The sequence below is a fragment of the Adiantum capillus-veneris genome, chromosome 30 (genome assembly GCF_014529385.1).
Source record: "Adiantum capillus-veneris isolate H3 chromosome 30, ASM1452938v2, whole genome shotgun sequence".
NCBI lineage: Eukaryota > Viridiplantae > Streptophyta > Polypodiopsida > Polypodiales > Pteridaceae > Adiantum > Adiantum capillus-veneris.
Genome location: NC_140960.1, coordinates 101,053,735 through 101,125,823, shown reverse-complemented (window position 1 = coordinate 101,125,823; position 72,089 = coordinate 101,053,735). Strand labels below are relative to the sequence as shown.

The following is a 72,089-nucleotide window of genomic DNA, read 5'->3' as shown; positions in this document are numbered from 1 at the left end:
TCGAGTAAAATGAACGGATACCCTAGAATCCAAGATCTAATCTTGGCTAAATGAGCCATCCTTGCTTATCAAATAACATAAAAGTAAAAAAGATGCAAATAGGATGTCATCATCATCACTATTGACAAAATTTATCTTCTCTATCTTTGCTTTCCCCTTGTCCTCTTTCTTGGGATCCTCACACTTGTTCCTATTCTTCTCTTCTTTCCACTGAAAATAGTATTTATTGATGTGGTCTTTATTTCCACAATAATAGCATTTAAGATCCTTTTTATCTTGAGACTTAGAGAGACATCCACAAGATTTACTTTATTCATGGGACTTTCTCCTAAACTTCTTTCTCCCTCTATCAAAATTGAGGGTGGAACTTTGCTTGCTTTGATCCACATATTTCCATCTTATCTCCTCAATAAGTAAGCTACAAACCATCATCAATCTTTAGGGAACTAGTAGTCGGAGTAAAATTGTTGACTGTTACATACGTGATCCATGATGAAGGCAATGAGCATAAAATGCATATTGCTTTTGATTCCTCATCTAACTTCAACTTATGAGCATGCAATTACTTCAAAATTACATTGAAATCATTCAAACAAGAAACGATAGTAGTGCCTTCTTTCTTCCTACAATAGAAGAGTTTCTTCATAAGATAGACTTTATTTGCTGCAATTTCTTTCTCATAAGTACTACAAAACTTTGTCCATAAGGATGCAATGGTCTTAATTAGACATGGTTGCAAATGTTGAATCAATGTGAAAAATGTCTTTAGCAACTTCTTTTAGACAAGAACGTCTTGAATTTTCTCTTTCCACAAAGAGAAGTTGCTACCATCAAACTTACGGACCCTATAAAGCTCTTTGTTTGCACAAAAGTTTCCATTATCAAGCATGATACTATGGAAAACTCACAAGAAAATTAATAGATTTTTGTCAATAATTGGGCAATATATCAACCAAAAAAGTGCAAGATAAAACTCATAAACCAATGTTAAATCTATGGTGAGAAAGACTAGCTAAATACTAACAAAGTTTTGTGGCACAAAACATACATTATGTCAACCAAAAAATGTGAAGAAAAGACACATAAACTGAATCAAAACTATGGAAACCTGTATTAATAAATTTTGGCAGTTTTGGAAATACTTTTTCATAAATCTCAAATCACATAAACTATGCATAAACCACTATTTAGATAGTGTACAAAAAAAACTGAGCACTAACTAAACCATTTGTGTCAATCCAACTTAGCTATCAACAAGCACCTAGTCCCATCTATAATCCTATGGTGAGGTTGTGCTAGGGGATCTCTAGATGACTTGTATCACTGAAAGGTTCTCAACATTTGAGAAGCCTCTAGCTCATAGAAGACCTCTAAAGTGCTCTCCAAAAGGTTATGCAAACTCAAGACTCAAGACGATTACCATAAATGCCAAAATTGGGACCACACAAATGTACTATGAAATATTCATAGAATTGAAACATAAATCTTGAGAAATAGGCCATGCAAACAAGTGCCAAGTCAAGCAAGAAACTCAAAAATTGCTAATCTCTCAGCTAAGCTGAAATTTGCCTCAATTATGCGCGAGAGATGTTGACAATAAAGAGACTCAATTACTGCTAGAAGAGTGCATAAATCTATCGTAAACTAAATAAAACACTATCGTAAACTAGCATCTACAAGATCATGTACAAGTCAATGACCATGAACTAGCTTAAAAATATGCATAAACAACATAACCATATATATCCATGGCAAGCTTACAATGGCCAATGTTACCACTCAGCTAGAGATAAGGTAGCAAGCACCAATGAATTTTGCCCCTATCAAACACATTGCATTATTCAATAGAGAGAGACAGTGGATTTCCATGTAGCTATATTTTTCTTTTTGATTGCACCATTGATGCTCAAAGTCTAGTGTATCATGTAAACAGCTACATGGTAAGGAGAGGACTATGCTAAACAACCACTCCCTGCCTGGATATATGTTTTCTCTAGCTAGATACATGACCTAAAGTCAATACTAGCTTGATACTCCTACATGGCTAGAGACACCCTTCACAAAAGTGTCTCACACTATGTTTTGATAGCCATTCCAAACTTCAGGCTTACGGTGTACTTATGGTCAATACAATGTACTCCAACAACTCTAACTTTTTGCCTAAGGAACAGTTCCAAAAGTTTGGCGTTCCCTCATTATCAATCAAAACAATGACTCTATCATGATAAACGGTGGCAAACAATCTAAGTAGCTCGTGCACTGCATTGTGGGAGGTTGCCACATGGACTATGTCATAGCATATGTTTGAGAGCTAGCCATATGATCCATCCTTGGTCACCTCCTTGAAATTTACAAATATAGAGGAAAATATTGGACACACAATCTTTATGCATTGAATCTCATAGACGCTATTGCAACAATTTCTCTTTGTGCTTTTTGTTCTACTGTGTCTTTAGGGTTTTGTGCTAGCTCTTGTCTCTCAATGAGCAAGGTTTCTTTGACTACCTCTCACCTTGGACTTTAGGATCAAGCCACTCTCCCTTTCCATTCTAAAATCTCCTCTTAAATCCTAACCCTTTTTTACCTCACCTGCACGTTGTAAACCATGAGCTACTCTTCATTGCTTGGTGTCATTCTACATCTATGGACGGAAAACGTAATAGCCTTAACAAAATTCCCTTGACTATGGGGGACTCTACATACTCAACGTTATCATCCATGATGCCTCTCTCAAAGCCTTAGAGCATATAAACATCATTCATTCCTTCTAGAAGAATTTTAATCTCCTAATAAACACACACACACACACACACACACACACACACACACACACACACACACACACACACACACATATGTATCTATATATATTATACCAGCAAGTGGGATGCTATAATCTCTCTAGGATGTTGGCATGTGTCATAAAATCTAATATCTAGCTAACCCAAATGCTTTTCTCATATTAAACTGATCATTTAATGTGTGAGAATAAACGGGAACAAGAGTTAGAATAGAGACATGTGCTTCTAGACCTATCTCAGTAGAGGACCAAGAGGAGAGATGGTTACATCTCAATAGGGGTCCAAAAGGAGAATATCTACCAAATAGCAATGCGTAATAAGTGCTTCTAGACCTATCTCAAGAGGGGACCAAGAGGAGAGATGGCTACATCTCAATAGGGGTCCAAAATGAGATAGTCTATCAAAGAGCAACGTGCATCTAATGGAGCTTAAAAGACCTTAAGTTAGTTTCACTAAAGACCTCCAAAGGTTAGTGTTAAAAGTCGACCCTCCAAAAGTCGAAAGATCAAGAAGAAGTACTTCAATCTGAGTCCATCCTATGACATGAAGACAAGGTATTAAGAAACGGTAAGATTATCTGACGATATCTTATTAAGTGTATAAGGATTATCCTTATAAAGATTCTAGATAGATGCAAGGAACCTAGCTTAAGGATAATATGAACCTTGTCAATGCTTACAATGCTGCACTAGAGTAAGCAAATGAAAATGCATTTTAAATGAACAATGTTTTTGTCTTATGAGACTCATTCTCTTTCTTTTATTGTGCACAAAATTTAAGAAGTATGCATGCTTAGGATCATGTTTGTGGTGACGACCTCTCCCAAACACCAAGTAGAACTTGTCACTCTACTTTGGGAGTATGATATGGACTAAAGAGCAGACATACTTGCGACAGCTAAGTCTCTCGAGCACCAAATGGATTAGTAATCCATTCTGGAATGATATCATAGGGTAAAAAGGAATTCTCTACCCGCTAAGATACATGGACTAATGACTAGGCTTTATCTTCTCTACCTCATAGTCGAGGACGACTATGATTTCAAGAGAGTGGTAATGTCATAAAATATAATATCTAGCTAACCCAAATAATTTTCTCATATTAAATTGGTCCTTTAATGTGGGAGAATAAAAACGAGAATAAGAGTTAGAATAGAGACATGTGCTTCTAGACCTATCTCAGTAGGGGACCAAGAGGAGAGATGGTTACATCTCAATAGGGGTCCAAAAGGAGATTGTTTATCAAAGAGCAATGTGTAATAAGTGCTTCTAGACTTATCTCAGCAGGGGACCAAGAGGAGAGATGGTTACATCTCAATAGGGGTCCAAAAGAAGATAGTCTATCAAAGAGAAACATGCACTTAATGGAGCTTAAAAGACCTTAGGGTTAGCTTCATTAAACACCTCCAAAGGTTAGTGTTAAAAGTCCTTAGACCTAGGACCTTAGGCAAGCTAGGGCTGAGATTGAGGTGGGAACCCGACCCAAGCTTGAGGTGCTTGTCGTGCTTGCTGACTAAGGTGCTTGAGGTGCTTGTCATGCTTGATGACTAACATGCTTAAGATGCTTGGTGACTAAGGTGTTTCTCGTGCTGCTTGATGAGTAAGGTGCTTGAGAAGCTTCCCATGCATGGGGGATAAAGGGCTTGATTCAAAAAGAGACCCTACAAAGGAGGGGGAAAGCACCAAAGTTAGGGGAATCTTTGACTTAACCTCCCACTCACCCAGAGGGCGCCCCCTTTCTCAAGGGGCACATGGACACATGTCAGGATCTCCCTGTCATAATAATCAATATCTAATTCTCCTAAATGATTTTCTCATGTCAAACTGATCATTTAATATGGGGAAGTGCTAGGGGAGAAAAAGCTAGAATATTGGTTAAGCTAGCAGACTGGCCACAGTAGGGATCCAAAGGAGGGAAAATAGGGATCCAGAGGGGGGGGCCATCTGCAAAAGAGCCATGTGCAACAATGGGCTAAAAAGACCCTAAGGTTCAGCCCATTAAAACTTCCAAAATGCTAAGGTTCCAAAATTTAAAGGTTGTGTCCAAAGGTCAACCCTAGGGGAATTGGATGCTTTGTGTGTGTACAAAAAAGTCTTTTGCAATCCCTACTTAGGAGGGGGTGAGCCTTTCTTGTAGGGGATGAGAGAGAAAGCCACACACACACACACACACACACACAAGCTCCCTTTACACAAAGGGAATGAGGGACACATGTCAGCTCCCTAGGCTAGAGCCCACAAGGTGTACCTAATTCCTATTGGATGGCCTTGGAGGTGGACCAATGAGAATTAGGCTAGAGTAAATCTAGTTTAATTAATTTAAAAACACTTAATAAAAGAACCAATGAGAATTAAGTCTTCTAGAAGACTATTGGACAGTCTCCCAAGGGGTCCAATGAGCATTCAACAACCCAATGGCTTGCCTGATTCCTATTGGCCAGGAGGCAAAGGGGTCTAATGAGAGTTTAGTTGAATTATTAAATTACCTAAAGCTCTCACAGAAGGGGAAAGGGGGACACATGTCAAAAGGCTATCACTTATGCTGCTTAATAGTCATTGGCTAGCCCTGGGGAGGTCCAATGGGAGGATAGCAAGAGCAATTAGCAAGAGGGCTCGCCCAAGAGAGAGAGGGAGCTGATTTTTGCAAGGCATTATCACACACACACTCTCACACAGTCTATGTGAGAAGCAAGAAAAAGACTATCTCTTCCCAAGCTTTAATGGAGAGCTCATCACCTACTCCAAGCTTGTGAGATAGAAGCCTACATCGACACACTCTTGGCATGTGGATGCAAATCCAACCAAGAGCCAAGCTTCAATGCATGCTCATCTCTTCTACCATGCTAATTACTAAGCTAAGCTATGCTAATATGAGTGATTATTGGAGGAGATGTACATCTTTCTTGTAAGATACTCCTTCTTCCTCTCAATCTACTCTCATACCCTGCTAGCTCTCACCATCTTCGAAGGTGTGTGAGGTCTTGGGTCTGAGACCGGGGACAATTGATGTTGTGTTTGCTAAGTGTTTTGCTTAGTGCATGAAGCTTTCATTTTCATTGCACTAGCTAGTCTTGAAGGAACACAAAGAATTGTATTGTACAATGTCTCTCTTGATGGGAGAAACCATAATACAAAGCCTTTTGGAGGGGGGGGCGGCTCCATGCAAATCCGGTCCTCAACTGTTGTCAATAGCTTAATTTCTCTTTCTTTTGAAAGTATTGTTCATGCTATCTAAATAGGTGTTATGCTTTTTGTTGCTCTCTCCACCCAAGCACTCTTGTAATTCTCATTAGGAATCTATTCTAATGAAATTCCCACTATGTTCATGCTAATTTCCGCTACACACAAGTTTTTAGGCCATTAAATGTTACATCCCTATGCTTAGCCACATGGTGTGCTTGAATCCTATTGGCTGGGCGAAAGAGGGATCCAATGAGCTTCTAGTTCAATTCAAAAAATATCTAGATATTTTCAAGCTCTCTCTCTCAAAGGGGTAAGGAGGACACTTGTCCAAAGGCTACCCATGTTGCTTGAATTGCATTGTGTATGTGATTGGCTAGTCTTAGAGGGGTCCAATGAGCTTCAAGCTTGAGCTACAAGGAGGGGTCGACCAAGGAAAGCAAGGGGTGGGCTTGGGGGTATACACCCTCTCACACACTCATTTTTCACACATTTGCACTTGGTGAAAGTGGAAGAACTCCATCTTCTTGTCCAAGATTATTGAGAAGTTGAGAGCCTACACCAACACTCTTGGCTATGGAATGCAAATCCAACCAAGAGCCATGCTTCAATGCTGAAGCTTTCCATCGTCTCTATCCTCAAAACTATGCTATTATGCTATACTAAGCAAGAAGAGTGATGATAAGTGAGGAACTTTTTCTTTCTCCTATGAATGATTCTTCTTCCACTTCCGTACCCTCATTTCCCACTAGCTCTCTCCACCTTTGAAGGTGTTTGAGGCCTTGGGACTAAGGCTAGGGATGGTTAATGCTTTGGCAAAGTTTATGTTATGCTCATGATGCATGAACCTTTCCATCTTCATAGAATCACCAAGGTCACAAGGAACACAAAGATTGTACTATACCAAGTCTTTCTTTATGTGAGATTCTATAATACAAAATCCTATTGGAGGGGGGACTGGATCCACATTAATCTGGTCCTCAATTGTTGTCAAGTTCTCTAATTCTCTCTCTCTCTCTCTCTCTCTCTCTCTCTCTCTCTCTTGAAAAATTATTGTTCATGACAAGTTAATTAAGTATAATGGTTATGTTGCTACCAGTAATTGAGTTCACCCTCTATGTTCTCAAAGTAGTCACATAAAAATGCTCACTCTAATTCTCTTAATTTTGCTATTCTCAAATTTCATGGGCCATTTCCATTACATTGGTATTAGAGCTATTGGTTTCTCTTTTCTTGCTTAAGAAGAGAGGTCCTTAACTTGTCCATGAAAGGTTGGACCTGTTTATTGCAATAGGGTATGTGGGATAGGGATCATTTATCTTGGTTGAGAAGGACTCAGTTCGAGGTACACTGTTGGGAACTATAGTCTTAATAATGGAGTCTCTCGGGGCTTGCCTTTGGCTTAACCATTATTGAGCTACTAGAAAGCTCAATAGGAACTATATTCAACCGAGCAATGTTAGACCCTCTCCACTAGTCTTTGCAATCAACAATGTCTGAACCACAGGTGTGGCTGCTTGAGGACTACTAATTCTCAAAGGTAAAGAAGAGTAGCGACTAAGGTTTTTTGAGGGTACCAAAGCACAAAGTAATTCTATACATAAGTTTAATTAGCATGGCTAACAATAATCAAGAGAGTAGAATGAATATTGACAACTTTGATTTTACACATGAAGGTGGGTGCTTGAATCCTATTGGCTGGGCTAAAGAGGGGTCCAATGAGCTTCTTGTTCAATTCAACAAATATCTAGATATTTTCAAGCTCTCTCTCTCAAAGGGGTAAGGAGGACAATTGTCCAAAGGCTACCCATGTTTCTTGAATTGCATTGTGCATGTGATTGGCTAGGCTTAGAGGGGTCCAATGAGCTTCAAGCTTGAGCTACAAGGAGGGGTCGACCAAGGCAAGGGGTGTGCTTGGGAGTATACACCCTCTCACACACTCATTTTTCACACATTCTCACTTGGTGAAAGTGGAAGAACTCCATCTCCTTCTCCAATCTTTTTGAGAGCCTACACCAACACTCTTGGCTATGGAATGCAAAACCAACCAAGAGCCATGCTTCAATGCTTAAGTTTGCTATCTTCTCTATCTTCATTACTATGCTATTATGCAATGCTAAGCAAGAACAGTGATGATAAGTGAGGAACTACTTCTTTCTTATGAATGATTTTTCTTCCTCTTCCCTACCCTCATTCCCTGCTAGCTCTCTCCACTTTCGAAGGTGTTTGAGGCCTTGGGACTAAGGCCGGGGATGGTTAATGCTTTTACAAAGTTTATGTTATGCTCGTGATGCATGAAGCTTTTCATCTTCATAGCATCACCAAGGTCACAAGAAACACAAAGATTGTATAATACCAAGTCTCTCTTTATGGGAGAATCTATAACACAAAAGCCTATTGAAGGGGGGACCGGCTCCACATAAATCTGGTCCTCAACTGTTTGTCAAGTTGTCTAATTATCTCTCTCTCTTGCAAAAGTATTGTTCATGCCAAGTTAATTAAGTAGAACGGTTATGTTTCTACCGCTAATTAAGTTCACCCTCTATGTTCGAATAGTCTCATAAAAATGCTCACTCTAATTCTCTTAACTCCACTCCACTATTCTCAAATTTCATGGGCCATTTCCATTACAGCATGCATGTTAGATCCTAGATTTTTGGGTCTCTTTTAAAATCGGAAAAATAGATTTTCAGTGTACGTTACTTTAGTTTTTGTTTAGAATGCTTGTTTTGCAATGCTATGAGGTTTTAAAGTAGAAAGCAAGGTCATTTTCATGTTCTGGTAGGTCAGACAAACACTTGGTTCAATTTTGAAAAAATTGCTTTTTCTTGCTCTTTGGTGTGTTTTTGTGAAAAGCAAGGCCGGATCATTAATTTATGAGGTCAAGGGAAGGTAAGGTTCAATTTTATGAAAGTATGATGTGCTTTTTGGCGCTTTTCGATGAAAAGCAAGTTTATTTCAAGTAGGCCAAGTGAGGCTGTGGTTCAATTTTGGAAAAAACTGGTTTTTATAGCTTTTTTTTCTACTTTTCGTGCTTTTTGGCATCCTCGAAAAGCAAAGTGCTTCTTAATATTGTCTAAACCCAAAAATATTATTCTTAGTGAGTATATAAGTGCAAAAGAGACATACGATGGAAGAACACGAGATTAAACAAAATTTCTACAGGGACTTTTTTATTAAAAAAACAATAAATACATTGAGAAGTCAGTGAGTGTCATGATTATACCGAGCACCACAGTGCGGTCTACTTCACTTATGGTCTCATTAATTGCTTAGATACAGCTTTACTGAGTGCATTACTACATAAAAAAATGAATGGTTTGGCCAAAATTTGACTTCTAAAAGCAGCAAATGTTTTTAACAAAGGGGGAAACTTTTTCCAAAAGCATGGAGCAAAGTCTGGCAAGAAAGGGGGTGCCCAATTTTGCCTTGGGGAGTACTCTAGCTTGCAAGAAAAGTATATAAGGAGCATTAGTACTCAATTTTAGGTATTGATGGAAGCATAGAATACAATGAAACTCTATGTATGTATTATACGGAGTGTTAAAAAATCTCCATCACTATCTCCATAAGAATCTTTCTCTCGTTCATGGGAACAAGAACCATTACTCTCTACTCTCTTACTATATTCTCTTCTTTTTTCGCGGTGAACGCTCTACATTGACTTTATAACAGAATCTTCTACAAAGATCTCATCACCGCTCTCTTGCAGCGACAAAGCAAGAAGCCCTTCAATCACGAGTAATCACTCCTTGTTCACGTGGTAAAAAAACACTTAACTCCATAGAAAACATCTCTTTCTCTCTCTACTCTCGGGATGTGTTTTTCTATGTACATAAGCATGTATGGGCTTGTCAAAAGTGTATAAGGATGATCCATTCTTGTCTCACTGTGCTTAGCACGTTGATATAAGCATACGGTGTGTTTATGAACACCTAGCATAAAATGAACTCTTTGTTTCACGTCATGTCAGTGGTATGGACATTGTTTAGCCGTATCTCCTAAATTATTATAAATCATGCCAAATTTTTCTTGAGTGAAGAGTTATAGCTTTCTCTCCACTGCACAAGTCAATATTTTGGACCCCAAACTCCTTGGAGAGCCACTATTTAGACTTATGATTGAATGGGGAAGATTGCCTAGCCAAGTCAAGATCTTGAGTAGACATGTTCTCTCTACTTTTTTTTCATTACGTGGAGGAAAACTACACTCTTGAGAAGTGTTTCTCTTTATACATAGGTATGTATGGGTTTGTCACAAGTGTATCAAAATGATACATTCTTGTTCACTATGTTTAGCACGCTAATATATGCATACGGTGTGTTTATCAACACCTAGATACATAAAAATAGCTCTTTGTTTCACATCATGTAGGTGGTAGGGACACTGTTTTGGCCATATCTCGTAAACCGTTATAAAGGATGCCAAATTTTACTTGAGTAAAGAGTTATAGCTTGTTTTCTAGTGCGAGTCCAATGCACATCAATATTTTGGACACCAGACTCATTTGAGAGCCACTATATAGACTTATCAAATGGGCCACCTAAGCAAGTCAAAAACTTGACTAGACTTGTTAATAAATGTATTCAAATTACCATTATCACTGTTATGAGTGTGAGATATTAATCATTTTTTGTACGGAATTACCTATACGTGTAGAGGTGCTACTTAAGAGGGATACCATATAGAATCATGGGTTTGATTTGAGATTTATATATGTTTTATGGTTTGTTTTGACGAGTTTACTTCATGTGTTGATGTCCATAAAATTATGTATAGATGTATGGCTAGACAACCCGAATTATATGGGTAGTTTTGCATAAGATGGGTTTTATTTCGTGTCACCATTGTTAGCATGAGTCGCATATGGGTGAAGTGATGTGACAAGGTGATAGTTTATATTATAGAGCTAAGTTGGATGCATTGGTATGGGTTCAAACACTCTCTCTTTTATGTCATGTGTGCATTCAAAAATAATTTTTTTTGTTTTGCGACCATGTTGGAAGATTCCAACAAAGATTCTCTGTTTATTCTATCTCTCATGTAACTATAATTGTAATCTCAAGCGATGTTGACTTCTCCCACAATTTGTCTCTATACCCAAATGTAATGTGAAGAGGAGAATGTAGCTATTGATGAGCTTATGACAAACCTTGCCTTTGTACCATGAAACCCAAAGCCATGGTACAAAAAGAAACCTTGTAATGTTTTTTGTACAATCATTATTATAGAGGATGAGAAGATAAGGTTTTTCTCTGTATGTTGTGTGTCTTCTCTTCTAATATGTTGTTGAATTGCTCACATTGCACTGCACGGTTGTTGAATTCCTCATCTTTTTCCACAATTGTTGATTTTATGCCCTAAAAGTGAAAAGACTCAAGAATAAGGGACAAACATTAAAGATGAGCCCGTAGGTGTATGTAATTACGCAAATAATAAGGGTTTTGGTTAAAATTTATAGTAAGAAGTGGAATAATCTGCTAAAAATTTGTAGTAAATGGCTACAAAAGCAAAAAAATTACAAAAAATCCAAACACAGGTACATGGACTCCAAGAAGAGACATGATTTTAAAAAAATTGATTCAAAGCAAACAACGAATAAGTTAAGGCCAAAATCAGATAAGTTGCAAAAAATGTTCTTTAAGATGCAAAAGCTTGATTGGAAAAAATGGATAGGTTGAGGACACACGGTGTCCGAATTGAATTTTTTTGGACATGGTCGTCATCACGTGAGGTAGGACTAATTGTGAGGTGGGGAAAAATTCACCCGAGAGACTGGGGTATGTATAGGTAAGACCCACTTAAATTCTCATTTTTAATTGTGAGTTTTGTGTATGTGTGTGTGTGTGTGAGAGAGAGAGAGAGAGAGAGAGAGTGTGTGTGTGTGTGTGTGTGTGTGTGTGTGTGTGTGTGTGTGTGAGAGAGAGAGAGAGAGAGAGAGAGAGAGAGAGAGAGAGCTACTTTGGAGCCATTTTCCTCACGATCCCCATGCCCAATACACTTCAAGCCTCAACACCAGACATGAGAGGTATGCTCCCTACCTAGTACACTACCGTTTGATGCCAATGCATGTCAAATCCGGCAAGGGAAAAGAGCAATTAGACCTAGGCTGACCCAAACCCAAAAACGATAATTACATCGGGTCCGAATAACCAATCACTACAGAAATCAAAGGGGGGGTTGATTTTAGGTTGACTAACACTTCCTCAGCTTTAAAAGTCAGTTTTGATCTGTTAGAAAAACCTTGCACAGGAGAAAATCGCATTTTTTGCAAGCTATCAGATTGAACCCAAACTTGATCAATAGCTTCGGCATCAAGCCAATAAAATTTGGTAAAGGAACATGCATAGAAGAGGTGATCTTTAGGGTTTCCCAATGAAAAATCTCTTTAAACTCGAGAAATCACCAAAATCAATGCAAGACAGTAATGGAAGGATAAAATGGGCTAAAAACTTACCAAGAGCTTCAAGAGACTATTCAAAAACAGTGGGGAATGGTTCATTGCACTACATAAAGTTGAGGGATCAAATGTCAAAGTTAGAGGACTACGAGGCAATGGGTTCAATGATGAGCCACCATGAAAATGTTTGAAATAAGTGTATAAGTGTGTATGAATCACTGCTTAGTTGAAAAAGTTCATTTTTGTGTTAGGTAGAGAAACAATCACGTTTTTTTCCTCATTGCCTTGAACCACTTGGTCTTTGGAGCTGCACACTTGGTCCACATGTCCAACTAGGAATAAAATCCACTCTTAAGAGAGATCTTGTAATTTAGAGGTCTCTAGATGTTATATGACACAAATTTCATAGGCACAAGCCCTAACACTAAGCCCCAACCAGTGGAAGTGACTTCAAATACAGTACAACGCCATCAACTAGCTTACAACATAAAGTAGAAGGTGTTGCATGAGTGTCACCTTGTTCAAAGGTCAAATGCAGGAAGAAGGGAAAGAATTATGATTTTCTCCCTGGTAGAGTTAGGTTGCAACCAACAGTGGAATGTGAAGCTAACTTAGCAAAGTGATTGAAATTGACCTAACCCATGGCCATATGATCAAATTCAAAATGCAGGTGAAGGGATATCTCTTATTAATGTAAGAAGCAAACCAACAAAGTCTGGTGGTTGACAGAGGTATATGCGAAAAAAGTGGAGAAAATTGAAATTTTCTCCAGTATAATATTATCAGCAAGTTCAAAAGGGAATCAATCACAGGTGCATGTTTATGGAAGCATATATAACATCCCTATGAAGCCAAAATGGAAAAAAAGCACATCTACATCAACCATGGTGCCAGACACTTGGGGCAAATGACTGAAAGCTCAACTATGATTAGACCCCTTATCCAAATCACACCAAATCAAAAGTGGAGCCTATAGGGGAAGTGAACATTAAGTCCATGTAGACAGCTCTTCAAAAAACTCATAGGGCATAGGTCTAAGCAAAAAACAATATTTTTTCTTTGCTTGCATGAAATTTTTTATTTTTATTTTTTTACTTTTGAGATTTTGCATCATTTGTACATGAGTTTTGAACAAAGTGGCCCATTAGCCAGATATTCATCTACATGAAAAATAAGTAGACATCACTTAGTCTTTGACTAATGTTTACATTACAAAAATTGTCCACAGGATCTATGAAGTCAGAAGCTAAAGGCAGTAAGAAGAGATGGAGTCGCAAGAAGTGGCTCGAGCAGATTTCACCGTTCACTCTATTGAGAGACTCGCTGAAGGAGGCATCCACTTACATAGAGAAAGAAAGACTTGAGCTTGATGAAGCCATTGTTTATGAAGCAGTTCACAAAGATACAAAAAATAATATGGTTACAATCCCCATGATCCCTTGAGAAGCCTATAATCTGGCGAGGAAGTTGTCGATTGAAGAAACTTTGGAAAAGACATACCTGCTTAACTATTTCCAAATTCCCACATGGGGAATCGACATTCACAGATCCCATGAGTTATACACCAACATCACAAAGGAAAAAACAATTGAAATCTCTACCCTTGACAATGATAAAGTCCAAGTTAATTTAAGATCTCCTCGCAGCTCATTGCTAAAGCCCTAGGTCTGTTTGAAAAAGAGCAATTATGAAGGGAAAGAAGGAGATGGGAATTAAAAGTGTTTGTGCAGAAGGGAGCTACAACCACCTTTGCAGATATGAAATGCCAAAAGCGGAGCTACCAACCTGCATGTTCATGCAATTCTTTCACATAGACAATAAACAGCCAGGGAGGTACACAACACCCAACCACACATTGGTGGCAACTTACACCTGGGCTTTTATCAAAAGACACACCAATGACCATAGACCATGCCCAATATTTTCTCGAGCTGCTTACAAAGAAGAAGAAGAAGCATTCCAAGATCACTTATTTGTCAGCTCTACAATTATTGACAAGAATAGCATTTCAGGCCATCGGATCCGCTCAGGACCTTCCAAGACCTCCAACACAAAACGAATGGATCAAGCTCCAAGAGGAGGAGAGTGAGGAGGAGCTGAGTAAGTTGGGGTCAACTCACATTACTGCTAGAAAAAAATCCAAAAGGGAAGTACAAGAATCGGACTCCTTTGAAGATGAGCAAGAAGAGTGAAAGGGTAAGAAGCTCATGCCAATGCCAAAACCGAGAAAAAAAAGAGAAAGCTCATAAGCAGGCAAGAGAGGATAGGTTAGCCGAAGAGTTCAAAAAGAAAAGAGATTGATGAAGGAGATTTTGGAGAGAAATAGGTGCCACGCCGAGTTAGGACCAAGAATCCATTAGCCATCCCTACCACTGCAGAACATGTAGAGGAAATGTGGGCATAGATGGAGTGAGCAAAGCTTGTAGAGGAAGCGGCTCAAAAGGCTGCAAAGCATTCATAGAAAGTGGAGTAAAGATCATACTCTAATAGCTCAACAAAGAGTTTTTAAATCTCGATCAATGCAACGTTTCTATGAAGATTACATAAATAAAACGACACAAGGGAGCACCTCTCAACCAAAGACCTCACAAGCTCAAGACACATAGGTGAAATCAAAGATCAAGATAGGTGCCTCAAGCCACAAAATCCGCATGCAATAACAGAAGAACTACAAAAACCAATGCCAATCCCCAGCACTTCAGCACGTCAATGGAGCATGGTCGACCCCTACTACCAGGACTTGCAATGTGTGGCAACAGATTTGTACAATATGGCTATTCAAGAGCACGTGCAAGACTAGAATGTTGTCCTAACCCTATAAATTGAGCTAACATAAGTATGTGCAAAACTCCATACTCTCAGAAACAAACAAGAAGAGCTGGTAATAGAGGTTCAGATATCCTAACAAGAAGCACACGAATTAAAAAACCAGATGCTCCTACAAAAACAGAAGTTAGTTGAAGCTCAAGAAGAGATAGTTATGACCAAAAGAGCCGTTGCCATCCACCAAGAAGTGATTAGTGATTTGCAATCAATTTTTACAAAAGTTTACAACCAGGCAAATACACTAGAAAACCAGCTAGCAATGGCAAAGATAAAGCTAGTGAGTGCAGAGGAGGAACTTATGCTCAATGTCCCATTGTTAAGAAAATAAACGCAAATACATGGATAACAAGGCTAGCAGAAACAACAGCACCATCCGTTCAAGAATTTGTAAGTTAGAACGGGCAGTTAGGGTGCATTAGAGGATGAGACAAGATGCCACAACCGCTTCCTTGGCGAGAGAAGAAGCACTTCAAATAGATAATGATGCCCTCCACAAGGAAAAAGAAGGTTTGAAAGCACAAGTGGCCGCCCTACGAGCAAAGTTGGAGTGCAAGCAACAAGATTTCCCTGATACAAGAGAACACAGAGATGATGACCAAGGTCAGCAAGATGACATGAATAAAGAGGGAGATACCAGACAAGAACCACCACAGACTCAACAACAAGGGTCATCCTCTCAAGACACTCATCCCACAATAAGTAAAGATCAGGATAAAGGAAAGCAACAAGCAACACAAGATGTTCCAAAAAGTAGCACATCTCAACAACAAAGAGTAGAAGAAAGAATTGTGCACGAAACAATGGTAGAAAGAGCATAGGGACTGACAGAATAAGCCATAACAGAGATGAAGGAAAGAATAGCAGGCACAGAGGAAGAGTGATGAAAAAGAGCCATGGAATGGGAGATTCGTCTCCTCCATTTAGTTGATCTGCAGCTCCTCTGACCCACTACTATTAATGAATATTGGTATACCCGCTATCTCTCGTTCCTGTTAATCAAGTATGAATGTATTTGGTTTAGGTTTTAGAGTTTAGCGTTGGAGGGGAGGAATGGTGGAAGATTCCAACAGAGATTCTTTGTTTATTCTATCTCTCATGTAATTGTAGTTGTAATCTCAAGTTATGTTGACTTCTCCCACAATCTACATCTATACCCGAATGTAATGTGAAGCCGAGAATGTAATTATTGATGAGAATACGGAAAATCTTGATTTTATACCATGAAACCAAGAGCTAGGGTATAAAAGGCAACCTTGTAATGCTTTTGTACGATCATTAAAATAGAGGAATGAGAAGTTAAGGTTTTGCGTTGTATGTTGTGTGTCTTCTCTTCTATTGTGTTGTTGAATTGCTCACGCTACATTGCACGATTGTCGCATCGAAATTTTGAGGGCACCATTGTGTTTGTCTTGTCAAGCTCTCTGTGCGGATATCTACATTGCAAGCATCGCACAAAAACCAAGTAACTACATCTACAACCTTCCAGGTGACATTTCTCTCTTTCCGAGTATCATTTTGAGGCTCCATCAATTGCACCCGATTCTTGGCACTTAAGAGAACCTATGTGCCTAGTAGGAGAACCTATTAGGCACACATCCAAATGGAGTCTTACCTTACACCGAGCGAGTTTTTTTTAGCAAAGTTAATCCGAGCAAAATTTTGACGTATCTATCTATAAATATGTTACAGATATTTAAGATGTTTATAATGTATGTGTCCTCAAAGTTCTCAGTTTCATCATTAGGTAAAGTTTTATAACTTTTTGTCCATTGATGCACTGCAACCAAATCACCATTTTTAAAACCATCCGAATTAAATTAAAGGAAGCTAAATAGGGGGATCTAGCACATCCAAAAGGGGATATCAATGAAACATTTCTTCTTCAAATCCCAAAATATCAAGGTGAACAATACTAATGCAAATTTTTGTTACCATATATGTATGGTAGTGATGTGTGTGAACACACTTAGGACCGTCGGGGTAGTTTTTCCCTTACTAGGAGGTTTTTTCCCCCGTGCATTGTATATACGTCCATCATTCTAGGGCTATCGATATTCCCATTGCACACTAAGTAAAACACTCTCTCTTGTGTGCCTTGAGCTTCCTTCGTCTTGTCCAAGTTGTGTGTGTTTTCTTGCAACCCTAATTCCAACAATTGGTATCAGAGCAGGTTGCTTCCTCCCGGGGTTAGTCGTCAGCAGTTCCAGCACATGTCTGCTCACTTTCTTCGATTTTTGTGAGCTTTGGTGAGCGTTCACAGGTTGACAAAAATTTCAAGAGAATTTGTAGAGCTCAATCTGCTTAGATTTCTGATTCGGGCTCATTTCAGCCTCCGTTTCCACTATAGGCAGTGTTGCACAGGCTATTTCGTTATTTTGTGCAGAAGTTTTGTCAGTGCTGTTTTCTGCATAACAGTTCCCTTACAGTCACTACGGTTTGTGCTATATAGCACGTATTGTTCTCGCTTTGTTTCTCCTCTTTTCGGATAGTTTTCACATCAAGTGCATCATTTACCATGGCTAACAACAACACATATGTGTTCAAGATGTTTGTTGCTAAGGACAGATTGGATGGGGACAATTACCCTATGTGGGCTTACATGATGAAACATGTTCTTGTGTCAAAGGGAATCTGGAATATTGTAAGGGGAATTGATAATATGCGTCCTGATTCTGAGGATGTAGGCGATGTTGAGGATGTTGTAGGTCTTGCTGCAAGGATTGTTGCTGTTAGAGTTGTTTTGCCTATGGAAGAACAAGCTCGTTGGGATGTAAAGGATGCGTAGGCTCATGTGTTGATTGCATTTTGTGAAGCGTACCATTACTCCTCACATTCATTCAGCAAAATCAGCAAAATAGGCTTGGGATATTTTGGCTGGTCTTTATGAAAGCCGCAATGAGGCAAAAATTGCATTGCTGTGTAAAGAGCTAGAGTCGAAGATTATGCATGAGGAAGATGATACGAACACTTTCTTTACTGGTGTCAAGGATATCAATGAGCAACTTATTTCTACAGGTGAAGTTGTTTCTTACAGTTCCCTTGTGCAGACTGATCTTGATGCCTTGCCAGACTCTTACCAGACTTTTGCTAGTATTTGGAGACTCGTGACCGAAGGAAATCCTAAAGTTGTCAAGTTTGATGCATTATGAACATTGCTGTTGCAAGAGTTACTTTCTAGAAAGAAGAGGACTAGACAGCATGTAGTTGAAGAGTCTTTTATTGCTACTCAAAGAGAGGGTGATCACAGCAATGCAACCACTTCTTATGGTTCTTCTGCGAGTGGAAAATCACATGTTCCTAATTCTTCTGTTGGCAGCAATTTGTCTGGAAATTTTGGTGATAAGGGCAAAAAGAAGATGCATTGCCATTATTGTAAAGCTAACGATCACTTGATCAACTAGTGTCCTAAGTTGAAGACCAAAGAGGCAAAGAAGAAAGAGGGTGGTTCCATCGCAAATGTTGGTTCCACTACAAATGCAACTATTTTTTAGTCTTTTGTGAAAGGAGACTGTGATGTTGATGCAGAATGGGCTTTTAGTGCAGAGTGTACCTATAATCTTGATGTCCATGATGCACGCATGCCAGCTATTGCAGATTTACATGTGTGGTATTTTGATAGTGGTGCTACAAAGCACATTACCTCACATCGTGATTTGTTCACCTCTCTTGAGTATGTCCCTTATCAAAATTTAGTTAGTTGTGCCAACAATGCCTCTTATCCGGTTCAGGGAGTTGGAAAGATTGTGCTTACTGCTGCAAATGACAATTCTTTCACACTTGTTGATGCACTTTATGTACCCAAAATCAAGAAGAATATTTTGTCTACTTGCTAGACTTGGTCTTGTAGTCAAATTTGTGGATGACAAATGTACAGTACATGATCTTAGTTTCGGTGATGAAATTGTTGCATCTGGTATTTTATGTAGTGGGCTATATAAGCTCACTTTGTATGACAAGTGTGGGTAGAATTTTGCAAATGCAGTTTTGGATTCAAAGGCTATTTCATATGCAAAACTTTATCATGCACATTTTGTTCATCTGAATTATGTCAGTTTGCTGCGTTTGCAAAAATCTGATATGGTTTCTTCTTTGCCGCCGCTTGAAGCACCTATCAAACAATTTGTGAAGGCTTTCTTTTGGGTAAGATGCAGAGTTCTAAGTTTCCAAAGGATGGTTCAATAGGGGCCACATGTAGGTTGCAGCTTGTGCATAGTGATGTTTGTGGGCCCATGAAAACTCCATCCTTGGGAAATTACCTCTACTTCATTACTTTCATTGATGACTACTCCATGCATGGGTATTTTGGCTTAAAGCGAAGTTCGAAGTATTTATGTGCTTCAAATAATTTTTTACTATGGTTGAAAATGTCTCAAAATGTACTATGGGCATCCTCCGTTCGGATCTAGGGGGGCAAGGGGGAGTATATGTCTCATGAATTTAGTGCATTTTTGGCTAGATGTGGGATAAAATACCAATGTATAATGCCTTATACGCCTCAGCAAAATGGTGTTGCTGAGAGGAAAAATGGGTCACTTACAAAAATGGCACGATGTGTTAGGATCGAAGCTAGGGTGGATGATGGCGAAGGACTACCATTGGAGGCACTGGGCATGCAAAGAAACAAGAGAGAGAGAGAGAGAGAGAGAGAGAGAGAAAGTCGACACTGTAAGATAAATACTCATGCTATATTGATTGTTTGTGTAAAACCCTTACATATAAAAGGATTTGGCCATGAAAACTGGCTCTTCTAATTGCATGCCTTTGGGGTGTTTCCCACGGGCTAACACCAAAATAACTGAACGAGGGCTTGAACCCAAAAATCCCCCCTCAAGCCCAAACTGGACACACCACTCTCATGATAGCTTGAGTTTGTGGTATACTCGACAACCGTGAGTTTTAGGTTCTCTCACAACCAAGGATTTTTGGTGTATCCATAACCTAGTGCTATGATAGTAAACCCCCTTGAACAGATAGGGTGTAGGTCAAAAAATTAGCTACCAATGATTGGAGTTTTTGGTTCACTGCCAAACCTTGGGTTTAGGGTGTACCCAGTAACATGAGAAGTGCAACAAAAATGGGTTGAGAACAAATATTTTTGGGAGGTCTTACCACTTTTAATTGTGATAGTGTCTATAACCCGTACAAATTTTTTATCATGGCATGACTAAAAAAAGAGAGGCTTTGACTAAAAGAAGGCAATTTTATTGAACAAAAGACAAACCATAAGTCTATGACACTTAACAAAAACAATTTTGGATTGTGTATAAGTTGTTGTATCAAGTGCTTTGAGCAAACCGTTGAATAAGCTTTCTTGGCATTGATGCTATCTTTCGTGCACTGATCAAGTAGGTACCCATAAAGATTGGTTGCATCGAGCTTGACCCCAAAACTGTTGCACCTAATGTCGACATCACACCCCAAATCTTGCATCTCTATGGTTGAGAATTTTGGAGAACAAGTATCTGGGTTGCTTGATTGATACAAAGTTGTAGAAAGAGGACCAAGGTTGTGTTCTGTGATAGAAAATGCTCCAAAGGGCAAGGGGATGCTATCAACTGCAAGATAACACAAGTTGATGTAGGTCGTAATCATGTAGAACCACCTATGTAGCAATCTGATAGCTTTGCTAAAGAAGGCTATGCCTGCCATGCCTACAACCTGGGCTTGCAACCTCAAGTTTTCGATGTGTTGTCCACCTTACCTGGCTTTACTTTTGTTGCAACCTTTATAGGTGTGAAAGCCCTCTTGATTAGAGGCCTAATGACCAAATAAGATGACAAATTAAAAAAGTCAAAAATGGCGAGTTTTGTAGCAGTCGAATGAGCAGTGGCATCAATGGCAAAGGGTGCTTTGCAGGTGACTGTAGAGTGCGAATTGGAAGGCGTTAGCAGTACAACTCGAAGTCCTTTTGATATGCAATAGAACTATAGATAGAGCCTTGTAGGAACTACAGACATAGCGTTTCTTTATGCAGTCGGGTTTAGTAGTGCTTCCTGGGGATCTCAATTGCATTTTAATATGCAATGACTTGTTCGTCCACCTGCAATTTGATGCCTGCAACACTTCAACGGCGCCTCTTGAGATGCACGCAGAAGTGCTTGCCTGCGCCTGTGCTGTTGCCTAGGCTCTGGCAGTGTTTCAAGATGTAGGATCACCTTGCCTTGCAAGTGCCAAGAGCTTCTCCTTGCTTTGGTGGCCCACTTGGGCTCTGATACTAGATGTTAGGGTTGGAGCTAGGGTGGATGATGGCGAAGGAGAGCCATGGCGAGGAGCTGGGCTTGTAGAGAAACGAGAGAGAGAGAGAGAGAGAGAGAGAGAGAGAGAGAGAGAGAGAGAGAGAGAGAGAGAGAGAGAGAGAGAGAGTCGACACTGTAAGATAAAAACTAATGTTATATTGATTGTTTGTGTAAAAACCTTACATATAAAAGGATTTGGCCATGCAAACTGGATCTTCTAATTGCATGCCTTTGGGGCATTTTCCACGGGCTAACATCAAAATAACTGAACAAGGGCTTGAACCCAACATGATCTATGGTAAAAAGTCAAGCTTTTCCGCATTCTTTTGGTCTTGAGGCCATCATGTGTGCCTACTAGACAAGTGTCCTACAAAATCTTTGTAGTCTATTACTCCATATGAAGCATGGCATGATAGAAAGCCTTCTATTGAGCATATGCATGTTTTTTGGATGTTTGCCATATGCTTTGATACCACAAACACAACACTAAAAATTGGATGATAATGCTATCAAATGTATTTTTGTTGGTTATAGTGTTGAAAGCAAAGGTTATAGGTTGCATCATCCACAAACAAAGCGTTTTTTTGGTTTCAATATTTCTAGTTTTTAATGTGGTGACATTTGTAGTGCCCCATTGCCAAGTACTTTGGTTCTTGATTGTCCTTTATACTTGACAATTTTTACATCCCCTCCCCTCTCACTCGCATTGAATGTATATGCACATTACATACATCGATGGTCCCTTTTGTGTGGTCTTCATACAAGGGTACCCTATCCACACTGCAAGGACATCCTACCCACACGACACAATGGGTCGACAGGCACGAGTAATCATGAAAGACTTATTTTCTTACAATAAATACAATTTCCTCCTTAATAGATGCCCAATATAGATACTCTTTTAACCAATCTACAAAGAAAACTGGTCGAAATTATCAAACTTGTATGCTAATATTTTCTAGAGAGAGAGAGAGAGAGGGAGAGCACCATTGTTTCCATAGCGCAGATTGTAGTGAAAATTTTTAAATTAAACATAAAACATATCGATTGTAATTTCATGGGAACTTCACTTAATTGGGTCCTTTTTTGGTTGCAAATCCTTCTAAATACCTTAGTATAAACTTGGCTTCCTTGATAGGTTTGATCGTAATATCAAGATCGATACGTAGTTTGTTTTAAGCAGCAAGCGTATGATAGAGAAGCAAAAGAGAAGGAGAATATATATTATATATATATATATATATATATATATATATATATATATATATATTTTATATATATATATATATATATATACAGAGAGAGAGAGAGCACAATAATAATCAAGGCCAATCTCTCTGTAACCATTTGCGCTAGCCCGGATGGCTTTAGAGAGTATTTGCATGGGAGGCTGGATGGTGGTGGGTGATGATATCAGAGTATAGAGGTCACCTCCACCGATCGGACCTCCCTTCCTGCTTCAGCTGCGGGGGCCGCTACTGCAATCTCAGTGGAAAGGGCTCCTGATAATTGCATACTTGTCGATTTGTTGCAGTGCATCTTCAAGCTTCTTTGTTTGCCGGAAGTTTTGTAGTGCCGCCTCGTTTGCAAGCTGTGGCATCTTTTCGTGGTAGGAAATATTGACCATATAATCGTGTGCACTCTCTGTTGCCTCACACCCCTTCCAATTGCCAATTTTTTTTGGCTTCCTCGTGAAGTGGAAGATATGAATGTTCATTGCCCATGACCCACAAAACATGCAGGCGCCCCAGCTACCGGGACCTGTTGGCAAAGTAGCTTTAGGTTTCCGCCAATTGACGAGCAGCTTTGGTACAAAAAATTTAAGATTCATTGCAAATTGAATGCATCAACGCACAGCCTTCTATGTTTGCAATTAATACAAGACCTTGATATACAGGCCTGGCGCCGTATAAGGTCCTTCATCATGTGCAACCCTGCAATAGCAGGGACTCATAAAGTTTTTCCCCAGCTCATTTGTATCAAAACTATTGAATTTGTTGGCATGTATTATAGCCCTGTCACAAAGAGCTACATCATACCAATCGGCCCATAGGATACACGACTAGCGAAGGAGTACTACCAGTCAATTGTGTTGGCAACGCTAGTAAAGTTCATGAGGCAGAGACTACTAATGAGCACTAGAAATCCAACGAAGGGTACAATGACAGTCATGCTACAAGGCTTTGAGGGGTGTGTTCAACAGCTCCTTGTACAGGGTATCGAGATTTATGTGAGGAATCTACGTCCAATGACATGACGCACAGGTCGGCAGACTCGAGCAGTGCTCAAAATCTGCACACAAAAAATTTACATTGATTGTATATGAAGGTTTTTACTTTAAATTTCTTGAAACTTTGAAAGTTTTTCCACCTTCAAATTTGAATCTTAATTTTTGATGGGATAAGGTTTTCTTTTTAGCACTGCTTGTTTGTTGCTTGGGATCATGCAAAAAACTCCATCCAAGAGAGATTTGAAGAAGGGGGGAGGTAGTAAGCATGCGTAAACTTGCGGGAGTGCAAATTTATCCTCACTATAACTCTCAAAATCTATCAACCTTTGTGACTCTTCTATCAAAGCACTGCCAATAAACCCCCATCCCCACCATCTCCCTCATCTCCTTTGTCTCACAGTCACCAGGACCAAGTAATATTTTTTCATCCCCCTTTTTATGAAAGCAATGGAACTGGAACATATTTAAGCCATGCTATTACATGCAATATTGTGTCATACTTGGTGCCTAATGTATAAGCACCCAAACTTCTAACAGCCATACGAAGTTCTACATGGAAAGAGGTAGGAGTAGGGATTGATTCCATGCAAATCATGGTTTCATAACTCCCAACGATCAAACACTCAAATTGCTAGCAACCCCTATGAGGTTCTACATGGAAAGAGGTAGGAATAGGAGACTGATATCCATCGGAATCATGGTGTCAATAGAGTCCCAACAATCATCAGTATTGGTCCAAGGAGAGGAATGTAGTCTCCAGTGATTAATGCGATTGTAACGGCTCCAATAGTTCTAGCCCAAAAAGGAAACATTCTACCAAGCCCATATTCAAGGATGTCTCTCAACACAAAAATTTATGGTGGGCTTATCATTTAAAAGAGGTGGGATCTTGTCTTTCATTCTATTGTTGTCCTTGAAATCATCTAAAAAATTTGTTTGATTTGAGTTTTTTTATAATATACCTTGCCCTATCTTGCTTGGTTTAGGAATTTCTTGCTCGAGGTTTGGGATTCCTCATCGGGTGCTGAAAAGATGACATGCATGAGGCTGTCAGAAGAGAATCACATTTTTTGTTGGAGTCATAGTGCAGGTTTAATGACCAAGTTAAGTTCTATATAGTCCCATTATGTTTCCCATGAAGTTTGGAGTCAGTCGAGATTGATTTGCTCATGGATTTTCAAGTGGATAGGTGAAAGGTCCAAAGAAGAGGATTAGAGATTTCAGTAGATAGAGTGCACATTGAGTGTCATAGTGGAGTATGTTGTGTTTAGACAAGAGCTTGAAAACCTCTTGGCATGCCTCCATACCCTAGTCAATACATTTGCTTCCCAGGATTGACATTTTGTCTGGGTTTCATCTCTCTCGGAGATGTGATAATTGTTGACCTGTGTGGACCCCCAAACAAACTACATGTGAATTTATGGCATATGATTGATCAAAGTGATGGGGATATTTTACATCGTGGTTAAGTTTTGTTATGATGATATATGATGCATAAAACCTTGAAGGATAGATATGGATATCTCATATGCATGTGTATACTGGTTTCCGTCCTTTTGGGTCAAAACTAGCTCTATGTGCAAGGGGTGATAAGCAGTTATGGTACATCATTTGCATATGATTAGATGCTTCTAAATTGGTAATTTGAGATTATGTTTAGTCATTGTTCGGGCCTTTTGTATGCATAAAAATCCTATCTTTGAGGGCCATGCGTGCTGGCTCTGTTGATTGTAGCAAATATAGTCAAAGCTCCGACTATGTGTGGGAGTTGGTTTCAGTGATGCATATGGTTTATGGTCAAGGGATGAAGATCCTAGGATTATAGTTCTGATTTTTTATTATGGAGGCCAGTGTGCCTCTTGGATTTTTTTTTTGGGCTATGGATGTGCTATCAAATTTTTTGCAGCCATGTTATGTTTTGGATTGGTTTTGCAAGATGGCTGCGCATCACCCAAAATAGGATGGGGTGTTTGCTCATGTGATGAGGGTTTGGATTATGGTTTATGGCTTTAGATTGGATTATGAAGAAGCATATTTGATGGATTATACCAGGCATGCAAGGGTAGAGACTCTGTACAGCTAATTACCTTGGAAAGGATTGTTTGTGCATATGCAAGATGTTATGATATTCTTGGACTCATGTGCCATGTTTCTCATGACAATTTTGATATATGTTTAGGGCGCTCACATCACTTAGTTTTAGAAAAAAGGGTCGATGACCGAAGGCTTTGCTAGTTTGGGGGTGTGGAGCCTAGATTTTTTCTTTTTGTTGTTGTTGTTAGGCTCATTTATATATGTTTAGGGCGCTTACATCACTTAGTTTTAGAAAAAAGGGTCGATGACCGAAGGCTTTGCTAGTTTGGGGGTGTGGAGCCTAGATTTTTTCTTTTTGTTGTTGTTGTTAGGCTCATTTACATGGTTAGCGCATCGGGGGATGAATGACCTACATAGCCAACCCATCGAGGATCTTACCTTGGCTTGGTCCACAAACACCCGTGTGGCACCAAAGAGGTGTGGCACCTAAACTAGTATGGTTGGTGTTGATATCCTAACACCTACTGGTATTTGGAATCCTTTTAGAGCTCAATTTTATGGAGGGAATCAAAGTGGACCCAACTTATATCTGGCTTAGGTAAGTTGCTAGTGTTCTGTCTGTAGTAGGAGCAAATGTGGGTGGATCGGTTGATCCACACAAGGTTCAATGATTTTACTTAGTCATTTATGGTTTTAAAGTTATGGTATATCCAATAATTGATAGCATGAATTCATGCTCTCTCTCTCTCTCTCTCTCTCTCTCTCTCTCTCTCTCTACTCTACTCTTGCAATGCGGTGTACACATATATCCACCCTCCACTAGGGTCTTGAGTACGATTTCATTCATACACATTAAGGGGTAGCACTATTGCTAGGTACCTTTGAATGCAGTCTAGCTCATGGCTATGCTACATGCTAGGTCAAGCGCTAAGAACTCCTCCTCTATGTTATTACTTCCACACTTTGTTGTAAATTGAAAGTATCATATTGATGGGGAAGTGTAAACTGTATAATTCTTGCATATTTCCCTAGGGAGGGGTATCTCTCAATGCATAACTCTTGCTGAAACATCATTAATATCAAGACCAAGTGGTGGAATGAGATGTTTGACTCATCCACAACTGTAGGCCCTCCCTATCAAAGGCCTAATACTAATCATTAGGAAAAATATGAACCCTCTAGGGGCCCTTTGGGATTAAGGTTAATTAGAGGCCAGCCAATGAGAAGAGGGTGGTGGACACACTCTATGCCCTCAAAAATGTAGGGGGACAAAGTAGTCTTACACTTCTTAAATGGGCTCTTACCTAGTGAGAAGGGGGGGGGGGGGGGGGGGGGGGGGGGGGGGGGGCCATATGGAACCTCCAACTTCCCTCCTTTTTTATCCGGTTTTGAAAAAATCCCAAAATTTTAAAATTTTTCAAAATTTTCAAAACTCAAATTTCATCTTCTGAAAACCCCCCTAAAACTATTTTATGGTCAAAAAAGCATTTTTTTATCTCAAAAAGTCAAAACGTGCATCCAAAAACCCTAAAATTCAAAATTTTTTTAAAACATTTGAAAAATCTTTTTTTGCTATCCAGAGCTCCCCCAAAAGTAGTTATTAGGCAAAAAGTGATTTTCTCTCTCTAGAACCCCTTTTCCAACCCCTCCTTGGTTGCAACCATCACACTCATCCTCTACTCCAACACACTCTCTCTCTCTACACCATCTCCATTGCTGCAGCAAGGAAGCTCCTCTCTCCTCCCCTACCACCTTCCATTGCCACACCAAGCAAGGGTTATCCACCTTCTCCTCCCATTGCCACACCAAGCAAGGGTTATCCACCTTCTCCTCCCATTGCCACAAGGGTTAACCACCTTCTCATATCACTTTATCCCACTTACATTGTAGCAACAAGCAAGGTCCTTCTCCTCCTCCTAGTTTTCTTTGCTCAACCATGGCCAACTCTACTTCGCAAAGGCGGCCAAAGGATGAGGTCATAGCAGTTGCATGCCACAACACTAGAGGTGTAGATGATGAGTGGGTGACACAAGAGTTCACCGAAGGTGCTTGGGTATACATGCAACCATCTTCTATTGGCCCTCATCGTGTGCGGAATCGTGCAAACTTGGATCTTCATTGGAAAGGAAAGCTCCTTGGCTTCAAGAACCGCAAAGACAAGGGGACCGTAGCCATTGTGCAACATGTTTTCTCAATGTCAACCATGCACTTGCAACAACCACCTCGATTTCCAACACATTGTAAGTACATGTTTTGAGAATACAAAGCTAGGTGTGAAATCACAGTGTAATGTTATTATGGATTCATACTTAACATTTGTCATGCATTTATAGTCATATTTCCATCCACGTTGGTGGAGGAGCAGCCACTACATAGTCTCTCCGGCACATTCAATGCTATACATGCGGATATTGGATCAATAATGTTCCCACATCTTTGCCCAACCAAACTGGTTCAAAGAAGGATTTTCTTCTATTCTCACTCCTATATTTTCCCTACTTCTACACAATCGTTTGGAACGCTTGAACCCATCAAAGTAACTTCCTTATTAAGTATGGAGTGGCCAGTCCCAGATTTGTGGTCGGTAGCATCTTTCAAGCAAAAGATGATAATGGATGTCCAAAACTCTTTGAAATACTCTAAAGCTTCTAGGTCTGTGGGCTTGAGTTGGTGTTTGCCTATTCATTGTTTTGTGCACATTTTTAAAGAGTTTGGATTTGTGGAGACTACCACAATGCTTGTATGTAAAGATGCGTATTACGAGGAATTAGGAAGGCTTTTAGAAGAGGACTGGGGTTTTGTGGAGGGCATGCACAACGGGGACCGGTACCGTTGTAAGGTTGGAGCTTCAGGTATTGGAATGCGCTATTTGAAATCCCGCACCTCCTTGTATATACGATTTCACTATGATCGTTGGATGTGCAAGCTTGGAGTGTGGACTCCCTTACAGAGTGTTGACGGCGCTATTGCAAGCTTTGACATTGCAGTGAAGATGCCCAACGATGCTTTGGAGGCAGTCCAAGTGAACAAGCATTGGACTCTCAGTAATGTTCGAGAACATTTGGTTATTATGGGTTTTGAGGCCCTTCAACAAGCACAATTTCGTTTACAAGGTCACAAGGTGAGAATCCTTCCACCACATTTTCAATACATCATGGTTTGTCGATCATTGGATGCTTAGTGTAATGAATGTCTGCAGATTGGGAAGAGAATGGAAGACAAATTGAAGGTCGAGGAGGACTGGGGGATAGATGTAACTATGCTATCCATCTTATAACTTTGTAACTCTTGCAATTTTCATATTGATCCCCACTGTAATCAACATGATTTGCTTCAGCAAATCATGCCTTTGAATATAATTTTTTGCATTGGGATGAGAAATCATTTTTTGGTGAAAGTGCCTTTTTTTTTAATGTCTTAAAAAAAGGGTCCATTATAAAAGGGGGGCCACCTAACTCATTCACTATTTTCACTTTTGCAACTCTTGAGCTCCTCTGCTCTCTATCTACACCCCAGGCTAGACATGGATGCTGCCACAGCCTTTGCATCTGCACCCACATCCACCCCTTTGTCACGCTTCATCCTCTTCCTCGAGGACACCAAATACAAAGGGAAGTTGGACCTCCACACCTTTTTTACTCGTCTCCCTGACCTTGACGCCACAGTTGCCCTTCACATGGATGCATTTGAGGAGATTTTCCCGTTCATGGAGAAGCACATCATAAAATATTCTGTATCTATCCCCCCACATGCAGGGATCTGGGTGCCTTGCGATCTTTTGCGCTATATACACAAAGATGATCGCCCATTCTCCAAGCGGTTGAAACGATTCCAAGAAATTGAAACCGATGCAGGCCATTACTTGGACGAGCAAGCCCCTGGGGTGTCAGCGCTCAAGAAGCGCAAGTTGGGGGTGGAGTACCTTTCTCGGCTCGCAACATTTATCTTCTTGGTGAGCGAGGAACCTGATCTGGAGGAGCTCCGCTTACCACACCTTCAAGTTGGGTCCTTTATCAAGGACACCAAGGAGCAGCAGGTTATACCCGTGAACCCTGCAGCAGAAGGAAAAGCACACCGGCTCAGGTACCCTAGGGGTCTTGAGGAAGTGGTTGAGAAATCCATAGTTGCGGCTGGCCCTAGTGACACTCCAGTGCCACTACCACTGACGGATGTGGCTATCCCAGAGGTAGAAATAAGCCGCTTCTCCTCAATGTTAGTGGATGGGGAGGAGTATGTGTTGCTGCATGATTTGGAGAAATCATTTGGCCTGCGCATGGATGAATGCTTGAGCGTGCTATGCAACAGCAAAAAATGTCCCTTAGACAATACGCCAGATGCCCTAGAAAGCAAGATCTTGCCATATGGGGACTCTGTTGCTGACACTATTGCAGTTGTATGTGCGGAGGTCCTGGCAGCAGAGCAGTTGCACGTGGCCGATGAAGATTTCCAAGCCACGCAAGCCAAGGTTGAGGCTGCTAGGATGCCTATGCCATTATGCAACCTCCCATCTGATGATCCAAAGCTCGTATCTGTGGTTCATGGGAGCATTGACTTGGATGCAAAGGGCAACAGGGAGGAGGACAACAAGGAGCAGGAGGTAAACTGTATCCTAATTTTCATATTACTATTTTATCCTTCATTGTCTTTTTTCTCAACCTTCATCGGTTTATGACAGGATGTTGTGGAGGTTGATGATTTTGCTGCAAGGACAGGTGGCAAGCGGACGGGCTTTGGACCTCAAGCTTCCCTTGCACATTACCTAGGACAACTCCCCCCTGGCGATGTGGCCATTATCCATAATGAATTTACTCCCCAAGCCCATTTTATGACTTGGTCGTTAAAAGCTTTGAGCAAGTTTTTGTGTTTGAGCACCATTGCTCAAATTGCGCATCAAGTGTTCCTAGTGCGTATATCCCTTGTACGCATAGCGTTTGGCACTGGCTTTCGTGGTAAAGTGCTTGCCCAGATAGGGATACATGCTTCCATTGGCTCAACTGACCCAAAGGCCATAGCGCAGTCCCTCTTGACTGGGGAGTTGCCTTACGCACAAAATAGGCACCAGGAAATGATCAAAAAAATTATGAACTCCTCAGATACATGATGTAAAATCACCGTTTTGGAAGGAATAAAAAATATTTGAAATTGTCTCTCTATATTGCAAATTCTTTTGAATGTGATTTGTCAATCTTCAAAATTGTTTCAATTGGTGATATGAATTTTTTTTTATTGGTGACTTTGTAATTTCAAGTTCTGTATGTAATTGCAGTCAATTTCAGTAAATTTGTGCTTTTTAAGTACCCTTGGGAGTAGATAAGCCTATAAGGGCCAAAAAAAAGCCTGGCCACAAGGGCGCGCAAATGGCCCATCCATCAGTTTTGGATGGGCCATTTGCGCGCCCTTATGGCCAGGCTTTTTTTTGCCCCTATTAGGCTAATCTACCCCTTAGGATACCTACAAAGCACAAATTGATTGCAATGGATTGGTTTTGCATCACTCATTTAGATGCACCCTTTTTATGGCAATTCCAGCATATGTTCACACTCAAGGACACTAGAAAAGGTGAAATCAATTATGAGATGAAGTTTCCAGCACACTATCACCTGCTTCAGCTATACCTAGTACACCCCTGCACCAAAAAGTCCAATTACATTGGACATTTGAAAAAACCAAATTACTGTTGCATAGACACTTGGTTTCACAATATGTTATTTATTTTTATATCCTATAGGAAATTCAAAGCTTGAAATGGCCAAAAAAGGGTGTCCACAAGGATCCATGTAAAATAATGATGCAAAACCAATAGGTTTTAGTAAATTTGTGCTTTGTAGGTATCCTAGGGGGTAGATAAGCCTACAAGGGGGGGAAAAAAGCCTGGCCACAAGGGCGCGCAAATGGCCCATCCATCAGTTTTGGATGGGCCATTTGCGTGCCCTTGTGGCCAGGCTTTTTTTTGCCCCTAGTAGGCTAATCTACCCCCTTGGATACCTACAAAGCACAAATTTATTGCAATGGATTGGTTTTGTATCATTCATTTAGATACACCTTATAGGTTTATCTACCCTCAAGCGTACTTAAAAAGCACAAATTTACTGAAATTGACTGCAATTACATACAGAACTTGAAATTACAAAGTCATTTCATTACAAAGATAATAGACACAGTAGACACAACTATTGATCATATTGTCATTGGAAAGTCAAATCATTACAAAGATAAGGGTGTGCAATACAAAAAGAGGGGTAACTTCAGCTAATGCTCGAAGTCTCGTCGCAATCGATCGACGTGCAAGCTGCATATCTTTTGGCTGTATTGTCACTCGCTTTGCATGTATGGCGCATAGGTTGGTATCTTCCAACACCGAAATGATGTGGGCCTCTGCAGCTTCTTGAATAGCCTCTAGCGCTATTGCTTGCATTCTATACTGATTTCCATAGCTTTGAAGCACCTCCTTCACAGTGCGAGCAAAGGGGGCGCGTCGAATCAAAAACTCCATCGTCTTCTAGTAGTGGCGGATTTCTGCAAATGCCCTTGCTATTTTTCGGCGCCGTTGCAGTTGTCTTGGGGGCACTTGCACATTTGCTGGCGGGCGGCGTTTAGGCTTCTTGAAAAACTTAGACTTACGCCTGTTTACATGCTTAGGGGCTGGTTCTGCAGCCTCTTCTGATTCTTCCTCTTCCCTTGGTTGCCGATCTTGTCGTGTGGGGAGAGCTCCCTGGCCTCCAGGCAATGTCTTCCCCCCAACAGCCACCCGGTGTGTGCACGGTATTTTTTCTCGCAGCCATGGTGGCTCACTCTCTGATTCAGTGTCTGTATGGACCACCCGAGTCCTGGATGGTCCTGCTTGTGATTGGTGGCGCGACGGCTGCTCCCTATCGGACTCTGTTGTTTGCTGGCCCTCTTCTTCTCTCCAGCGCTGGGCATGTTGCTTCATTCTCCTTCTAGGTGTTATATGTTGAGGAGGTGGAGATTCAACAGTCCTCGATGACTCTCGTGCCCTACCACCATGCCCACTACCAGATGAGTTCCTGGAACGGCCAGGCGTTCGTGGCCGTTTTCTTGTGCCTTTAAGCCATGACGGCTTCTCACATCCTTGGAGGGTGTTTTTGTTGGCAGGTGGATGCTCTTTCGCGGTTTGTTTGGTGCGCGCCATTTCGTTGGTAAGAGCTCACCTGTTCTTAAGAAATGAGTGGTTTATGAGAGCATGCAATATTTATAAGGGCCCATTTAAAAAGGGCCCTGTTCACACTATTTTTTTTTTTTTTAAAGTATTATTTTTTAAATAAACATGTCGCTAAGAGTTGGACCTTGCGTCTACATTTAGTGACTCGCGCAGTATCCACTTTGATCCTTGTCGCACTCTGCATCGCCGCCATGCAGCATGCTTGGTGGGACCTTGCGACATTTGCCACTTGTTGCTATGCTCTTGACGACTCCATTTCTGCACTTCAATAGCAATCTTGGATTGTCGCTCACGCTCCATTGTGAGCTTACGAGCAAATGTTGTGCGAAAAAACCAATTGAACATCTCCTCCAAATAATTGGATTGCACCATTCCACCACCATGTCGAGTATTTTTGAAGTACACTCCCCTTGCTCAATAATGGGACTTCTCCATGCCTTGAGTGCTAAAAATTTCAAGCGATCCATACTTGTGCATAAAAAATGCACCATGCGTAAACAAGATATGTTGTTCACATGAGTAAACGATCCACATTATTAAATAAAAACAATCCCTTGTAATGAATACACCATGTAAAATGACTTACCATGTAATGTGTGATGTTATTTTCACCCCAAGAAAAGGTGAAGACCTTGGTAAAATCCGCCAAGGCTTCTTGAAATGATTGGCGTTGTTCTTCTGTTGTGCTGTTAAGGCCCATAAGCTTGACCATTTTATCAAAATGTGCCCAAACTTGCTTGCGCTTGTTTGCAAGCTCGCCATTTGAATCATTGTCAGTAGTAGCTTTTCATAACTCCTTCCAAAGCTCCCAAAGGTTACCTGGCTACTAGTTGGAGCTATTTTTAGAATCATATCGACTTGGCTTTCCTTGATAAACTTTCTTCAAAAAGTGTCTAGCTTTTTGTCCACTCATTGACACTTGTTGAGCAATTTCATGGGCCTCCCCTGTGTTTTTTGCAACAACGATAGACACATTTCCACCGTGACAGCCAATGGAATTCAAGAGTACCTCCACTCTTTTGATCGCTTCCTGAGACTTTTCCAACGGTTTCATTGTGAAAGCATAGTCAATGTAGAGCTTCAATAGCCTATCAAAAATGCACATGAATGTGTGTAATGTACAAAAATGTACATTCGATAGAGGAAATCGAAATATTGGATTCCAAGCGTGGTCCTTTTGATCACGGTCTGGGGCATTGAGCATAGGATATCTCAGAATAGACGCTTCCCATTCTCTACCTTCATCTCCGACATCACGACAATCTAACCCTTGTTCTCCGTGGCCTTACCATGGAAGCATGGAACCGGCCTTTGCAGTGCTCTTATGTGATTTGTTTCCATTAGGTTTGTACCCTCAAGTGAAAAATGGACAAGGCATGAGAGAAGAAGCCCCTTGTTTGCAACCAAGCAAACACTTTATGGTCTTCAAATCCCCACCTAAGTGCCACTCCACATCATAACTACCAAAATCCTCAATCTCCAAATTCTGACCTGCAATTTGGGAGTGTATTACTTCTGTGATCCATGGAGTTCTCTCAAAAATCCATGAAAGTACTCCATTGGTCTCTTTGGGCACCTCAATATCACCCAACCACCAAATGTCTTTCTCTGATTGCACGCTAAAAGATGGGGTGGGAGATGGCTCGATTGAATCCCTTCGCTTGGTTTGCAGAAGGGCCTCGTTCATTAAAGTGACACTTAGCCTCTCTAACCTTCTGTCTTTCACTATTTGACACTCATCGAGTTTCAGCACAAAAGCGACTTTTGTGCCAAGCACTACAAAATAAATAGTGCTAAGACCTTAAACTTCAGAGTTATAATAAGAATAATACCAAAGAAAAAAGTAAAGTGTGTCACCTTCTTTAGGTAACTCGTAAAATCTAAGCATGGCTTCTTGAAGCCTTCTAAGATCCACGAAAATATTGTTCCACATTGTGTAAGGAAAGCCCTTCTCCGAAGGTCTTATGGATTGTTTCTTAACTTTTCCCCTTGTCTTTGTTGCGCACGAAGCATAAAGGAAAGTTGGCATTGTGTCCTCAATGTGTAGGTATGTCCCAATGCGGGAGAACACATCTTCGTTTGTGGCCTTCTTTGCGAGCTTGACCTTGTGAGGAACGGGAAATAGGTTTTCCACAATGCCATGTTCTTTGAGGGCATCCTTTAGGAGTCGGAAAATAGCCTAATAGGCTTTGGTGCTGATTCCGGCCTCATCACAAGCTTGTTGAACGTCATCATCACTAACCACATTTTTTAATTTACGCATAAGGTCCTTGGTGACTGCATCCTTAATGTGCTTACCTCCAGGTGATTGTAAGATAGAAATCACGTCTTGGGTATTGAAACAACTAGTGAGAAGGTTGACTCGATCATCTTGGCTTGTTCCACCACATGCCTCCTGGATGAAGTTTCTAGAAACAAATAAACATAAATGTTAGGAAAAAGTGTGAACTAAGAATGCATCATGCAAGTAAAGACCAAATCACCTTGTGGCTGTAACTCGTCATTTGCGTGCTCCTCCCGAATGTGCAAGAGTTTCAATGGATGAATACGTGCGTTTGCGTTCCCTTGCACCAAGGGGTGTTTCTTTCAAGTATGTGATGGTGTTGGTAAGCTTCTGGATGTGGGACTCTTTTTCTTGCATTTGTTGTTCAAGAGTTTTAATTACCCTCTCCGAAGAGGCAACACTCTCTTGTAATGCCGTCGTCTTGAGGTGAAGAGCTTGACATTCGTGCATCTACATATGCAAAGAAGCACCTGCACCCATACACAACCGCTTGCAATAGCCTAACAAACCTGCTTCTCCCCTCCCAAGAAATTGAAGAAATGTGGAAAGGCTATTAAATGGTGGATGGAAGCGGCTTATAGGATCGTAAGGGTACAAATGGCCATCCACCCAAATGTCAACATTGGTCTCACAAGCGGTGCGACGTTCCTGTGATGACTTTTGATCACCTTCACTAGTGGTCTTCGGTGCAAATGCCGTGGGTAAGCGAATATGTATGCTTTTGGTGTGCGGAGTACGTGGTGGTGGAAGCAAACCATTTGTGATGTCCGTGAGCACCATGGAAGCTGTTGCATGAGGAATCAAATGATGAAAAGATAGAGAGGGAAGGGTAGAGAGGTTGAGGAAGATGGGAGGAGAGAAGGAGGGAGGGGGGGGAGGGAGAGATTGGGGAGGAGGAGAAAGGTAGGGGCAGGGAGGGAGAGGAGAGGGAGAGGAGAGGGAGAGAGAGAGAGGAGGGAGGAGGGAGGAGAGAACAAAATGTTTATTACATTTTTGGGAGAAAAGAGTTTTGAAAAAATGGACTTTCTAAGCTTGTGGGTTAAAAAATGGGTCAAAAAATGATTTTTGGATATGTATATATTTGGGAGGGAGTTTTAAGTTAGAAACAAGTAAAAATGATATTTTTTTTAAAAGTCAAATTTTGTCTCTTTGTGACCCACGTTTTTGCTGATGTGGACACACCCCTATGCTTCCTTCACTTTAAAAAAATCTAGAGAGAGAAAGTAACCCTTTAGGTCCACATCCTACATTTGTCTTAAAAAAAGGCTAGAAAAACCTACTCAAAACTACCTTCTTCAATGCCCTTGCCCCCTAAACCCCACACAACATTAGCCTTAATCCCTAAAAGTTAGGATTCCTTACAAGGCCCATGCAAGGTTCATATTTCTCCTAATGTGTTAGCCAAATATCAAAATCATATTGCCAATGTATGCTCATCACCATGACAGAGATTTGAGCATGGCTTTTTACCTACATAGAAAATGATGAGAATACATCTCATCACCTCACTATATGTAGAGGCTTGTTTATCCACATGGTTGGTATGACTGTCCACACACTTCTCGTGGATGCTCCACCACCCTGAACATCTCTTGAACATACACTCTGCAACTATGATGGTATTAATGATAATGCATATTCATTGTTTACAGGTGGCAAGCACATGTGTTTTATGGTTTATGCAATTCAAAGATAGCCTATGGATATTTTATTGGTTAAGACTCTTTACGAGAAATAGTTAATTTATGGCCAAGTGGGTGGTTGTAAGCATTATGAGCATTGATTGATATCCATAATTAAACACATGCAAAAGAAAAATGAGTAAATACGTGAAAATAGATATGTACAAAATCTATTTTATGTCCACGTGGATGGTTGTAATCATTCTAAACATTGATTGATATCTATAAATAAATATCAATCAATAGATAAACATTGATTGATAAATAGATACGTGCAAAAGGAAAATGCTCGTCCTTGCATGGGGATGATATTGCACCCAATGCTCCTTCTCTCACTTATTCTCTCTTCTCGACATCTCCCTTGTGTACATGTGTGGCACTTCAATCTTGGAGGTACACATGGTGTACTGTCTCTTTCTTTCTTCCTATCTCTGCTTATGTGTCTTGACAAACAACACAGTTGGGAAAACAAAATCAAGGGAAACCTCTATAGAAATGTGCGCTTAAGACACAAATTAATCATATCAAACTAACTCCCACGACTACACAACTCAAAGATAAGTTCTCCCTTGAGAATTTACAAGCACACACAGACCCAAAAGACCACCATACACACTTGTGGAGCCCACACAAAGCAAGTATACTAACTTGGATATGTAGCCTAGCCAAGCTTAGTAGAGAAGGACTAGAGTCAACTTACTAAATGAGGAAGGGCTGATCTAACCTTTCCTTTCATTTGTTAAAAACCATAAACTTATCCTCTAACTAATTAGCTTGGGTGCAAGACCTTTGAGGCTTATGAAGCTAGCTCGAGGCTATAACGTACCTACTAGTTTAGGACCTTATAAATAAGGATAAACTTAGGTAAACATAAAACTCATCCTTTGGGATTTAAAACTTCACCTCCTTTGCAAACTATAGCACAATGCTTTGTGCGGTGGCACGAAGATGCTCCCAAAACCTGCTAAATTCAGGCAATTTGTGGCAAGTCATAATTTTACCTTAAAGCTTTCCAGACTTCATACTTGGAGTCTAAAAAGTTATTCAAATGACTTGAATTTAGCAAACTACTTTCTATTTTAAACTCCTATAATTGCTCTAGGTTATCTCTTTTGTCATGTACCTTTAATCAAGGCTGCTTGGGATAGATTTATCCTTCTTTGATTTATATATATGACTAACTTAACTAAATAGCAATTACCCTTTCTCTTTAAAGGACTTTTCCCATTTTGGTCCCAAGCCTTGATTGGGTTGATCCATCAACACTTAATCATTTAGAAATTAATATTCATGACATTAGTTTTAATATTCATGACATTATCTCTCCCTTGAAATCGTAGTCGTCCTTGACTATGGGGTAGGGAAAATAAAGTCATAGCTAGTCATATTGCTTTGGGTAGAGGATCCCTTTTTACCCATCGAGATTCTTCCAAAGTGGTGACTAACTCAACTTGGTGCTTGGAAGGCTTAGTTATCACAAGCATGCTTTTACTTAGCCCTAATCGTCTTTTGCAGTAGATTGGCAAGGTGTACTAGATGCTTGAGAGACTAAGCTGCCACAAGCTTGATTCATAGTATACACATACTTAAAACTTATGGACATTTAAAAGAAATCTTAGAGTTAAAACAACATTAAAATATCTTTATATACTTGTTCATACTTGATTCTTCCCTTTGACAATAGTCATTGTAAGTATTTACAAGGTGTACATTATCCTTTAGCTGGATGTCTTGCATCCACCTTGCATCTTCAAAAGGATGATTCCTAAATTTGACAAGATATCCTCAAATAGTCTTACCAGTTCTTAAAAGCTTGTTTTCATGTCGTAGGATGCTCTCTGGCTATAAAATTTCTTCTTGACCCTCAAACTCAGGTGGTTCTTCAATTACTGGTTCTTTGGGTGGCTCGCTCTTATAAGGTTTCAAGAAGCGCACACGAAAAGCATTCTGAATGGGCTAGGTTCTTGGTTACCTTAACTTGTAATTTGTTTCATTGATAGCCTTAACAATTTAAAATGATCCATAATATCCTTTCACTAGCTTAGCATAATATTTTTGGTGACCCGTTGGATGTCCTTGTGTTCCCTTGACTATAGTGTGGCTTAGGCATGCTTTTGGAAAGTAAAGCAATAAGCAATCATTTTCTTTGAAGGTCAAGGCTCATCTATGCTTGTTAGCAACAGCCTTTTGCTTTTGCTGCATGATGGATATAGTTTCTTTGATATTTTGATAAGAGCTTGGGTCTTCCTTCAATTACCTCGAAGGGTTCCTTTCTTGTAGAAGTATGGATGGTTTTATTGTACGCATACTCTACTATGGGTAAGTACTTTTTCCATTGATCTCTTTGATCTAATTTTGTAATGATGGCTGAATTTACTTAGTGTTGGAATTAGGGTTGCAAGAAAACACACACAGCTTGGAGAAGACGAAGGAAGCTCAAGGCATACAAGAGAGAGTGTATTATTTAGTGTGCTATAAAAAGATAGATAGCCCTAGAATGATATACAATGCATGGGGGGAAAAACCTCCTAGTGAGGGAAAAAATGCCCCGTTAGTCTTAAGTGTGTTCACACATATCACTACCACACGTATATGGTAACAAATTCCCCCATGGAGTGATGCGGTGGACGAGAGCTGGCACATGAGTAAAGGGAAGTGCCATGCCCTGAGGACATGGTCAATCCACAAAGGGGAGTAAGCCCAAAGCTTTGTGAAAAGCTTTGAATTTCTCACGAGACAATGCCTTTGTGAAAGGATCTGCAAGCTTGTCCTGTGTTGGCACATAAGCCAAGCTGATCTCTCTTGCTAAGAGCCTCTCCCTGACATAGTGGTAATGCACCTCAATGTGCTTTGTGCGAGCATTAATTTGGGTTCCTCACAACTATCAATGTGCTCTGACTCTCAGTGTAGATAGTGTTGGTAGTGTCCTGTCCAACACCCAAATCATCCTTAAGGCGTTTGAGCCATACACACTCAACCGTAGCTGTGAAGGCTGCCTCGTACTCAACCTCACAACGAAGTGGCCACAGTAGGTTGCTTCTTGCTCAACCATGATATACATGAACTGCCAAGCATGAAACAAAAACCACTTGTGGACACTCGTGTGTCTAAACAACTAGCCCGATTTGAGTCTGAAAAAGCATGTAAGTCTGGCCGCAATAATCCCCCTTGGGATAAAACAAGCCAAGGTGTAAAGTGCCACTCAAGTAGCAAAAAATCCTCTTGACAGTCTACCAATGCTTAGACCCTAGGCTTTGCATAAATCTACTGACCTCTTGTGAGACTGCAAACTGAATATTTGGCCTCGTGTTGCATACATAAACGAGGCATCCAGCAAAAATTTGGTAAATAGTGACATTTGCAGGATAACCAGCATCATGAAGACTCAATTTCAAACCTGTTTCCATGGGAGTGGCAATAGGTTTGCAATCCTCAAGTCAAAACTTACATAGCAATGTCTCTATGTAACTTTTTTGACACAAGGCAATACGGCCATCACACTACTTAAACTGTATACCCAAGTAATGATGCAAGAGCCCCAAATCTTTTATCTTGAAAGTTAGCATTCAAATCAACCTTAAATTCAGCAATATGTCTGTCATTTGGTCCAGTGATCAGCAAAGAACCACATTGAGAAGTATATCACCCTCGCGCTTTACATACAATGTGCTTTTTGATGGACTGTTACAAAAGCCTCGTTTGACCAAATGAGCGTCAACCTTCTCATACCTAAGCATAAGGAGATTAACCCATACAAAGCTTTGTTATATTTGTGCACCTTATCCTCTTGTCCTTTCTTAACACCGCGAGGCTGCGTTACATAAACTTCCTCAAATATGTCACCATTCAAGAAAGCAGTAACAATGTCTCATTGATGTACATCCCAACCAAAATGAGTTGCCAATGCACATAGAAAATGCACAGTAGTAATACGACAAGTGGAAGAAAAAGTCTCTTCATAATTTATGCCTTTTTGTTGTGCATAACTCTTTGCATCAAGTGGAGCCTTATAGCGATCAATCTCACCATCTGGCTTGCGTTTCAACTTGTAAACCCACTTTGTACCAATGGCCTTTTTGCCAGGAGGCAAATCACATAAAGTCCATGTGTCATTTTCTATAAGTGCATCATATTTTGATTGCATGGAAGCCATTCAATTTTCTAAATTCTGTGCTTCATCAAAAGACAGAGGTTCCTCAACATCATGTAAGCTAGACACATCCAAAGCATAACAATCCGATGCATAAGATGCATGGAGAGAGTCTAAACGAGTGCGACTAGACAAAAGTGCATCCAATTTGCTGTCGCGCAATGTATGCACAACCATTTTGGTATATCTCTAGCCTGCTCATTTTCAGCCCTTTCCTCATCAAGTACATCATGTACATCTACATCAGTTTAGGTTGATCTATAACATTTTCAGAAACCCCCATAGATTGTACATTTGCGTAATTGGAATTTACATTTGTACTTCCACCACTGAAAAGTGGAAACAAAGTGTCATATTATATAGCCTATAACCTTTGCTTTCAGCACTATAACCGACAAAAATACATTTGACAGCCTTATCATCCAATTTTATGTGTTTTGTTTGTGGCACCAAAGCATATGCAAAACAGTCAAAAACACGCATGTGCTCAATAGAAGGCTTTCTATCATGCCTTGCCTCATATGGAGTAATAGTTTGCAAAGATTTCGTAGTACGCGTGTTTAGTACATAAGTGGCACACATGATGGCCTCAAGACAAAAAGAATGCGGCAAAGCTTGACTTTTGACCATACATCATGCCATTTTCATAAGTGACTTGTTTTTTCTTTCAGCAATACCATTTTGTTGAGGCGTATAAAGCGCTGTAATTGGCATTTTATCGCATGACTAGCCTAAAATGCATTAAATTCATGAGAGATATACTCCCCGTTCGATCGGAATGGAGGGTGCCCATTGTACATTTTGAGACATTTTCAGCCATAGCCAAAAATTGTTGGAAGCACATAAATACTTCGGACTTTGCTTTAAGCGGAAATACCCATGCATGCCTGGAGTAATCATCACTATGCACAAGCTGCAACCTGTATGTGGCCCTAACTAAACCATCCTTTGGAAAATTAGAACGCTGAATCTTACCCAAAATACAACCTTCACAAACATGTTTGACAGGTGCTTCAAGAGACGGCAAAGAAGCAACCATATCACATTTCTACAAACGTAGCAAACTGGCAAAATTGAGATGACCAAAACGTACATGTCAAAGTTTTGCATCTGAAATAGCCTTTGAATCCACAAGTGCATTTGCAAAATTCTGCCTACACTTGTCATACAAAGTGAACGTATACAACCCACGACATAAAATGCCAGATGCAACAATTTCATCACCAAAACTGAGATCATGTACTGTATATCTGTCATCCACAAATTTTACTACAAGTCCAAAGCAAGTGTAGATATAGACAAGAGATTCTTCTTGATCCCAAGTACATAAAGTGCATCAACAACTGTGAAAAAACTGTCATTTGCAACAGTAAACACAATCTTTCGAACTCCCTGAACTGGATAAGAGACATTGTTGGCACAAGTAACTGAATTTCCATGAGGAATAGACTCAAGAGAGGTGAACAAATCATGATGTGAGGTGATGTGCTTTGTAGCACCATTGTTAAAATACCACATGTGAATGTGCAACAATTGACATGCATACATAATTAACAACGAGATTATAGGTACACTCTGCACTAAAAGCCCATTCTGCCTCAATATCAACATCACAATCTCCTTTCAAAGACGACTCAACAATAGCTGCATTTGTAGTGGAACCAACATTTGTAGTGAAACCATCCTCTTACTTCTTAGTCTCTATAGTTTTCAACTTAGGACATTGCTTGATCAAGTGATCATTAGCTTTACAATAATGGCAACGCATCTTCTTTTTGCCCTTATCACCAGAATCTTTAGATGAATTGTTGCCAGCAAAAGAATTATGAACATGTGATTTTCCACTCGTAGAAGAACCATAAGAAGTGGCTGCATTAGTGTTATTACCACCCTTTCTTTGAGTAGCAATTAAAGCATGTTCAACTGCATATTGTCTAGTCTTTTTTTTTTTTGTAAAATGACTCTTGCAACAGCAATGTACACAATGCATCAAACTTGACAACTTCAAGATTTCCTTGGGTCATAAGTCTCCAAGTACTAGCAAAAGTCTGGTAAGAGTCTGGCAAGGCATCAAGAACAATCTGCACAAGGGAATTGTCTGAAATGACTTCACCTACAAAAATAAGTTGCTCATTGATATCCTTGACACCAAAAGAAAAGTGTCCATATCATCTTACTCATACATAATCTTCGACTCCAGCTCTTTACGTAACACCCAATTTTTTCCTCATTGCGGCTTTCAAAAAGATAGCCAGAATATCATTAGCCTGTTTTGCAGATTTCGCTGAACGAATGTGAGGAGTAATGGTGCGCTTCACAAATAGCACAATCAACACATGAGCCTACGCATTCTTTACATCTCAACAAGCTTGTTGTGCCATAGACACAACAACTCTAATAGCAGCAATCCTTGCAACAAGACCTGCAACATCCTCAACATCGCCTACATCCTTAGAACCAAGACGTTTATCAATGCCCTGCACAATATTCTAGACGCCCTTTGGCACAAGAACATGTTGCACCATGTAAGACCACATAGGGTTATTGTCCCCAGCAAGATAAATAAAGTGATGGCTGATATTCAAAGGAAAACGCATTAGCAAATGTGTGAACAAGGGACTCCTCAAGAATATCTAATGGCTCAAAGGAAACCCATTAAGTGGTGTGCCATAGAAGGCAAGTGGACAAACTTTGAAACACAAGCATAGCTGTAGGACAAAGTATGAGGGAAATGTGAAATATATGCCCATGGAGACACAAGGACCACAACATACTTAACTGGTGGGAGTCCAATTTCCCTTGAGTAGATGCAACCTAAAGAGAAACTAGACAAACATATCATGCCCTACGGAGCAAGTATCTCTTCCTTACCAATTAATGGAATTTAGCTAATGTTCCAACGTGCATTGGAACCATCCAATTGCATGCCCAAAAATGTGGATCCAAAGTAACTTTGGTGCAAACAAGCCCCACTCAAAACCAAGGGTAGAGGGTTGTGAAAATCCTAAAGCACAAGAGCATTGGAAGAACATGTGTTGCTAGATCAAAACTGGGTACCTCCTACTATGTATTATCGAAATTATGATAAGAAAGAGCAACACTTTCTAGAGAATTTCCAAAAACCCAAACTTTTGAGGGTGAACCCATAGTCAATGAAATTTGTGACAAGAGCTCAAGCAAAGCTCATGAAACAAAATGATGCTAAGGTTTCTAATGAAAGCAAGAAATCATCTCAATGAAGGAGGAGCCAAAGGCATAGAGCCTCATGGAGAAAGTGAAAGCAAAGAGCACAAATTGAGAGAAAAATTTAGAAATAAGAGCCAAATCACATTCAATTAGGGTAGAGGAATTGAATGTAAAATCTAGAGGATGTGTTCAAGCCGAGAAGTGTTGCTTTGGAAGCATATCAAGTGGGGTTATGAGCTGGGAAAAACTCAAAGAACAAATGGAAACATTACCCAGACCCAATGCTAGAAAAGAAAACTTGAAGCAAACTAGAAGCTAGTGAAGATTATACCACAAGAACTTTTGAAGATGCAAAAACAAAGACTGACAATACTAGTGGAATAAAAGAAGAGAAACTAAACACAAGAACTTTTGAAGATGCAAAAACAAAGATTGACAACACTAGTGGAAAAAAAAGAAGAGAAACTACACACAAGTAAAGTAGTAGAAAAACAAGCTAAAAAGGACCTAGAATCAATATGAAAGATGGTTTATACCAAACTCCATCGATCATGGAAGATGGCTAAATCATATATGGAATGTGATAAGAGACACAAATGATGGAAATGATTAGAGTAAAAGCATAAACATGTGGTACACTAGCTATCTGTTTTTTGACCTAGTATCTGCCACCTTGTAGCAAGCTTTTAGTTATCAAAGGTGGTAGCTAGTGATACAAAGCTATAGTTAGTAGCTTGAAAATAAATAGGAAGAAAAACTTTCCTAGCAATAATACAGCAGGTTCCATCCAAACACTCATATTCAAACCTCCATATATCATCTCACAATCCTCGGACACACCCTCCCTTTACAAAAGAACTTGTCATAAAATCATGACTGACAAGTCCTACTGTTGGGCACACTGGACTTGAGGACCACCACCAGTTTCTTCTTCTTCCTCGTATGCTTCTTGTCGGGCTTGCTGTTGTTTTCTCCTCATTTCCTCCTCCATGTTTACATCCTGTAAGATGGTCTCTTCACACTCATCAATTTCCATGTCTGTCATTTCATTGGAAGGTTTGGGAGGCAGTATCGCTTCCAAAGCCTTCAACTGATCTTGAGTGAGGGAACCTGATTCCGGAAAGTCAACCGAAAAGTGTATATACATCTTGCCCTTCATGAAAGGACGATGATGGATTGGCATTCCTTCATCATTGATAGCCTTGAATTGCCCTGTTCCCACAAAACAAAGGAGACACTGAGAACAAATCTAATATGAGAGAAACTAGCAAAAATAGAAGCACTAGTTTTTAATACCCTTACACCTATAAGGAGCCTAATGGTACTGGGATATTAGCCAAGGTTGACACGTTTGAGTGTTCAATGCGAGTACAGTCCAATAGTAGTGCAGTACAAAATGGACAAAGCCAAAGCTAGAACGACACATACGATGCAAGGAGAAGAGTCTACAACAGAGCTAAGAATACCCAAGTTGAGACTCAAATGCCATCTTTGCAGCACATGTTTGGCCCCACTCGCTTGAGCTTTGGGCTTTGGCCCATGGGCCATATGACAATACTTGCCCAATGGACCAAGATTTGTGGACTCAAATTTGGCCAAAACAACACAGTCAACAATCAAACTGACCGGATGCCTGACGTAATAGTTCGGATGTCCGTTCTGGACTGGACAGCTCAAATGCAGGGATGCACAACCATGATCATAGCCTTTGCGTAAAAGTAAGCTACCAGACTCGGTACTCTTTTTACTGTGAAGGTCCACATTCCCTAATACTTACCAGTCTAGACCTGTAATATCAACATGCAGATCTAGAAAGCGCATCATGTGCAGTCACAACAAGAGATGACCATAAAATACTAGCCTAACAACCTATGCCCCTTGTTTCAAGCAAGCTCACCCACTAGTAGTAGTCAAGGCCCAACTCTCTCACAGTTTTACTGTAACAATATAATGTCCAGAAAAATGGCTTACCTGGTTTCACAATTTCTAAGGGCTGTGACTTCATTAGTAGCTGACGCCCATCCAGGTGGGTTAGAATAAACTGGTACCCACACAAAGCTTCAGAAAGAGTGAGAGTGTGCTCATAAAATAAGTCATCACCCTTCCTCTTGAATTTTGCATGGTCCTTTTGTTGCAGGACAAACACTATATCGCCAGTAATAGTGTCCGGCTGGAAAGAGTACAAGATTCAGAAATACATACTAAAGCTCATAGCCATGACTAAGAGTAAGAAAAACCAGACTACTGCATATGGCACAAGACCGTGAAACTCACCGCCTCATCTGCCTCTCCAGCAAATGTGATTTTCTGATTGTGCTTCATACCCTTCTCCACATGTACTTCTAAAACCTTCTTTTCTTGCACGACCTTCTCGCCCTTGCATTGTGAACACCTATCCCTCTCATTGATGGTTTCACCTGCAAAATGCACTTGAGGTAAGCCTTTTCCTTTAGACGAGGTATTATGCCATACTGGCCTTTGCATTACTACTTACCAGAGCCCTTGCAGTCCGGACACACATGTTGCATCTGTTGAATCATCCCAGGGCCAAGTTGCTTTATGGACACCTTCATACCAGACCCTTGACAACTCATACACTTCGATGAAGCTCCAGACTTCGATCCAGTACTGCTCAATGGTTGCACATGGAGAGTGAGCAATAAACCATTGCATAAAATCAGTGAAGCCAATTCATTACAAGCTCAGAAATCTCACCCTTTACATTTGGGGCATAACACATTTCTGGACAAAGACAGCTTCTTGGAGATTCCATTATACAATTCCTCAAGAGACACTTTTAGAGGATGCACGACATCCTCCCCGCGTCTCTGCCTCCTGCCCCCCCTTGAACTGCCACCTACACGGATGGCACATAGCATAGATATACTAAGTAAGACCATGACAGTTCTCAATGTCAAACAAGCCCAATCAAACACCATCGCTTAAAAGCCATAGCTACCTCCAAATGGACTCGCTCCACCAAAAAAGGACTCGAATATATCAAACGGATTGTGCCCCTCCCCGCCTCCACCCATTCCCTCCTTGATGGCATCCTCCCCATATTGGTCATATATATCCCTCTTCTCTGGATCACTTAAGACTTCATAGGCTTGAGCAAGCTCTTTGAACTGCACACACATAGCAAGTCTCACGGTCTTGTTCACCCATGTATGAAGTGTATGCAGATGTAAAAGAAAGCTTACAATGACCAGAATGAGTTTCATTACAAAGCTAGACACATACATAATCTAATTATACCTCAAGATCATTCACACCGAAGAGCAACCATCGGATGTTTCAGAAGATACTCACTTGCCCTCATGATCGAAATTCCAAAGGACCATCACCATAACATCCAGGCAAACGCAAGCAATCCAGATTACACACCCAGAGTAGTTCTACCTTACAGCGCACAAATGCAGGCAATGAGAACAAGCCCAGCTTACCTTCTCTGGATCTCATGATTGAGATTCCAAAGGACCATCATCATAACATCCAGGCAAACGCAAGCAATCCAGATTACACACCTAGAGTAGTTCTACCTTACAGCGCACAAATGCAGGCAATGAGAACGAGGCCAGCTTACCTTCTCTGGATCTCCACCCTTATCAGGATGGTTTTTTATGGCCGCCTTTCTGTAGGACTTCTTGAGCTCATCGGCAGAGGCATTTTTGGGTACACCTAGGATCTCATAGTATCTGGTGTTGTTACTCTTCTTTGGAGCACGCCCAAACATGGTTGTTGAAGACTCAGAGGAAAGCTTCAAGTTTTCGCCTAGTAATGGAAATCTTCACGGGACTATGGCAGGTCAATAGCAGCAGCAATCTGCAGGACGAGATCTTAACAAGGGCGGCGTAGATTCAATGGAGACCTTCGGAGAACCGTGCTCGATTGTTTGTCTTTTAGAACAGAAATGGCCATGGCAACAATAAGAGGGAACCTCTTGGAACGTTCTGGTAGCTTCTCGGGATGCCGTGGTTCTGAACTCCTAAGAAGCAGTTCCCACAAAACTGGCAAGAATAGGTTCACTTTGTCCAAAGCTTCATCAAGATCGGGGGTTGGGGGCAGCTGATCTGCACCATCAGATCAGTTCTCCTTCTTAGCCGTAATGAGGTGTTGCATCTACAGGATCGCAACCACGTCAACAGATGGCATAAAATATACGAGCCGCAATGGGAGGAATCCCAACAGCAGTGTTGCAATCAATACCTCGGTGGATGGAATTTCCTATGTATGTCTCTTTGTCTCCACTAGGTCATCGGCGTTCCGCAACAGTTTGTTATTGGTCCCCCCTAACTTTGACGACTAGCAGTTGTCCCTAATTGACCATTCCCTACAATATTGCTCCTGGCAATGGCTGTTGGCCATGCAATCATAGTATTACAGAAAATGATCACGCAGGGACCATTCCTTGTAGCCTCGGGTCAGCTTCCTAAGCCTCCAAGGTTTGTGCAAAGGTTTTGTACCCAAGCTAATTAATAAGAGGGTAAGTTTATGGTTTTTAATAGATGAAAGAGAAACGCTAAAGACTAAGGTTATATCATCCCTTCCTCATTTCATAAGTTGACTCTAGTCCTTCTTTACTACGCTTGGCTAGGCCACATGTCCACAGTAGCTGTGCGCTCCTTGCCGCACTGTCGAAACAAGGGCCTTGCCTAACACTGTGTGCGAGCCATAGACGGCTCCAAGCACACAACTAGCTTAACTAGTAAGCTCAAAAGAGGGCAATGGTGTGTCACTCACCGCTCTATGCTCCTATCGTGGAGGATTCCTCACCGCGAAGAAGAAGGAGACGCCGCTACGTCACGCTCAACCGCTTCACCGCCGTCGTACCGCCGCAATGCTCGATCTCTCTCTCTCTCTCTCTCTCTCTCTCTCTCTCTCTCTCTCTCTCTCTCTCTCTCACATACACACACACACAAGGAGGTGAAGAAGAAGAAGATGGAAATGGAGATGGAGCAAGAGCACTCTTCTATTGCACAAATGAGAGAATAAGTGAATTTTAGGTTTAGTTGGCTTTTATATGAGCTCACCCCATTCACACTTGGGCGCCCATGCTTAGCCAACTAATCCCTTGAATGTCCCAGTTAGAGTGCGCCTCTCATCGGCGATCACTCTTACCCTTTTCCTATTGGTCCGACAAGCCCGGTACCTGACTCTACCAAATACATAATACACGTCCGTCGTAGGTGATGGGGTGTCCGTGAGCCGTGAGGGTTAACATGCCCCCCTTCCTGATGTAGATTCCGTCCTCGGAAGCTATTGAGTTGAAGCTCGTTCGTCGAGGTGGAAGAGCATTTGAGATGAATGTCCTTAGCCTTCTTCAGTCACTGCAAAATCAAACAACATTGACACAGTAATTGCATTCTCATAAGTGATTAAAAAGCATATGCAGTTTTAGGTAGACAAATTGATTGGTAAAAGAATTTCAAACAATTTGTCAGCAATGAACATTAAATTGCAATGTAATCAAATGTATAAACAGATGTAAAGGTAAAAAATTAAACAAGTCTGGGGTCGCTAATTTGACGGTCGAAAGGCACTAGAGATCGAATATTAATACCATGGGTAAGCTTCTTAATTTTCTGTGGTCAATTAAGTTGTTTAATCGCGAGAGCCAAGTATTCATGTTCGAGGGCTGACTAAAGGCTATATCTAGAAGACCTTGTAGTTAAGCTACCATAAAAGGAATTTCTCATGAAATCATCGCCTGACTGATTACTTTTTCTTTGACCCCCCAAATTCTTTTCACAGTGATTCAATTTTGATGTATGTGCTTATTTTGTATGCCTTAGGTTTTTTGCTTTTCAAGAAAAAGCGCCCATACTGGGAACCTCTAGGGCTCTAGTACCATAGGCGATACATGTGAGTGAAGTACCCAATCAAGTTGAGATTTCTCTTCTAGCTTAAAATTTTACATTGTGGCACTTTGATATTTTTTTGTTTTGTTTTGTTTTTTTTTTTTTTTTTAATCATTTTAATTTTGTAGCTGTGGGGGGTCATATAACACTGATACACCTCCCCAGGCTCATCACACTAGTAAACTCCCTTTATAATACTTAAGCTAAAGGTCAATAGGGTCAAGCCCACTAGAAAGCCCTAGTACATTGCACACAATGCTGCCTAAATCGGATTAAGAACCTAAGTAACCATTGATTATTAGAAAGGCATTCCCCATGGTATTAAGAGAAGATCTCTAACACCTAACTTGGTCAAACTAGCTTAGTCGGACTGGTTGATTTTTAAACCTATACAAGTGATTATGACAAAAAATTACATTGAATAAATGTTTATTACTAAGCAAATGTTCTGGATATTATCCTACCAATCACAATCAAAGCAGACAATCATAGATGCAAAAAAGATAAGAGCCAATGTAATGGACAAGAAACACCTGTTTGTGTCGATGGTCGCGCTTGATTAAAGAGTGAGTCGAGATAAAGATTTCATGAAGGTCCAAATCCTATCAATAGCAACATGCTCCTGTACAGGGACTCAACAAAAAAGGAATACCTCCCTGAGGCACATTAGTGGAAAAGGTACCAACACTTATTGACACACAACAAAAAAACATAAGGAACCCTAACCTAATTATTTGCACAACCCCTAGAGAGTCAAGGGAATAGGATATTGTAGAGGTTGGGGGAAACCCTAAGGCTAAACCCCTATCCTCGTCGTCGAGATAAACAAAGTCATCATCCATGAGACCATATGTGCCATCCGTGTAGTCCTGTAAATTTTCTTCTTCATCATAGGTGCCCATGTTTACTAAGAAGTCACTAGACGCCTATAGTCCATCTGGTCATATTAGTTGGAAGGTGCTAATGGAGAAAGGCTTAAGTCTTTTCAAAGTAGGCTTGTGCAATGGAGAAATGCTCTATACTAAGTATGGATCAACGTGGTCAAGAGACGTACAGTCATTCTAACTCCTCAAAATTCCTCTCACATGCTAGCGTACCTATCAAATCCCATTCACATGCAAGCACTGGAAAGACCATGTGAAATATTTGTGAAAAGTAACGAGGGTACCTCTCACCCAAGGCAGGAGTGGATGACTCTAGCGTACTAGCCATATCTGTACACGCAAATAGATGATGGTTAGAGTGCAAATATTACAAGGGTCGTGTTCTTGTGCATAATTTGTTTTTATGATTTTGTGTTATGGCTCTTGCTCTTTTACTTTTTTATCTTTTTTTGTGAGTATAAGGCTTTATATATACATTCCCTAAGATTGGAGATTAAGGTCAGGGGGAAAGGTTGAGAGGGAAGCAAGTGAGTGATAATGGATGTCCAAACAAACACTCCCCCCTTCCTTGGGTAGATCATACCGTTTGAAATGAGTTGTCACCCTTTGAAACCAATTGTTCCAGTTGGTAATAGGTGAGGATTTTTGCCAGTAGTTTTCTATTACCCTAGGTGCCTCGTCAAGTTGCAAGGGTGGTAAGGTACTCTCCCAGGATCGAACTTGAAGTGGTTCATCAGGTGATTCTTGAACACTGGGAGGTGTGGATTCTTTTGTAGCTTCATGGAGGTCCACTACTATAGATGGAGGCTGTGTAGAAGCTTTTACCTCTATGGATGTATTACATGAGGAGCTAGAAGCTTCATGGAACTCCCCCCTTCTTGAGCTAGGTGGAATAAATTGGTTTTCCTTGGAGCCCAAACTAGCTCTGGACTAGGTGTGTAGCATTCTGTGATCTTTCCCTTCCCACGGTCTGCCATTGGCTTTAGTGTTACACTGTTTGACTCATATGGGTTTATTGTCGATAGGGAAGGACACATTTTACGTTTAGGTACCCAATTTGCTCATTTCCATCATAGTAGCCTTGGGCTTCTAATAGTCGTTTTGGAATCCATCGTGATTTGGTCTTGTACTCTCCTAGGCGCGCTCTTGGTTCTCCAGGGAAATTTTTTCTTGGAATGGATGGGAGGGTTGAGGTAGTTGGAAGTAAGGCCTTGGGACCCATTGATATGTACTCTTAGGTCGTCAGGCAGGTTGAGTACTTGCAATATTTTATGCTTGCTGCAACTACAAGTGTTGAAGTGCTAGGTTCATGGGTAGCCGGCAAGGACGAGTTAACCACCTTGGCTTGTGAATGTTGGCTATCCTTCAACTTTGCTAGAGTTTGCAACGTAGGTGACTTTGGTTGAATGATAGGGGTAAGAGTCGGTGGTCGCGTCGTGACACTAGCAATATCCCAATCAATAGTGCATTTGGTTGCCAACATCTACGTGCGTCCCAGGTTTACGTTACCTTCCATAGCTCCCGCGGGCATGACTAGAAACCTCTGCACTATGCTTCCATTGTCATAGACAACAGGGGTCTGAAGGACTCCAAGAATAGCAGTTTTCTTTTTATTAATGCCCTTGACTTGCATCGTACTCGGGGATAGGGTCGGTTTCCCTAATTGACACCAAACTCCATAGGATAACAAATTGTGTTTAGCTCCTGTATCTAATAAGGCATTGTATAGTACTTTCCCATAGGGGCTATTTAGCTCAATTGGGTATCGTAGCGGTGGCTCAGATTCTAATGAGTCGTCATCTGTGTCCTTGAAAAATGCTTGCGTGATTCCCAGATTAGCCTCTCGTTCGTTGGCGTCTAAGACGTTGTTGTCGTTCTCGAGCCTCACTCTTGCTTGGATTTTTTCTAAGCTCTGCTTGTTCCTTGGCAGCCTTCTTTTGATGGATGGCTTGCAACTCTTCCTGGCTTAGAGGATCATTATATCTTTTGAATTTACTCCCATTAAGGAATCCAATGGTTTCAACTCCATCTAGAGTCTCCACACGAATGGTACCTTGCGGGGTAATTTCACACACTCGATATGGTCCCTTACCAGCGTATTTCAATTTCTTCTTTTCATTACGTACCCCGTACATAAGAACTTTATCACCAACCTTGATGTCTTTATCCTTTAAATGGCTATCAAACCACTTCTTTCTCCTATCCTTCTCCACTAGAGAGCATTTCGCACAGCTAATTGCCTCTCTTCATCTAGCCTTTCCAGGATATATAATCGCTCCACTAAGGGGTTCAACCATCCCAACCTCTTGAGAAGCTTCCGAAGACTAGGAATGACAAACTCCCATGGCATAACTGCTTGGCCATACACCATCTTAAACGGTGTGCAATTAATAGCAACTTTATACGCAGTACGATAAGCCCATAAAGCTGATGTAAGCTTTAGGTCCCAATCAGTGCGATGAGCCTCAACTGTCTTTGTCAAAATGGAGATGAGAGTTTTGTTGGTACTCTCAGCTTGGCCATTTGCTTGGGGATAATAGGGTGTAGACTTGTGGTGAGATATCATGAAGTTTGATGTGAGTTCTTTTATTACTTCATTTATAAAATGAGTTCCATTGTCACTCACAAGTTCAAAGGGGCATCCAAAACGTGTGATAATGTTCTCAAAGAGGAACTTAGCTGTTGTTTTTGCATCCGCCTTTCGTGTTGCTTTTGCTTCAGCCCATTTGGTTACATAGTCGGTAGCCACAATGATATATCGTGATTGCGTGTTACGTGCAGCCGACTAATCGGTCCTACAAAGTCTAAGCCCCACTTTTCAAATGGTTGGGTTACCTTGATGGGATGTAGAGGCATCCTATCCCTTCTTGTGGCTTCTTGAAGCGTTGGCATTCATCACATCCCTTTGCAAAAAGTGATGCATCCTTAAACAGAGTGGGCCACCAATAGCCTGACTGTAAGATCTTTCGGGCAGTCAACTTCCTGAAAAGTGACCACCAGCTATGCCCATGTGTGCCTCTTGTAGAATATATAAATACTCATCCTCGCGGGCACAGCGTCTAAGAACATCATCTTTTCCTCTCTTAGAGAGTTATTCCAGCCAGTAAGCAATAGGGTTCGCATTCCTTGATTAATTTTCGAGCTATATCTTTTCGCAGCTCTTTGGGTGGAAAACCATTAACTAAGAAGTTAACAATCTTTTCACTCCATTCAGGCATTGTCTCAACAATGAACAAAGGAGTATCAGGCAATTCATCATCAACCCCCGTAGGAGCTTCGCCATTAGGGATACGAGATAAATGATCCGCCATGACATGTTTCCTCCCAAGCCTCACAACAACGGTGAAGTCAAACTCAAGAAGAATTAACAACCATCGTGTAATTCGACTGTGGAACACGGCTTGTTTACCAAATATAGCAATGCTTGATGATCAACATAAAACACAAACTTGGTAGCAAGAAGGTAATAGCGAAATTTCTTTACTACGTAAATCATAGCTAGACCTTCGCGCTCTGTAGTAGTGTAGTTCATCTCGGCATCATTTAATTGGCGACTTGCAAAGCTAATAGGGTAGTCCAATTTATGTTCTCCTGGTTGAGTTAGAACACACCCAATAGCAAAATTTGATGCATCAATATGCACATGAAAAGGTACATTCCAATCAGGTGTTCGCAGGATTGAGCACTTGTTAGGGCCTTCTTTAATAACTCATAAGATTGATGACATTCTTCTGTCCAGTGAAACTCGATAAGAAGCTTGTACAATAGACGCGCTATCTCGGCAAAGTTTAAAATAAACCTTCGATAATAACCAACATGGCCCATAAATCTTTGAACTCCTTTATAGTTAGTAGGTGGTGGCAAATCGGCAATGGCTTTAATCTTACTCTCATCTGTGGATATCCCGTTCTTGGACACTATATGCCCTAGAATGACTCCATGCTTAACCCAAAATTGGCATTTGAAAGGGTTCAATGAGATGCGATAAAATCTGCACCTTTCAAATATTTTTCGTAGATATAACAAATGCTTCTCCCAAGAAGAATAAACACAAAGGTCGTCTAGGAAAGCTTCACAAAACTCCCTTAGAAATTCTTTAAACGCAGTGTTTATTAATCGTTGGAATGTAGCCGGGGCATTTGTTAAGCCAAAAGCCATAACACGAAATGTAAACACTCCAAACTCTGTGATAAAAGCAGTTTTAGCTTGGTCCTCTAATGCAATTGTGATTTGATTGTAACCTGAGTACCCATCAAAAAAGCTATAAGCTTCCTTGCCCGCAACTCTTTCAAGCACATGTTCTGAATATGGCAAGGGATAATGATCTCTCCTAGTAGCTGTATTAACTTTCTTGAGGTCCACGCACACTCTTAGTTTCCCATTCTTTTTTGGCACAATGACTATTGGAGAAACCCATTCTGAGTGCTCAATAGGGTATATGAATCCACATTGGATAAGTTTTTCAATCTCCTCTTGTACAATTTTGGCGTACTTAGGATTCATTGGATAGGGTCGTTGCTGGACGGGTTTAGCAGTGTTGATCATGGGAATTGTATGTTGCACCACAGAAGGTGGAACGCCCTTCATGTCATGATATGTCCAAGCAAAGATATCCTTGTATTCCTTGAGGAGCTCCTTAAGTACAGCCTCTTCAGTTTCGGTAAGGTCTTGAGCAATAAAGACTGGTTTAGACTCCTCACCTGGTTCTGCTAATTCTATCTCTTTAACTACCGCTGGACCATCATAGACTCCATTGCTTCCATTGGTAGGTATTCGTTGGGCTTTGGCATACACAACCTTTCGCTCCCCCGTGGTATAAGATTTAAAATGTTCAGGAGCCATATGTAAGTTAGCAGGCTCTTGTCCTGACAGAGACCTTTCTTTTAGTTCTACCTCCTTTTGTTGTTGAGCTAACTCTCGGTTTTGACGTCTTCTTATAGTTCGACTCAATTTCGGCTCTGTAACCTCCAATTGAGCGAGGTCAATGGGTCGGGGGCTGCACCACATGACACTCTGGAGATGTTCACCCCAATTGTCTACTAGCTTTCGATGAGCATCACATGACCCTAGATAGCTAAGCCATTCTGCAGTAGATCTTTCCTTCTTTATCCTAGCTCTCACATTTGCTCGATATCGTCGTCTCTTATATGACCTTTGTTTCTTGTTAAGGTTTTGATTTTGGTAAATGTTTAAACTCGACTCGCCTGATAGGTCTTCGCTTGTATCTTCTTCACTCTCATATAAATTACCATAGATGGTCGTACTAGGCCTTGAGTGTTCAGTTTCTATACTTGGTTCACTCGATGTTTACTCAGGTTCTGAATCCATTTCTCCCTGAGATTCCGTTTCTGATGTGTATTGGCATGAAGCCTTTGAGGAATCATCGGTTTCACTCTCAGGTAGGTGTGCCTCTTTCTTATCATCGGATGTTACATGCGCTACACCTAACATGTTTACTGGTGCAATGTGTGGTATCTCTTCCCCATATGGTGTTACCCAGGTTGTTCCTCTAACTCTCCATGTATCTATAGTTGCCGCTAGGTGCACCCAATCGACATTGTCTGACTCAGCCATTCCGAGTAGGATATCCATATAAGGAGAGTCTCCCCAATATCCGTGTCTTCGTTACACGTGTAACAATACTGTGATGGAGCTGAGTGAATTGTTGTGTCTGATCGATTATCAATGATGAATTTATTTCCTAGAGGATGCGTTCGACCACTTAAAAGATCAACTCGAATGACAGAGTCTTGGAACTGTAAGTAGATGTGGTTTTTGGACCAGTCATGCACCATTTTTGCTTCCCTCAAGAATGGACGCCCTAAGATCATCTCAAATGACATAGGATGCTTGGAAAAATCCATAACAATGAAAGTCTGCCTTACCTTGTGTCCCAAGACCTTGATTCTGAGATCCTTTAGCATTCCAATAGGCGTAACAATAGATCCATTAGCCAATTTTACCACTACGCTTGTGGCTTCAAGGTGAGGTCGCCCCATAGACTCCCAACAACTCTTTGTCACCATGCTGACTCCCGCACCACCGTCAAGGACCCCCTTTACAGTTAATCCTTTAGTAGTGATTGGTAGAGTAGCATTAGATTCATCACCTTCAAAGTATTGCCCCAACTTGTTAACGGGTACTTCAATTACAGATTCATGTCCCGCTAGGTCAGATGGTGGTGTTAAATGTTCCTCATCATTCATTACCGAGTCAGGTTTGTTCATATGTGCAAACTGTGGTAATCCGGCCTGTAATTCTCCATTGAGGAAGGCTCGAAGAGCTGAGACTAGCTCGGGGTCTTTATATAGTTTGGACATGATGGTGGTTCTAACTTCTGAAGACATGAAATCCATCAATTTGGCAACATTTAATGGCATCTTGTGGGACGTAGGACCCTGACAAGAGAATGGTGAAGATGGAATCTCCACTTCCTCAAGGGGGTCGGGCATTCCCTCACCAAACATTCTCTCTAGTAGGAAAGGTGTGTGTCCACTTTCAGATGTCCTACCCTCACTCTCTTCCCGAATGATACTGGGTATATCTAACGGCCTGTAGTTCTTGTGAGGTTGAACTTGTGTGGGAAACACTGTGTCCGACATCTGGATATGTTTGGGTTCAGGTTCTAATGCTCGTTGAGTTTCTTCCATCAAACCCCTCAGTTGTTGGACTCGTTCAATTTCCACTGTTGGGTTTGGATAGGTTCCAATCTTTCTCTTGCAATCCTCATTTTTTGTCTCTCGTGGCTTATCTTGGGGGTTCGCAACTGGGTGGTTTAACTTTGAATACTCTTTTGGTGTTCTTCGTAATTCCCTCTCGTGATCCTCCTCACTGGCTTTTTCCTTTGTAGTAACAGTTTTGGTCTCCGTGGTCTCTATCGAATCTGAGTCATCCTCAGGGTCATTCATATACACGGGATCCTCTCCTGTCCCTATGTTAGTCTTTGAACTAGGTTTTGAGCTAGAAGCATTAAGGGATTTCTTTCTTCGTGTTTTCTTCTTTCTCGCTCGGCCAATGGATGCAGCATCTCTCTCTTCGAGGATGTAATTTTGCTTTTGGAGAATCGACCGTGTGAGTGCATTCACTAGTGCTATGTTTATAGTTGGTGGTGTCCCATCAACAATCTCTATTATGTTCAATGGTGTGATTTTCGGTGCGTTTGGATTGTTAGGACACTGTGCGATCAAATGATCTATGCCACAACGATTACAAGTGAGTATTGGCATTGCCAATGCACTCCCTTGACTTGTTTGCATTAGTGCGGCATTCTTTTGCATTCTAATGGGGCACTCAGCTACTCGATGTGGTCCACCACATTCGTAGCACTGAAGAGGTGGTCTCCGGGCAAAACTATTAATGTTTTGGCCTCTTGCTGCTAGCGCAGTAGCTTGATATACCCGTTTGATTTGTCCCCAATGGTCTTCCATATAGTACATGGGACACTCCTCAAGCATGTCGACTCCATAGGTGATACTAGAGTCTATGTCCTCTTCGCAATCTACATAAGTACTAGATGACTCGCAACCTATTTGGTTCATAGGTGTAACTCTTGGATGAGGGGGTTGCGGTCCTAGCACTGGAGGTGGCAACGGTGTGGTTTGGACCACATTTTGGGTTCTAGGGACCATGTGCTGTAATGGCAATTGTTGCTCCATGGGTGGGGTAGGCATCAATGCAGGAACTCGAGGTGAGTCTGCCCAAGCTATAGGTGGTCTATTTTCCATGATGCGTTTAAGCATTAGGCAATCCTTTGCTTGATGGCCATACCTACCACACGCGTTACAAGTCCCGTTAAACTTTACTCTGAAAGTAGGGCATTCACTCATAATATGTGGGCCCAAGCAAATTGAGCACCATTGTTGCTCCCTTCTTGGATACATATGAGTGTTTTGTGGAGCACGATTACCCCTAAGGCTTTCTTGGATGGCCTTGGTGAGATCTGCCAAAGTCATCTCAAATATCGTTTGCTCTTTCACGATTGGCTTTATCTTCATTGGCTCATGCCTTGACGCTTGCGAGCTACTAGACTTCGGCTTGGCGGACACTCTTTCTCTTGCAATCATTAAATTATCCTCCAATTGGATTGCATTCATGGTGACTGCTTCCCAAGTAGTGATACCTCTAATGACTAGGCCATTATAGATACTTTCATGTCGTAGTCCCCTAATGAATCTATCGAGCAATTGGTTGTTGTTGAATCGCTCGTTTGGATTTCATCGAGAATTCAAATTCTTTAGGCGACTAATGAAGTCTCTCACGGATTCACCTTCTTCTCGTTGGGCTTTCTGGAGCTGAGAGGCTACACCCCAAAGTACTCCCTCTCGTATGTATTCTTTTAAGAACAGTCTCCTAAGAGTAGAGTAGATCGTTTTCTCTTCTACCCTTAAGGTTCTATACCAATCTCCAGCCTTTCCGCTTAGGGTCAAACTCAAAGCCTTACACTTATGTAGCTCATTGTGCTCTTCCAAGGAATCGCACACATGTTCAAAGACTTCCATATGCTTTCTAGCATCTCCGTCTCCACTGAATTTTTGTGTGAGCTTAGCTACTTGAACTGCCTTGCTCCTAGGCTCTCTATCAGGTGCACTACGCATGTTTTCCGCAATAGAGCGACCGATAGTTTGAGAAAATGCTGCCACATCTCCTATTTGAGCAGGTATAATGGGTGTATGTGCTCCTGGAACCACATGTGAGATGGGAGTTGGCCTTGGCCTTGGCATACGCGCGGCTCTTGGGTCCCATATTTCGTATGGTGGTGTACCAAACGGTGGTCCAAAGTTTACAGGCGTGGCCCTAGGCATAGGGGGTGCCTGATATGGCATGTTATTATTAAATGGCATGGCTCCACTTGTATAAGAGCTTGGATAATGCCATTGTGGATTGTAAACTCTTGGAATAATCAGAGGTGTAGGAGCTACATGAGGCTGAGGTACGACAGGTGCACATGATTGATACATACATGTAGGTATAGTTGGGGGCACTGTGCTACTAGGCATCGGCGCAATGTTAATAAATGAACTCCATGGTGTACTTCTTGTCATGCTCACCACTGGGATATGCACGGTAGCCGTAGTGTCATTAAGAGAAAGATGAGCTAGATCTGGGAAGGTAAAGCTACCACTTGTGGGCTCAGATTGTACTGAGGCTCCTGGCAAAACAACATATGGAGGATCAATGGGGCTCACTGAGGGAGTCTCCATTTGTGATAGGGTTGGTTGGTTGGCCTTTCCCGTATCCAAGAATCTCATTAGGCCTGTTGAAGGCATGTTGATCCCTGTGTTCTGTCTTTCTAACTCGACAATCCTATGGAGGACATCACAGACTTTCTGTTGTTGCTCATCTATGCTAGTAGCACCCGATGTGGATTGTAGAACATCTAACCAACCCACATGATAGGTGTGTCCTGTGTACCGATCAGTTAAAGCTTCTGCTTGTAGGTCATACTCCCAATTTTCGTTTAGGAATATCCCATCTAGGCCTGGCATGCTGGAGGTTTCCCTCGAAGTGGAAGCATTATTGCTCCCCATCGCTTGCCCCTCCGTGACTGCTACCTTGGGAGCACTCGGTTGCTCGGTTGGCATGATTGTTGTCATAGGAGCCTTTGCTTTCAGGGCTCGACTTTGTTCCAGCCTTCATAGGTTCTCAATTTCCCTCTCCCTTGTTGCTTGCATATAGCGTTCGATCTCTTGTACTTCGGCAAGACTCCTACCATCGGGTAGTAAAACCTCAGAGGGAGATAGTCCTAAAGGATCAGGAGGTGCAGTGGATGGAACATTCACATGCACACTCTCAAGAAGCATAGGGTCTATTTTAGGCATGAATGACGAATTTACTTCCCCACTTCCTTCATTTATTTCATTAACCGCATGTTCGGAGCGAGTAGCTCTACTAAGGGTCTCTTTTAAGCGGCTAAACACGCTGGACCAGGGCCGTGGGCCCATGGCATGCATGTCTTGACTTGAACTATCAGGGTTTGGTGTAGGATACCCCTCCATGACTTCGTAGTCAGAGGAAGAATCACTAGACGCGATATGAGGATCTTGGGTCGCGCTACCTTGAGTCCCGGCCGAAGGTCCAGAACCTAGCGTGGAGGAATAATGTGTGCCCGCGTAAATGGAGGCACTACCAATATGCTCGTGCTCTAACACTCGTCCAGAGCGTAGGTTCATATGACTTGGATCCCCTAGAAGTGTCAGTGAGTGCCCGTGAAGGCTGCTCACCTAGTATTTTTGGGTGTTTTGCAACCCAAGTCTTTTCTTATTTTATTTTTTTTTATTTTTTGGTCCTTTTTTTCTGACCCAGCTATAGAATAGAACGTATGATAGCTCAAAACGAGCGTCTCGGTCAGAGGGACGTGCCGTGCTTTACAGCCCTCCGTTTGGTCACTTTATGCCCTCGGAATCCCTAAAACCGTCAATTTCTAGTAGGGAACTAGGCCCAAATTAGAAAGTCTAAGGGTGCAAGTGGGAAGAGAAGGGAGGAGAGTGGAGGACTTGCCCCACATGCTCTCATTCCCTCTTGAGGGGGTAGGGTATATATATAAGAGTGAGTCTAGTATATATCATAGAACTGAGGCATGGGCCTGGGCTTGGGCTTGGGCTTGGGCTTGGGAAAATGATCCCGATCCCGATTCCGATCCCGATCAAAATTTTAGTGTAGCCCCACAGTCACTCACGCTTAAATATTTTCGGTTTTTTTTTTAATTTTAATTTTTTTTAAAAAAAACTTCTTTTTTGAGGCGACGACTGCGCGTGGTTTAGGTGACCCTTTCTTGGCCACACACACTGTCAACACCTACCTAACCTCTCTGTCAACAGCTCACAGACAGCTCACTACCTTATCTACCTAGTAACAGTGCTGCTAACCACTAACTAATCTACTTACTAATCTGTTAACCACTCTGCTAACTGCTTACTGACAGTGGGCTAACTGTCCACCTACTTCCTCTCGCACTACCTTACTGTGCAAAGACTGTGTGCAGGCAAACCTTGATAGAAAACTGTGTACAAACTGTGTGCAAACAGAAATTGCTAACTGTCTACCTACTTATTCATTCACTGCGAACAAGCTAACGACTACTAACTGTGCAAAGACTGTGTGCAAACAGAAAACACAACATTATGCAGAAATCACAGAACTTGCAGACAATACAGAAATTAACAACTTGCAGAAAAATAACTCATTCCTCTTCCTCTTCCTCTTCTTTCCTACTACAAACAACTCATAGGAGAAGCACAAAGTGCCTCTTGGGCTTAGTGCAGGGCGATTCCCCGATACAGAAATTAACAACTTGCAGAAAAATAACTCATTCCTCTTCCTCTTCCTCTTCTTTCCTACTACAAACAACTCATAGGAGAAGCACAAAGTGCTTTTTGGGCTTAGTGCAGGGCGATTCCCCGGCAGCGGCGCCAAAAATGTGCGCTCCTTGCCGCACTGTTGAAGCAAGGGCCTTGCCTAACACTGTGTGCGAGCCATAGACGGCTCCAAGCACACAACTAGCTTAACTAGTAAGCTCAAAAGAGGGCAATGGTGTGTCACTCACCGCTCTATGCTCTTGCCGTGGAGGATTCCTCGCCGCGAAGAAGAAGGAGATGCCGCTACGTCGCGCTCAACCGCTTCACTGCCGTCGTGCCGTCGCAATGCTCGATCGCTCTCTCTCTCTCTCTCTCTCTCTCTCACACACACACACACACACACACACACACACACACACACACACATACACACACACACACAAGGAGGTGAAGAAGAAGAAGATGGAGATGGAGATGGAGATGGAGCAAGAGCACTCTTCTATTGCACAAATGAGAGAATAAGTGAATTTTAGGTTTAGTTGGCTTTTATATGAGCTCACCCCATTCACACTTGGGCGCCCATGCTTAGCCAACTAATCCCTTGAATGTCCCAGTTAGAGTGCGCCTCTCATCGGCAATCACTCTTACCCTTTTCCTATTGGTCCGACAAGCCCGGTACCTGACTCTACCAAATACATAATACACGTCCGTCGTAGGTGATGGGGTGTCCGTGAGCCGTGAGGGTTAACAGTAGCACATATTTTCTTTGTGTGGACTCCACAGGTGTGTGAGAGTGTGTGTGGTGTGTACACTTGCCAAGAAGAGTTCAAAGAAGGGGGAGACGAGTTTTTTCATGCATGGCAAGAGTGGACATGTGTGTGACAAGCAAGTTGCATTATGAAGTGTTCCCACCTCATTGGTCAAGTGTAAGAATTCCAATTCAAGACTAGTTGCACAATTGCATAAGCATATAAGGAGAAGCTCATTGGGACTTTGCTCTCTTGCTCCTCTTGCAAACTCTCTCTAGTGCACAAGTTGGCAAATGAATCTCTCTCTCTCTCTCTCTCTCTCTCTCTCTCTCAAAAAACGCAGCCGTTTTTTGACCTAGTAGACAACAGTCCACTCTTTTGATCATAACTTCTTCATCCGAACTCCGATTAGGGTGATCTATAGCCTCAATCGAAGAGCACAAAGTCCTCTACGCATTGATGTAAAGACAGAAATTTTCAGAGTTATGGAAGGCATTTCTGTAGCAGCATTTCCAAAGTGAACAGGTTCAACAAAATTGATTCTCATCTCCTATTTTACATACAATGTCTTCCGGCACTCGCAAGGGTTCTTCTTCTTCAACAAGGTCCACAACCATTGTGGAAAATGATCCAAAATCTCCTAAGTGTGGAGATAGCAACACAACCACCCAACCAACGACATCGGAAACCATGATCATGGCGTACTTGGTATCATTGCAAGAGACCGTAAACAAACAAGGAGAAGACTTACGAGCACTTGCAATGGAGAATGGCACACTAAGGGTACTTGTGGTTGAGAATGATAATCTCAAGAGGACACTTGAGATGCAAACAACACATTTGATGCAACTTGAAGAGGAAGTCAAGGAATGTAAACGCTCTCTTGTGGACTTGAATGCTTTGTAGGAGCGGATGAGCAAAGTAGAGCATGACCATGTATTGAAAGAGGAGAAATTTGACACTATGAGCCGTGATGTATGCGACATGAAAAATGTATGCACAAACAAGTCTTGGGCTGATGTATGTGGTAGCAATGTGGTTTCTAATTCCTCACTCATGCAAGCTATGGTTCAAACAAAGAATGTTGAGAATGTGGATGTGGAGGAGTTGAAGGAACGGGAGCGACGTTCCAAGAACATTGTTATTCGTGGAATTCCCGAAGAGAAGTTAGAGACACCTCCTTCTCTTGTCATTGTTATTGAAGATTTCTTCAAAACCCACTTTGGCATGTCCGGAGTTATGGTCTATGGAGCACATAGAGTGGGGAAGCAAGGAGCTCCTCGCTCGGGAGAACGGTCAATTGTATGCACCATGCCATACGAGACCAAGCGAAAGATTATCCTTGATAATAGTTGGATCTATTTGAGGGATACAAAATGTTTTGTATGTGAAGATCGCACTATTAAGCAACAAAATATGCGTCGCAAGGCATATGAGGAAAAGAATAATAAAAACAAGGAGATCTCTCATGAAGAAAATGTGCCCAAGGAGGAGGCAAGTCTCTCAAGCAAATAGGGATGCGTAACCTATGAGACCGAGTTACAATTGAAAATATGCTTTTGGAATTGTAATGGATACCCATGGAATGCGGGGGTTGGCATTGATGAACTAACAAGCAAAGCCGATGTTGTACTTCTTGTTGAAACTTGGGAGCATGATACACAAAGGATTAACAGCTTGGAGGATTACAATGTACATTCATTGATGTGGTCAAACAATCTCAAGCAACGAAGTGGACAAGGAGGGTTAGCATGTATGGTTAAGAAAGGATTGGAAGATTTTGTATCAATTGTGAAAGATGACAAGTACAAATGTTATGTATGGCTGAAAATTATGACACCAAAAAGAGCACCCATTTTTGTAGCCGGTTGCTACATTCCTCATCATGATTCTCCCTTTTATGCTTGCATGGATAGAGATCAACCATTTTTTGATTTGTAAGAGGACATTTCTTATTTCAAAGGTGAAGGTGATGTTATTGTATTTAGGGATATGAATGCTCGCACAAAAACATTGCAACATGATACTCAACAATTTGATATGCCATACATTTCAAGGGAGTTGGAGGAAGTTCACTTGTATGATCGTACTTCAATGGATGAGAAAGAGGCGGATCACTATGGAAAGTTACTTTTACACATGTGTAATAGCACGGGTATGCTCATTGCCAATGGTGTATCTTTGTGGAGTGGAACCAATGGATTTACATGTAGGAGACATAATGGGGATAGTGTGATTGACTATATGCTACTCTCTGAAGCCATCATGTATCGCATAAAGAGTTTTATGTTTGGTCAATGGACCCCGGAATCCGACCATCGCACCTTATGTATCGACCTTTCATGTGGAGAAGCAACTAAGCATGATAATCTCAGCCAAAGGAAAGAGAAGTTATCACTATGTATGGATTTCAAACGGGCACCAATGTACATTGAAATGGTTGAGCAAAAATTATGGATAACAAAGCTTCAATGTGATGCACCATTGGAAACTAAATGGGAATCTTTCAAGAAAGCTATTTGTTCTTGTGAGGAAGAATGCTTTGCCATAAAGCATCTCCATGGTATCAACAAAGATAGATCACGCAAAAGCTGGTTTGATAAAGAATGTCAAGATGCTCGAAAGTCCTTGATAAAGCTTGATGCAACTATGGACAAAGACAACTATCAAAGTCATTTGCATACATACAAGACATTGATTCAAAAGAAGAGAAGAATATGGGAAGTAAAGCAACAAGAATTTCAAGTCCAAGAAAAGGCACATGCATGTGGAAGATTTTGGAGAAACTTGAGAGGCAAGCAGGTTGAGAATTTTGGTAACTTGAGTCTAGTGGATATGTACACACATTGTAGGCAATTATATGAGCAAGCAAATACTGAAAAAATGCCATTTTATGGTTCACTCCCATATATGCTGTCTTTTTTAACTATTGAGGATGTATGCGGTGGGCTTGAAAAGTTGGCCACTCGCAAAGCGGGAGATCTTCAAGGTATCAAGCCGGAGATGATCAAATGGACGGGAGATTTTACCCATGAGTGGATGTGTGATATGTTCAACCTTGCACTTCAACATGGTATGCCTTATGATTGGAGTACTAATTAGGTTAAGCCTTTGCATAAAGGAGGGGATGTAAAGAATGTAAGCAACTACCGGACTATAATGATTGGGTCTCTTATGGCAAAGTTGTTTGGGTGCATAATGGAGATGAAATTGAGTGATTGGGCTGAAGAGAATGACAAGCGTGCAAAGGGACAAGCGGGTTTTCGTCGATGCCATAACACCATTGATCATCTTGTCACTCTTCGTGTTCTCATGGAGGAAAGTCGGTTGAAAGGCAAGCGATTGTATTGTTGTTTTGTGGACTTTAAGAAAGCCTTTGATATGATTCCACGTAACAATTTGTGGAGAAGGATGGAAGAACTCCAAGTGCCAAGTGAGTTTATGCTTGCGGTTTCTCGAATCTATGAGAAGGTGATTTGTCAATTGCGCATGGGAAGAGAAATTTCAGAAATTTTTGTAAGCACTATTGGGGTTAAACAAGGATGTCCATTGTCACCAACTCTCTTTGGTCTATGCATCAATCAATTGGAACAAATGGTACTTGACTTTATGCAAGAAGAAGGCATTGAAGAGGTCACTATTTGCAATGCGGTAATCATGCTTTTGTTGTATGCGGATGATGTAGTGCTTCTAGCACACACTTTAGAAGATACACAAAAGCTTATGGTTGTCCTTGAGAACTTTTGCTTGCATAGTGGGCTGATTGTAAATGAATCCAAAACAAAGGTTATGCTTGTGAAAACCAACCATAAGGAGAAGCCATGCATTTGTACAACAACGAGACACTTGAAGTTGTTGAGAGCTTTAAGTACCTTGGCCTTGAGGTTCCATCCAATCACAAGTGGCATGAATGTGCTATGCGTCGTTTGGAAGTGGGAAAGAGAACATATTATGCATTTGAGAACATGTGTAATGCGGGAAACATCAAGTGTTGGACTCTCAAGAAGTATCTTTTTGATGCATTGATGACACCGCTTCTTCTTTATGGAGTTGAAGTGTGGGGCGGGAGCATCTCAAAGTCTACTTGGAAAGAGTTTGAGAATGTCCAAAAGCGTTTTCTTACAAACTTTGTCCAAGTTAAGACACAAACACCATATATGCTCTTACTTCTTGAGTCGGGATCTCTTCCAATTGAGGTTATGGGCATGGAAAGGGTTGTGGAGTACATGATAAAGATGCGTCAAAACCCCTCACATCGACTTCCTACAATTGCATGGGAAGCAAGCAAAAAAGTTCAAAAGACGCATAAAAGCAAGATCTTGAGCACGGGATGGATGCAAGACATAAAGAAGTGGTTTGGGAGATGGGATGCATTACACTTGCTACATGATGCTTCAATTGACTCTCAAGTGAATGAAGCTTTTCTACAACGCCAATGTATTACGGCTTGGGAGAAATCCGGTGGGTCACGCTTCATACATTACACCACCTATATTGCCCCCAACTACAAAACCATGTTCTTCGCTGAGAGAGGAAACCGTACTCACACTTACATGCTTGAGCCTATTCCCTTGTCCGCGATATGCACTATCGAAGCAATTCGGCTTAGCTCCCATTTCCTTCGATGCGAGATAGGGCGTTGGGGCAATGGAGAAGAGTCAAATCGATTGTGCACATTATGCTCACTGCAAGTTCGAGATTCTGAGTACGACACACTACTAGAGTGCTCAGCTTTTGATCACATCCGAACTTGCTTCTCTCACATTTTCAGCCATAACTTAGACCTACACACTTTCCTCTCCCAGCCAAAGTGTGGGCTCTCCATTGCGACTCTCATCACTACAATTTTGGAGCATCGAGAGTCACTCATCAGCCATACACATACTACATCACATGTAGCTTTGGTCCCATAGGTCATATTTGACCTCCGAGGACGATAATAAAATCTATCTCTCTCTCTCTCTCTCTCTCTCTCTCTCTCATGGGAGCTCTAGAGACGGACTCTATGCTCAAGCTCTTGGCTATGGATGCAAATCCAACAATGAAAGTTTCTTCTTCATCATCTCTTCTATTCTATCATGCTATGTTAAGATCTTGCCCATGAGCAAGCATATACGGAATATCAATTCTCTTGCTTGGAAAATACTTCTTTCACCCTCATCTACCTCTTACCTCGGAGTTCTTTCTCCCTATTGGAGTATTTAAGACTTGGGAAGGAGGATTATATCATGGAATCTTGAAGAGAACCATCTTCTTGGTTCAAAGGAAAGCTCCGCAAGAGCACAAGGTGTGTTGTAATCAAACTTGTATTATAATACAAAGACCTTTTGAAGGGGGGACGGACTTCAAGAAAATCCGATCCTCATTGAGTTCTCAATTTTAATTGGGTATTATCTTTGAGTTATGTGCATGATTTTAGTGTTTTTAACATGTACTTGTTTAAAGAAAGCAACTCGGCACAACCTATAGTCTCCTCTCTACCTTTTGCATAAGGGAAACTCTCTCCTTTCGTAGCTAAATTTCATGGAATCTAAAAGTAAGAATTGGATATTGGTATCAGAGCTGAGGTTTCTCTTTTCTTGCCTAAGAAAATAGGTCCTTGAGTAATCTATGAAAGGTTCGAGTTGTCCATTGAAATAGGGTAAGTGGGATTGGGATTTATTATCTCGGTTGGTATGCATGTTTACAGGGTAGCGGGACACCATTGGGATCTATGGTCTTAATAATGGAGTCTTTCAGGACTTACCTTTGGCTTAATCATAATTGAGCTATGTTATTAGTCGCACGATAGGAATTGGTGGCATCGGTGCCAGCCTTGCATTGTTAAACCCACTAACAATATTCTAAATTATAGGTGTAGTTACTCGAGTGCTAATTTCCAAGGGATAAGAGGAGTAGTAGACAAAGTTTTGGAAGATCCAAAAAAAGAGCTAGCATACACATACAAGAAAATTCAATCATGGCACAATATAATCAAGAGAACGTAATTAACATTGACAACTTAGATTTGGCTCATGATATAGCATTTGATGATGCTTGTAGATTTGTCAACTACCTTGTTGACAAGTTACAAGAAGAAATGGAAAACCCTATTTCGCAAGCGGATGTTCAAAGCCAAATTCAAGCCCTTCAAACCCAAGTTCTCCCAAGTACCCAAGAAGAGAGAATTCTTGTGAGGCCTCCTAATGAGACCTCCAAAAGAGGAATCTCTTTCGGTAATGAAGAGAATATACGAGAAGGACCTCTAAAGAAAACTGTTTGAGAAGAAGGAGTGTGTCCTGAACTTTCAAGGGAGAGGCATGAAAGTGACACCCCTTCTACCTCTGAAAGTGATGCTGTCCCAAGAAGACAGTAGGCACGATGGTCACCTAGTCCTCCCAAAAACAAGAGGAAGTTATTAAACACTCCCTTCCATGAGAATCCAAATAAGGGAGAAAGAAATCCCAGCAAGAGCAAGCGAAGAAAGTGATCACCATCTTTGCCTTTTTTTTCCTCCTCCTCCTCGTCATAACTAGCTTCTGATACAAAGGACAATGACTTATCACCCAAGAGAGATAAGAGAAGGGGGTAAATGGAGGAGTTATATAGCACAAAAGAGGTCATGTAAGTTGAAGAATTTCAAAGAGGGAGGAAAGAACATCGGCTTCCTTACCTATAATGAAACCTTGAAGCAGCTGATAAAGTGTTGACATTTATGCAAAAATTTGAGCGGCTTTTGGAGATGAAGATTTCTCAAAATCTTCAAAGCTCTAAAATGTTTTCATGCATTTTCAAAAGTCAACCTGTCAATGGTGGGAAAGTCTATGCAGCCAAGGTGAATCTCCAAAGACTTGGAAAGCTTTGAGGATTGCTATTACAAAGCAATTCCTTGCAAGTGATGTCAAAGACAAAGTCCAGTATATTCAAAAGTATGTGGATAAGTTTTGGGACTTACATCTCAAAGCCACTATCGACAAACAGATATACTTTGCGGAACAAAAGAAACAATTTGTGCTAATCTATTTGAGGAGATGAGTGAGTATGTCAACTCACAAAGACCTAAAACTATTTTGGAAGTCATACATCATACTATGGTCAATTCGAGGATTCATTTCCAACAAGGGAGCAAGAAGGTCTGGAAGCCAACAAAAGGTAAGGAATCAACTGACCCAAAGGGAAAGAACAATGCAACACAGAATTCTTCCAAGGCTAACAACAGCAACAACAAAGTAAAGGAAAAAGAAAAGGACTACAAAGGTAAAAACGAAGAGATTGAACGTTATTGTAAAGATAACAAGTGTTTCAAGTGTGGTGAGCAAGGTCATGTTTCCCGGCGGGCATGTCCCAAGAGAAATGAACGTAATGACCCTCCTAGAGCCACCATGGTGAAAGCTCTAAAAGAGGAAGGCCATTGCAAAGAAGGACCACTCTCTTATGCTTGGGGAAAAGTAAGAAATCATGATGTTGTCATATTGTTTGACCCTTGCTCCACCCACAACTTCATTTCTGTTGAGCTAGCTACCAAGCTAGGAATTCATGACTTCGAGATCGGAGATGTGGTACAAGAAGAGCTTTCGAAAGGGCAAGAGGCCTTAGTCCCTCCGTTGATTGGGAAGCTAAGGCTCCATGTGCAAAGCTACATCAATAAAGAATATTTTGTCATCTCCACTCATGCATGAAGATGTTATCCTAGGAACCATCATTTGATAGCATGGCTACCACTATGAAGTTCTCTCATATAAAAGTTCTCTTTTTCCGTCAAGGCAAGGATGTTGCACTTGATGTAAATAATGCGGATAACACCATACCAATTATACATACTCAAACTTTTTCTATCAAGGCAAGGATGTTGCACTTGATGTAAATAGTGTGGATAACACCATACCAATTATACAGACTCAAACTTTAGACAAATTAAAGAAAAGATCTCTTTCTTGTTACATGGTTTTTGTCAAGGAAGCTAATAAGATGCATGTGTTCATAATGAAATTAAAAATGAAAAAGAGGAGTTAGATTTCTCTAGTGTCCTAAACACGTTTCAAGATGTGTTTACGAATGACATTCTCAGGGAGCGACCTCCCAAAAGAGGGCAAGAGATGATCATTCCAATAGAACTTCTACCTGGTAGCTCACCTCCCAATAAGCCTCCTTATCGAGTCTCACTAGCTCAACAAGAGGAGATTATGAGGCAAGTGAACAAGCTTGTGGAAAAAGTGATGGCATGCCTAGTTCATATCCATTTTGATCACCAATTCTACTAGTACAAAAGAAAAATGGTACTTATAGAATGCTTGTGGACTATCAGGCGTTTAATTGGATAACCATAAAGAATAGATTTCTTATTCCCTTGATAGTAAGGGTCTACCTACTTTAGTAGAATAGATCTTAAAAGTGATTATCTCATCAGATAAGGATATTGTTCAAAGACATTTATAAGACAAACTTTCGAACAACCTTTAGCCTATATGAATTCTTGGTGCGCTAGCTACCTTCAATCAAATGATGGAGAAGCTTTTTAGACCTCATCGAAGCTTCACGGGAGTGTCCTTCAACGACATTATCATCTACTTGAAGTTTATTGAGGAACATAAGTGGCATCTTCAGGTAATATTTAAGTTTTGAGAGACAATAAGCTTTACATTAATCAAAAGAAAAGTAAGTTTTTCTTAGAAGAGATTCTATATTTAGGTCATAGTAGGGATCCAAAAAAGTTGGAGGTGATAAGAAGATGGTCTATACCAACAAATCTACGTGAATTGAGAAGCTTTATAGTGTGCATAGTATAGACGCTTCAGAAAATTTCTCATTCATAGCAGGGCCATTGTACGACTTGATCAAAATAAAAATAAAAATTGTATGGATTGCAAAAGAGAATAAATCTTTTGAAAACTCAAAGGCAAAGCTTACCTCTCAATCTGTGTTAATATTACCAAACCTTTCAAAGCCTTTTGAAGCTTAGTGTGATGCTTGTGGACAATGCCTTGGAGTTGTTTTGCTTTAAGAAGGGCATGCCATAGCATACAAAAATGGGACATAATTAGGAAAGTGGATGATCAAGAAAAGAATCTAGGCATATATGAAAAGAAGCTGCTAGGTATCTTACATGCTCTAGATGCTTGGAAACATTATCTCCT

The 72,089-nt window shown here is 41.0% G+C and overlaps 1 protein-coding gene and 1 pseudogene across 1 annotated transcript; one reads left to right on the top strand and one right to left on the bottom strand.

The window, feature by feature from the left end:
* The first annotated feature begins 15,628 nt into the window (after positions 1-15,628).
* Positions 15,629-23,495, top strand: LOC147418527 (uncharacterized; annotated as a pseudogene).
* Positions 23,496-44,772: 21,277 nt separating this feature from the next.
* LOC147418526 (dnaJ protein homolog ANJ1-like) lies at positions 44,773-48,173 on the bottom strand. The gene is made up of 7 exons (XM_086506507.1): positions 47,775-48,173; positions 47,148-47,316; positions 46,904-47,045; positions 46,683-46,816; positions 46,463-46,605; positions 46,160-46,358; positions 44,773-45,400 (listed from the first exon to the last, which is right to left on the bottom strand). Exons 1-7 carry the CDS (start codon positions 47,922-47,924, stop codon positions 45,075-45,077), a joined length of 1,263 nt encoding a protein of 420 aa, XP_086362633.1. The 5' UTR covers positions 47,925-48,173; the 3' UTR covers positions 44,773-45,074.
* Positions 48,174-72,089: the final 23,916 nt, after the last annotated feature.

Bases quoted from the DNA above. Each gene is read 5' to 3' on its own strand.
- LOC147418526 (XM_086506507.1), bottom strand. From the start codon at position 47,924: ATGTTTGGGCGTGCTCCAAAGAAGAGTAACAACACCAGATACTATGAG. The intron at 47,317-47,774 runs GTAAGCTGGCCT...ATGTGTGTGCAG, and splicing joins AGGGTGGAGATCCAGAGAAG to TTCAAAGAGCTTGCTCAAGC. The intron at 47,046-47,147 runs GTAGCTATGGCT...CCATCCGTGTAG, and splicing joins TGGAGCGAGTCCATTTGGAG to GTGGCAGTTCAAGGGGGGGC.